This window comes from Cavia porcellus, unplaced genomic scaffold, assembly GCF_034190915.1.
Source record: "Cavia porcellus strain 051 isolate PalLab524CR breed Dunkin Hartley unplaced genomic scaffold, mCavPor4.1 scaffold_4, whole genome shotgun sequence".
Classification (NCBI taxonomy): domain Eukaryota; kingdom Metazoa; phylum Chordata; class Mammalia; order Rodentia; family Caviidae; genus Cavia; species Cavia porcellus.
Genome location: NW_026947487.1, coordinates 98237117 through 98309205, shown reverse-complemented (window position 1 = coordinate 98309205; position 72089 = coordinate 98237117). Strand labels below are relative to the sequence as shown.

The 72089-nt window shown below is 41.8% G+C and overlaps 1 long non-coding RNA gene across 1 annotated transcript; it reads left to right on the top strand.

Annotated features, from left to right (window-relative positions):
- The first annotated feature begins 27868 nt into the window (after positions 1-27868).
- LOC134475623 (uncharacterized) lies at positions 27869-38956 on the top strand. Its single transcript, XR_010046800.1, has 3 exons — positions 27869-27974; positions 28186-28264; positions 38756-38956. It is a non-coding gene; the product is annotated as an uncharacterized LOC134475623 (long non-coding RNA).
- Positions 38957-72089: the final 33133 nt, after the last annotated feature.

Genomic DNA, 72089 nt, shown 5'->3' with positions numbered 1-72089 from the left:
TGGACAGCCAGTTTAATTTTCCTAGGTCAACAATCTTAGTACATTAGCTGTATTGATACAATAAAACACTCAAGCCCTCCTTCCAGAAAATGAGATTTTCATGGGATTCTGGGCCTGGAATATAGTAGGTGCTTGATAACTATTTGTCAAGTAAAGGAATTAATGCATAAGATAAAGAAAGATGCTAGGCATTGACAAAGATGACACTAAATATTAATGGTGATTAGAAGTACCTATATAATTTGCAAAGCCCAATGTGAAATGAGAAGTTAGGACCCTTAATTTAAAAAGTTACTAAGAAATTCAGAATTGTAATAGCATGATGATAATAGCACAAGAGACTTCTAAATGCAAAATCTTTTCTGCCTGTATAGGTTGGTTATCAGTCAGTTATCTATCTGATCTTAATGTCAGTTACCTGGTCTTGACCAGCTACCTAGTCTTGATGGTGATTCTCTCTGAAGATGGATAAGGAAATATTCCATATTTTCAAATTCTGTGATGTAAATACTTCTAGTAATGACAGAAGAGCGTATTTTAAAATAAATCCTCTGGAATAATCAGCAGCTGTATATATGCTGTGCCAGAAACTGGGAGTTCTGCATCCTAACCTTGGTTCTCTTCCCACATGACTCTGGACCAGTCTTGCACAATCTATGTTTCTTGATCTTCTCTGTGCCAATTACTGGCACGGGGAAGAAGAGACCTGAGACCTCTTTGTGATTCTTGGATGCTAAGATGATCCCCAATAAAATACACCCTGAGAGTTACTGGGACATAAAGGTGAGAAGACCTTGTGAGGGCCAGGTCTGCCAAAATTTCCACTTAATTGTCTTTGGAAATATTCCTGCCTGGGCTGTCAGGAGCAAAACCTTCTCCACAAAAACATCGTCTAGCTAGGAGCTGCTGGTCTTGAGGGGGATGGATATTTTGCTTGGCTCTAAATTCTCAGAGCAGAGAGGATAAACAGACAACTGTGTATCATTTTAACCCAACAACTCAGCTCAGGGTGGGGCTGGCCGGGAGAGCAGTGATCTGTGGAACGTAGTCCCCTGTTTTCTTACAGCAATTGCACGAGGACTACAAATATTTGAGCTGATTGTACTCGCTCACATGCAGCAATGAATCATTGTGTGATGAGAGGCCTGAAATATGCTAGGATGAAATTAACGTCAATTGAAACAGAAAATGGATTCTAGCTCCCATCACAATGAGCTTCCAAAGATGGGCTCAGCGCAGGGAGGCAACTGCTGTTATTCTTAATGGCAAAATAACCCATGCCACCAGTTTTCCTTTTTCTATTTTTATTTTCTTAAAAAAGCTTCCTTTCAGTTTCTCCTATGGGGGAACCTTCTAATCAGGGGTTTTGTCTGGTTTAGGCTCCTTCTTGACTTCTTGGATCTGTAGGGAATATGAATGAATGAAGGAATGAATGAAATGAGCATAGACCTTTAAGAAGCTAAAGAAGAAAAATTAGGAATCTCATTTTAAAAAAGCAATTTAAAATTCACCTTTTTCCTAAACACTACATGAAGCAGGGTTTAACAACTGAGGTAACATAGTGGTAAGGAGGATGGTGAAATGATTTAGAAATGGGAACCAGCATTCCCGTGGCTGACTCCTCTTCCAGTCATTCGTTTCCTTCTGGCTGATAAATTTCAAAACCATATGCCATACAGGAAACAAGGCACCCTTGCATGGAGGAAGATTTGGGAGAATTCATGGTGGGTCTGAGCACAGCTCTCTACTACAGAATCAGAAAAAGAATTCCCTAAGCTAAAGAGGGTAGATCCAGAAAGAACACAGCTGAGTTGAGATGCTGGTGGATGTCAGAGAAAATCTTGGAGCTGTGGAGATGCTTCTTGACCATGGAGATCCACTAGGAGCTCTCATACCTGCTTGCTCCAGGGATTGCTGCTGAGTTCTGGACTTATTTCTTGTGTCCTGCATGAGTGATGGGTGGGCACACATCACCACAGTCTGAGGATTCCTGTCCCTTTTCCCTTGCTACCTGACTGGGCAACTTGGGGCTCTGAATCAGACCAACATTAGCCCAAAATCTCTAGGAAAGCAAGTTTTGACAGTAAGAGAGACCCAAGGGTCTCTAATATTTAACTTCTCTGAGCTTCAGTTCGCTGTGAAATGAAATGGGGATAATGCATTGCAGTCAACAGGGTACATTAAATTATAAAATGAACAAAGCTCTTAGCTTTGCATCCCATAGTTGCAGCAGGTAGATGGCAGCTCTCTTCCTGATGCTATAAAGAACAGTCCTGCTAAGTTTCCAGAACCTGGCCTGAGTGCTGGGGTAGTGCCTCAACCTCATTCAAATCTCACTCCAACTCCACCCAGCTCTTCTAAGACTTCAACATCACTTGATCATTTGGGACCAAATCCACTTAAGTGAAGGAACCCAGCAGGGAGAAGCTTCTGGGGACCATGACTTTTTGGGGGGAATATTGTTTGTCAGGGAAACATGAAAACCTGATCTCTAAAAGAAAGGCAGACCCCAGCAAATGTCATATTGACTTTTTTGTTTTGACATATAGATGATCAGCTTGCTTGGATTTGAGCCTAAATCTGTAGTCAAGAACTGTGTTAAATCACTTCCCCTAACTTCTTTGTGACTCAGATTCCTCATTAGTAAACTGATAATAATGATTGAAATACACTTTGTAGATTGTGTGGGTTATATCCATCACTTCCTGTAAAGTACTTAGGAGAATGCCCAGCTCAGGGGAAGAGTTGTCTATTACCATAGTATGCACCATTCCCTCTGCCTTTGTTTTGGTTTTGACCACTGATCCAATTAGTTTCTCTGAAGGCAGAGATCAAGGCTTTTCTCTCATCTCTTGGGGGAAAAATACTTTCTCCAAGGTGTCTTGGACACAGAGAGTCATATGAGTCTAAGCCTGCTCTGGGGAAGGGGCCCACTGTGGCCCTGCTGGCCTATTCTCCTGTCCTTTGGCTTCCTCACCCTTTCCTCTTCATCTGTCATGTCTGCAGCCTCAGAACTCAGGAATTTTTTTTACATCTTTCTGTAACATCTTCTTATACCTTTGAGGACTCCATGAGATGGACCACAGATGCAGGCCCTGAAATAAGCATTGAAATACTAGTGGCTATTTGGAAGGCGATTCAGGAAATTACCAGAAAATATTTAGAGGTGTGGGTGACATGGAGGAGGGGAAAGTCAAAAAGTCAGTGAAATGTCTTTTATCAAGTACATTCCCACCTTGCATTACTAGACCCTAACCCCATTTAGGGAAGTTGAGGCATCAGTTTGAATCAAGTATCGACAAAGTAGTCTACATGCAGGGCAAGAAACTGGGGTTCCTAGGAACAGGTCTTGCTTAGGGCTGCTTTGAGGAATATGAACCCCTTACCGCTTCCACATCAGCTCCATAGTGGCCCAACATGCTCCTGCAGCCAGATGCTTTCTTTCAGAAAGCAGCTTTCATACATAGAGATGGGGACATATAGGACAATAGGACAGGGTCATCCAGAGCAGCTGCTATAGCCTCTCATTGCTAACTGAGAAACTGCTCTATTGCACAGTTCTACATATTAGGTGTTGAGTAGGGGTGGGGGGAAGAAATTGAGAAGGAAGTGGGGAGGAAGAGAGGGAAGGAGAGATGAAGAAGGAATGAAGGGAAGAGAGAAACAGGGGGAGAGAACAGGAATGATTATGAGTCCAAGAGGCCCGTGTCTTCTGTTAGTTTCATCCTTGATTAGATCCCCTAAGGCCAGAAGGAACCCCATATTCCACACAGGGTAGTGGGCAGGAAGACCCTTCTGAGTGGTCCAGCATTGGGTGACTCCTCTTTCTTACAGTCTCCTACGGGCAAGAGAGATAGAACTTGATCTGTTCTGACAGCTTGAGAAAAAAGAAGTGAAATCACATGGTTGCATCCTTGTTCCTCCTTTCCACAGCACCCGCATCAGCAAGCTACACTGAATTTTTCCTGCTTAACAGCCGAGGTGATGAAATGTCACAGAAAGTCAGATGAAGCTCTGGGACAGCGGCCAGCTCGGAGCAGTTACTTCACCTTAAAACAAGCCTCATCTTGCCTGTGTCATCACCATGAGAGTAGTCACACATGGCCGTGCTATTTTCTTTTTCATTTGCAAAAAAATGGAAAAGGAAGTAACAGCTTTAACTCCCTGACATTTTTCTTATTCCAGGGTTACTCTTGGCTGGGAACGACAGAATGTCTCAGCCAAACCATACCAGAAGAAAAGCGAATGGACTTTACTACTCTGGAAACAGAATCATGCAGAAGGGCACTTGGGAGGGGCTCAGTAGGTTAGTGACTTTCAAACTGAAATGTCCAGGTGGGTCAAGTGGAGATCATGTTGAGGTGGAGATTCTGATTTACTTGGTCTTGGAGGAGGCCATGGAAGCTGCCCTTTCTAACAAGCTTCAAAATGGACTGTTGTTTTGGTCCAAGGACTTTGAGTGTATACCAAAAGCAGCACCCTTAGATTTAGGCATCACTGGTCCAAGCTGCTACCTAACTGGCAAGTTGCACTTCAGGTTTTAATACTGAGGCTACTGCACATTGTTACTCGTCAGGGTTGGAGGAAGGTGAAATACAACAGTACATGCCAACGACCACGTACAGAGTACTGTGCACTATAGTTATGGCACAGGGGGATCTGGTTATCTTGCTCCCATCCTGGAGCATCTGCTTAGACTCCATTCCCTGACTCCTGACTCAGCAGAGCTTCTGTCTCTTATGCCCACTTATGTGTATTTATAATGGCTCCAGAGCTTGGGTGGCAAGGGCTGACTGTTTCTAAGTAATTTTTTTCCCCAGGAAACAAGCTTTTCTCTCTCCTTTCCTAGGCACTGAATAACTCCTCCTGGATCTGGGTTTCTACATTTGTACAGTGCTGGTCTTGTAGAACCAGGCTGGCAAGCTGCATGACTGGATGCCTCCCTCCTATGCCCTGTAGGGGCCCTCCTCTGTGTATGAAAGCTGCTTTCTGCTAGAAAGTTCTAGAACAGTTCTTTCTCCAACAATAAGATCAGCTATGAGTCCAAACTTATTTTTTCCTGCCTCAATTTCTTTCATTAAGGTTCCTGTTCTTTGTCACAGATCATTTGCTCTATATCATACTCCACTAAGTCTTGTAGTTGTAGGGCTGCCATGTTTAAGTATAAATAGCGCTTCTTGGAGTTGCACAGTATACAGCGGTACATTAACATCTTGATAGCTGTACAGCAGAGTTTTTATGGACCTGCTGCTTTGGGTACTAATACCTCAAGCATCCAGTTCCACACTCTTGCTATCCCACATGTACTCCTGGATCCCAGATCCTCAATGTAGCCTAAGCTTCTGGCTCCTCTCTAAGGAGTAGACTTCCAGAGTAAAGCTAGGGGAGGCCCAGATAACACCAAGAGAAGGAGGGTAGGTATTGACAGTACCAACTTTCAGTGCTGCAAGATTCTCTTGGGATTTAGACCTCAAATTTAAAGTTAAGAGTCAAAATTTCAATAAATAGTAGAATTTAATGTTCAGAAAGCTGTCTTGCTCAACCTAAGATAACATCTTGAATCAATTTTAGGCACTAGACAATGCATTCTAGTTGTTTGAGGAGCATTTGTTTCTGTGGCATCTATAATAAGAAGGAAAATAGAATTTAGGCCTCTATCAGCTGTGTCACTTAATGACAATTTCCTGAGATGGAATGCACTTTAATAGCTTTGTTTCTGGAGTGGCTCTTTCCCATTAATGTACCCCATGTCACCTCTTTTGTTTTAAAGCATGTCCAGTGTTACTGTTCTTGCTCTCAAAGAGTCCATGAATACATCCATTTTATTTCATTCTAGAGTTACATAAATGAGAACTGATAAGTCAACCATATTTAGCATACGAAATTGTAATATACAATACTTTTTAAATCAAAGAGATATCTTAGACACGTGAATAAGGGGAAGGAGAGTTGCAGTCCATGAATGGAAATTTAACAACAGACAGGCCATGGCTCCTGCTGTCTAGAATTAGAATAGAAAACGTGTGTTAAGTGTGCTATGCTGTGCCAGCACTGGCTTGGAGAAGCCCATGAGACCCCATTATTTGTGGCTTTCTTTCAGATACACCACGTTACTGGCTTGAAACTGGCCATGTTGAGAGTATTTTCACAATGGAAATTGGCCATTGCCACAAACTAGATGTTGCTTCTTTTTAGAGAGTGGTTGTTAAATATTTACCAGCATACCACTGCTTGTCTTACCCACAGAAGATCTTGCTAATGGATTTTAGCACATATTTTTATTCCCTTTAAGCACAAATGAGGCTCAGAATCTTTCGCAATACATTTTTCCAGGCAACAATTACCAATAAGTTGGGGTTAGGTCATGGAATAAAACTAACTCAATAAAATCTGTTTACTTTGGTCAGGATACACTGCCTGGGACTTTCAAGTGGTGTAGAACAGTAGACCCCAAACTTCTGATGTTTTTTCATCCTTTAAAACCTTTAAGAAAAATTTTGGAGCACATTAGAATAATCAACTTCTTGTATTTCTAGGGAAGAACATAAAACAAACTTCAATAATCATGTCAAAATATCTTTTACTTTCTACCATCACAATAATTTCATTCTGAAGGATATTTTAACATCTCCTACTCTGATGGATTAACTAATGATCAACTTGGAACACTCAGCTGAACTGAGTCATCAGATTTTGAGTATGGAAGACCCACATGAAAATTACTGGCAACATGAAAAAAAAGAAAAAAAAAAAGGGGCTGGGGATTTAGCTTAGCGGCATAAGCACCTGCCTTGCAAGCAGGCAGTCATGAGTTCGATCCCTGGTACCGATGAAAAAGGAAAAAGATGAAAAAAAAAAAAAAAAAAAAAGAAAATTACTGGCAACCACATAATAGGAGAACTGGAGGAGAAGATGGCATGCTTTTGGTGGAGAAGCTTGTCATGCTGGTTTTCCTGATATGAACTCAGTTGTTCTCCTCATTGGAAGAGCTTGAATCCTCACTGTTGCTGAGAATGCTGCTCTTTTTAGGGGAGCTTTGGTTCTTACCCTGAGTCATTTCCTGGTTCCACTGAAGATCCCTCAACCTGGTGGCATAGATCCTTCAACCCACACCCTACTGGCACAGACTTTCTAGTTTATACCACCAACATTTGGGCTTTCCCACTGTAGATCCTTCATACAGACTTGCATGAGACATTGTTGTGGGCTCTAGGTCTCTAGCTCGACTCATGGAGGACATTGCCATGGGCTCTAGGTTTTCAGCTAGACTTGTAAAGGACACTGTTGTGGGATTCTGAACTTCAGCTAGATTCTTTATGTCTCTAGCATGTTGACATATCTCTCGCACTCCTCTGCATTTGACTTTTTGGGTGACTATTACAAAATCATCCTATAAATTATGTGTTCTATATTAAATCTATTCCCTTGTAAACCCTGAGTCACAATCACATAGCAAGCATGTAATCACAGAATAAAAGAAACATCGCAATGAACAAATACTGTTGTGTTTTCCCTCATTTGCTGCATTTCAGTGTGAACTTTCTCTTGGACAAGAATAAATTTTGTGGATGACAACACCGTACTTTTGAAATGTAGTGGACCTTGCCTGAGGTGCCCACTGCAGTGTGCCTGCTCCTTGCTTTGTAGGGCTGAAGAAACAATGGAGTAAGAGTCTAAGAACTTCCCCAATTTGACTGTCTTGCTATTTGAAGCCATCTTTCTTCATTGTTGTCAATTTTTTCTAGCTAGACTTGCAAGGTAAGAGACTACAACCTGTGTTAGCAATTTAAAAAATGTAGATTATAACTTAAAACTGATCTTTTTACTGTTGGCTTGGTAAGTTCTGGATCATTGGGATAGATTTGTGTTGCAGCTAGAGTTTGTAAGGGAATAGATTAAATACGGGGCACATAATTTATAGGATCATTTTATAGTATTCACTCAAAAAGTCAGGTGCAGAGGAGTTCAAGAGACCTGTTCACATGCTGGTGTCCTGAAGAATCTATCTGAGACCTTTGGTCCTAAACTGCTTTCCTCCATGAGACCAGTCAGAAACCCACAGACCACAGCAATGTCTTATGCAAATCAGTATCAAGTATCTGTACCAAGAAGACCTAAAGGCCAGTGGTGGAAGCTGGAAAATCTGCTCTGGTGGAGCATGGGTTGAAGGATTTGTGCCATCATACTGAGGGATCTGTACTGCCAGGAAGCGACACTCAAGGTGAAAACCAGAATTCCCTGGAGAACAGCAGCCATTTCAGGTGACAGCAAGGATGCAAGTTCCCTAGACAATGAAAACATCTGCGTTTGTATCAGGACAATCAACAGCATGCAGTCTTTCCCTCCTTTTCTCCTCTTATGTCATTTTCACAACAATTTTCAGGTGGATCTTTTACTCCCAGAACCAGGCTGACTCAGTTCAGCTGGGTGTTTCAAGTTGGTCTTTAGTTAATCCACCACAGTCTGTTTATATTATTGAGGATGTATACAATGAATTACAAATAAGAGAATGATAGGATTACTCATTCATTTGTTTATTTTCTCTGCTAACATTTTTAAAAGACACAGTATGAGCACCTTTCAGCCACAACCTTCCATCCCCTCACTACTCTCCTTTCCTCTAGTCTGCCTTTCACTCTGTAGCAGCTCAGGCTATCAAGCTAAAGAGAAAAATATGCCAGGTCACTCCCTTATTTGAAGTCCTCAGTAAGTGTGTCTTGTCCTCAGGGAATGCCAAACTCCACAAGCCACACAAACCTTTTCATGACACCAGTGTCACTGACTCTCCCAGCCCTAATCCCCCCCTAATTTCCCACCTGCACTCTCTTCTGTGGATAAAATCAGTTATTTTTCTTCCTCAGCTTGTATTCTGTCTCCGCCATCCAAACTGGCTGTGTCTTTGGTTCACTCCTATTCTCTTAAGATTCAAATTAGGCACGGTCCTCAGTACAAAGTCTTCCAAATGCTGTGTTCTGTAATAGCAAGCATCTCACCAGGCCCTAACTGTTTACTTGTCTTGCCACTTGTCTTAGAGTTTCTTGAGGACAAGGCATGGAATAACCAGTTCCTGTTTTATGATAGGTGCTCAAATATTTGTTGAATGAATGAACAAGGGAGTTTGGTAGAGAGGGAGAGGGGGAGAGAGAGAAGGAGAGAGAGAGGGAAGGAGGAAGGAAGGAGGGAGGGAAGGAGAGAGAGGGAAGGAGAAAGGAAGGAGGGAGGGAGGGAAGGAGAGAGAGGGAGAGATGAGTGACAGAGAGAGAGAGAGAGAGAGAGAGAGAGAAATATCCAGGAAAAGGAAATAATATGAATGAAAATAAGCCAGTGAAAGGGAGAAATATGACAATCATGAGTAGGAAAGTAGAGGGAGGACAGCATTTGGGTTCAAATCTGGATGTGAGGTTGGAAAGGTGGCCCAGACACAGCTCCTGAAGGAGCTGCAAGGCCACGCCCTGGAACTTGGAATTCACCCACTGCAGCAGAGAAGTTTTGGAGCAAGGGAAATGAGAATACAGACTTGCCTGCATTCTTGAAAATGATCCAGAAAATAGAATAATGGGACAGAACAACTGGGGTCAGGTAGACCAGTTACTCGGCTCCTGTCACAGTCCACGCAATGGATGATGATGAGGAATCTAAAGTAAGGTATTGGCAGCAGAGGTGCAAGGGGGCGTTTAATCTCCAGTTCTGAGCATGGGATGCGAGCATATTCCTGGAAGCGGCTTTGAAGCATTAAGAGCAGATGTTCCTTTGCAGGATGCAGCAGACAGGGCAATCAGGTGTACTGCACTAGGGAGGCTGAAGATATAAATTGGTACTCTGAAAAAACCATCTATGGAGTCTGACTGTGCAGGTTAACCTGCAGCTAATTTTATTGGGAACAAACAGGCATGTTTAAGAGGCGTGCAACCTGGGGATCTGCAGGCTTGGAACACGTTTTGATGTTTCCCTTCGCCTGCTGCCCATTAGGAAAATGTAACTCATAAAAGTGTTGTTGTTGCTCAGAACACTTTTCATTAGAGCAAATTTGTTTCAAAATTGATGATAAATTCTATCACATTTTGTTTGAAAGCAATTTCTGAATTAAAATATGGAATGCAATACATAACTTTAAGTATAAGTTAAATTACCTGCAATTATGGAGGTGTATGTATGGGAGTTATGTAGGTAAAAGAATTTAGTGCTGGGATTTGGGTTATAGATTATTTAGTTCAGCAGTCCCAAAATAGACTTGAAAGCACAGAGAAGGAAAGAAAATAGCCTGAGGTCACAGAGTATGCTAATTGTAAAATTGGAAATGCTTTAAATATTCTGATGTAGGTTTTTGACAAGATTGAAGGAAAAATATGTTTGTGAATTTCCATTTCATAATATCCGTGAGTTCTTTCTCTATCGACTAAAGGTAGAAAAGCTTTGCATCAAACGGATTCCAAAACAGAACCAAAGAGAAATGTCTGAAGATGTAAAGCTCAGCATTGTGTTCACAACAGAAAATCCAAAAAAGGGCAGCCTAGCTAGCTTTTCAGTTCAAATGAGTAGGCTACCACAGTCCAACTTTTTGATCAAATCGAGCTTCATGAAATGTGTTTTACTTGGCTTTGAAGTGGCTTTCACAGGTGAGCATGGGATGCATACCAAGGCCAAATGCTGCAGTCTTCCTCATACACTATACACAAACCCTTGCCAAGTTCTGCAGATTTTGCCTCCTAGACGTCTCTGGTCTGCGTCCTGTACACTCCATCCCCACTGCAGCTCTTCCGCTCCAAGCCCACCTTCATCACGCTCCTGAAAGCCCCTACTCAATCTTTCTCCTTCCTTTTTTAACAAAAGCTGCAGCCTACACCCACACAGCAGCCAGCTTTAACTCCTCTTTAAACCCACATCTCATCATGTTGACCAAATCTTCAACTTGGACTGACTTTGGGTACTCTGGCTCACCCTGAGCCCCAGATTCCTTTCCTCCCCTACACCCCATCTCACACTGAATTCCAAAAACAGGTTTCCCTTCAGCCTTTTAGATCCCTGAGTCCCTACCTGTTACAGAGGCTGCACACTACCTCCCTCTCCTGCCCCAGCTCTCCCTCCTCCCTTCGCCTCATGGATGCCAACTACTCTTCAGACTTAAAAACTATTTCCTTCCTTAGGTAAATCTTTTCTGATCCTGAAGTGAGGTGAGTTTCCAGTGTTCTCTCTCACAGTGCCCTGTATTCAAGCATGGTGCTTACTAAAGTCATTACCCTCGAGTTTCTTGTGTATTGCTTGGTTAGTGTTATCACTTATCTTATCTAGATGGTGCTTTTTATAAGGGATTGCTCTGGTCCTGTGTTGTTGATTACCATAGCATCTTTAGAACCTATCACAGTGAGAGGCACTCAGTAAACAGTGTTGAATATCTGTCTTCACATGACAAGCAAACCTTGGATAAAAAAGCTCCAGTGACTTGGTTCTGCTTGTGATCAGAGCACATCCCTGTGAATTCATGTCTGCTGATGCCATTGGTTCCCAGAGAATGCGACTGAAATGAGGGTTTGTGGCAGATATACTGTCTCATAAATGTACTTGGAACGATTTAACAATCTCCAGGGTCTATGAATCTTTGTAATTTCTGCTTTATAGGTGAGGTGATATTATAATCCTGTTTATGCCATTTTCTTACATTTATCCTCCAGCTTTCTGTTCCCTTGGCAAGGGCTAGCAGAGCAGCTACCGATCAGGCAGAGTCTATCTGGGGTCTCCGGGTAGGCTCTGTAATCCAGAGTGAGAAAAACTGGAGGATGAGTGAAAATCGCAACTGGCTCAGAATGCTGAGCCAGGAAGACGCGTAATGGAGACCAAGACGAGACAAAACAACAGACAAGCAGAGCTAAGATAGATCCTGGAGAAGGGTTGGGAGCAACAGTAGTAGCCAGAATAATCCACATACATTCATTGTAACAAGATAAGTGAAGACCAAGCATAGAGGAGGATTTTCTTTGGCTGCTTCCATAGAGGGCTGAAGGGTGGATTAATTTGGTTTAAAACTAGGATCAGCCAGTGGACAGCTTTCAGTTCCCTGATCCCATCATTATTTGATTCCCATCCAACCCATGCCATTCCGTTTTGCTTGTCTCCCCCAATTAGCCTTTTTCCATTTAGCTAATAACTATTGTTCTGAAATCTTCTAAGTTCTTATGGATACATTTTGAGAAATGCAGTCGTTAGATGATTTATCATTATGCAAACAGTATGGAGCAAACTTACACAAAGTAAGACAGCTGCAGTGTCACTAGGTGACATAATCTGATGGGGCTGCCATCACATATTCAATCTGTCATTGACTGACATGTCATTATGTGATTCATGACTGTATTATTGTTTCAGAACAATGTAGTGCCTCTTACCTCAAAAAACTTGTGCTTTATTTCTGGAGATAAAATGGTGTATAAGCACAGAAGAAGAATTCTTAAAAGTTTTTCTCATACTTAGAAGTATCAAATAAGTGATTCCTAATATAAATTTGAAGACATGAGGGGTGAAATATGACTAAAAACAAAACTGAGTTTGTTAGGGGAAAAGCCAGTCACTTGCCAGAGTTTCAGAGGAAGTTTATCAGTTATGCCTGCAAAGGCAGTGCATTTAGAACAAAAGAACATGACCAGATCACGCTCTGCTGAGGGTAGATGTGAACCCAGAAGAAGATATTTCATCTTCATTTCACTTTGTTCATAGGCATCCAGATGCAATGCCCTGACGAGGCACCAGGGTGCTATCATTGCCATCATTTTTTCTCATCCTTGTTTGCTTTCAGACCCCTGCTCCCAGGATGCACTATGATCATGAAGAGAAGGATGCAGCTTCTTGGGTTGTGGCATGGATGGGCTCTCCTAATTAGGTGGTGAGAATGAGCAAATGCAACTCCTTTCTGCACCTTAGCTCAGTAGGTATGAGCAGAGGTTAAAAGAGGCAAGTGTTAGCAACAGTGCTCTCTGAAAGTGTTTCCATGTAGAATGGCTGAGGACCAGCCACACAGCACGAATACCTGAGGACATATATTGTTTGTCAAAAAGGATGAGGAAGAGGCAGGAAATGGAAACCGTGGCTATAATTGGACATGATGGCTATCACTTTTAAAAGAAACTTTTTATGCTACCTCTAACTTGAAAACTTTTGCAGCAGACAAATGCTTTGCAGACACTGAAAACCAGTTCTATAGTGGAATATTTCAACATGTTTTCAAGCTTGAGGTCTGAGAGAGTGGGGTTTTCAGTGTTTATTAAAGTGGCCAAAAACAAAGCAAGTAATCTGTCTTTGGCTTGTACCAGTCTCTCTGGCACATGAAGGACATTCTGAAAGTATTTGTTAAATGAATGAGTTATTAAATAAATAAAATGATATATTTTCCACCAATAAAAGGTATATTTTCTACTTAAGTATTTATTTTAGGAATGTTATCATCATTTTTGCCAGACAGATCATTCTTATCAATATACACATATGACCCAAAGCCTTATATCTTAAAAAATAACTCAACCTTGACTCTTTGACACCATATTCACTTTAGTTACAATCTAATCTCCCGTTTTCTCAAAATCTCTTTGTGGTCTTAACTCTCTGACCTCCTAGTCTTTACTCAGCCTCTTCCATATGTGATCTACTAAGACCACACTGCCAAGGTCACCATACAGGTCCATGTAGCCCATTCCAACAAATCTCTATTTCTGATTCTATTAACATTGGCAAAACTACTCACATCTTTATTCTTGCAACCCCTCCTCTTGTTGGCTTTTATAATTTTCATGTCCTCATGACCTTAACATTTTTATACCTAGATCTTCTATTTCTAGGCATGTTTTGAGCTTTTTTATTTATCTGACTAATTTTTAGTTAGAACTTAACACTCTAGGATCAAACCTCTTCATTAGCCACTACAGATCATTAACTACCTGTCTTCCCCATTTAAGAAAATGTCAACATAGATGTTTAAACTAAAACCAGCCAGGTTCCTCTATTCCTTTTCTGCAGATCTTCCATTATTTCAAGGATTTCTATTGTGTGTACAATAAAATATAAACTGCTCACTATGCCCTTAGGTTAACCAATAGTCTTGAAGGTGAGGAGGAATGGATGGAGAAACACCTAACCAGAAATAGGAAGACGGATGATGTGGCCAGTGTGGCACATACCAAGTTCAAGGAGCCATAGAAACATCTAAGTCAAAAGAGAACTAACATTACTGTACAATAACTTACACATAAGGGGTTGACACATGAATATATTCAGGAGATAACCATTCTTACCCCATGGTACTTTACAGGAGTGAACTTCCAGGGTTCCATTTCTTATAGGAGCAGAGACTAAACTGAGTTTGGCAAACACATGTTATGCCATCATTCTTTTCCTCCCTTGCCCAGTTACGTAGGAAGAGTTTCTCACTAAATCAAGATGAAGCTACCCAAAATTTCTTAATTCAGTGCTCCAGGATGCTATTAAAGTCAAGGGAGGTTGCCATAAAAGAAAGAACAGATGTGTATGTCAGTGATCAGACAAAACTGGGGAAAATCTCAACTAGACCTTGAGTGACAGAATCAGTCACAGTGAATGGAAAAGGGTTAAAGTCTTAGCTGATCAGGTAGATTTAAAGTCTGAGATTCAGGTCACTGTGTACCCAGTCTTCTCTTTATCTCTGGGAAACTAAAAAGGCAGAAGATTTCCTAGGTCCCTGTTGGATTTTTAATATATTCCTGTTACCTTACCAGCAGATCTGAAATTTGCTGCTTTCAAGTCTGGAAGGATTAGAGATTTTAATCCCAGCAGGCAGACTAAGGACTGTGGGAAAGGAGGAAGACAGGAGGATGATTTAAATACTCCCAGCCTTGTTGTGTCTATAGAATGTTGTAGATGGTTACCTGATAAACAGCAAAATTATTTCTTTCATTTCTGGATGGTGGAGAGTCCAAGATCAAGGCATCTGGTGCTGAGAAGTCGAAGATCAGTGTCTGAGAAAGGCCTGCTTCCTCATGGGCAGCATCTTTGCACACGGAGTTCAAATGGCAAAAGAGGCGAGCAGTGTCTCTCAGGCTTTTCTTTTATACAGGCATTAATTCCACACTCAAGGCCTCCATTACTGTGACCTAATCACATCACAAAATACTTCCTAACATTGTCTCCTTGGGATGAGTATTTCAGCATGTGAATTTTATGGGGCATAACCATTCAGACTATGGCTCTCCCAAATCCATTCTCTTTTTAATGCATATATTCACTTGCTTGATGCAGAAAAGAAGTTATCTTGAGGTCTTTGTAATTCGCTCTCCATATTTTGAACTCTTTGAAATCCTCAGTATGTTTTACCTGGCTCCTTCCTTTGTAAATCACCACCGCAGTAGCACAAACTCCTCTTGTTTTTGCAGGGAAGATTGCAAAGGACTTGTCATAACTCAGTGCCTTCCTTCTGCTGTGACCAACACTTCCTACTGGGAGCTTTGAATGTCTTCGCAGTTGAAAGAATGAAATGAAATGGTGCAAATGAACGTGCCATTGCAAATGCCCCACTTTGTAAATTTATGATTTGAGATCACATTTCAATGAATTCTGCCAAGTTGCAGAGTGATTTGTGATAACACATTCTGGCAATGATTTAGCAAAATCCAAATGCTATTTGAATGGAGCTTCAGGAATGTTAGAGCTGGAGGGTCGCCATGGGGGTTTCATTTAAAACAAGTGTTTACTCTCTAATTCCCCTTTGGTAAAGTGAACCTGACCCCACCACCTGGGTTCTGTCTCTTTCAGGGATGCTCTCTGGGCCCTCCTTAAACTCCTTTTCTCTGCTTCTTAGGTTTCTCTGAACTGGCCACAGAAATGATGATGAAGGTTAGCATTTATTAAGAGAGCAGAATTTGCTTATATGTGTCATCTCATTATTGCATTGAATGTAACAACCTTATGTAGGTAGCTGCTATTGTTTTTAAGAGAAGAGGAGGCTGAAGTTTTGAAAGGTTAATTGGCTTCCTTAAGGCTAGTTATGGTAATGGCACTAGAGATAACCCCGCATCTGTTAGGATGCCAGAGGTTACAGGAAGAGTTGGTGAGTTGGTAAGGCTTATAAAAAGTGTGCCCAATGGGTGGACAGGCATTTTTACTTTAGAAAAGAGGTAGTTTGAGGGCTGCTCCAGAGGCGCTGGGTGCCTGTGACTCCAGGTGCCCGAAGGGCAGATTTCAATTCAATATAAGAAAAACATTTTCTGATGAACTAAATGAGCTGAATAAGACAGTGCCACTTGTGCCAGGGGATACCTAGGAGGCTGGATTATACTGCACAAAGTTCTCTACCTAATCTTCAGATTGGTTGATTCTATTATATTCCATAGTTTTATTTTGATGAATAGAAATATCTAGATGCAGCTGAACCATCATGTGGAAATTGATTTTTTCCCACATATTATACTTGGTTTCCATTATGATGCGATTACAAGACTACTCTTGCTGCTGATGCTGCTATGAGGCAACATTAATTGAGTTTGTGATGGTAGCTGAGGGAATTGCATGATGAATTTAAAATCTATAAGGTTTTCCCTAAGAATCCTGATAACCCTGTAGTGTTCTCCAATATGAGTTCCATTTTCTTCCTTTTATTAGGCTAATGGCTAAGAGCTTGAACATCTGGATATAACAGACCTGGTTTAAATCCTGGCTCTTGCCACTTAACTGTGTGAATGCAGGCAAGTTATCTCATTGCCTTTAACTTGTTTCCTTGCATAACAGATGAAGTCTGCAATATCTAACCCACAGATTTCTGTACAGATAGAACGACAACACAGATAAAGCATCTGGCACAGTGCCTGGCACATAGAAGTTTACTTGTAAAATGGTATCAGTGGTTATTATCATGGTTTACTCCATGTCACCCACTGTACAATACATTCCCATTACAGTATATGCCACCAAGTCACCTTATAGAGTTGGCAGCTTCAGTCATTTGTGGATTTTTTCTTAGAATCTAATAATGGTTCTCAGAAATCCCCATAATTTTGCAGAAATTACAAATGTCCCCCACAATTTTTTTGTGGGGGAGAGGGAGGTTTGCAAGTAGCCAATCAGAGAGTGCTATTCAGTTCTCCTTGCTGCTGATTGGTTGCTACCCGGTAACCCATCTCCAGCAGATGCACACCAGCATTCCACTTCATAATAGATTGCTACACCGAACTATCTCAGGGTTCTCAGTTTGTTTTTCTTAAAGTCCTAAGATACCCAAGATGCCTCCAAAATGTCCTGCACTTTCTCAGGCTTTATTGGTACAGTATTTTATTAAATTAAATTACATAACTGTGGGAGGTATAGTATATTAATGTTTAAATTATAAAAATAGGCATTTACAGGCATTTTTTCTGACCATGAGCAAAACTTACTATTTTTCGCAGTTGCAGGTGCTCTAAGAACATAATCCCCACTAATTTCAGGGGTCCCCTAATTATTCCTAATAGTCACAGAGCCTTAAATATTTCTAATTAAAGAAATAATCCATAGGACCAGAGAGGTTATGTCACTGTGTTGCAGCTCAAATAATGGCCTTTTACCTTTATTTGCCCAGATTCAGCTCCTTTGCTTTACTCTTCAGGGTGTTCCTCACCTGGCATTGCTGCTCTCTTGAGGCTGGTGACCTCTCACTTGTGGTAGCACTGAGGAGATGACCAACAAACTGTGCAACTGAATGGACAAGGGCCAGAAGCCTGTCATCTCCATCTTTTTCCATAGCACGTGGAGCGTGTCCTTTCTCCTTCTCTGGGGCCCAACTGCCTTGTGTGACACAAAAAGCCTGAGAACAAGTGGACTCTCCAGTCCCTTATCATGATCAACTGGTCCTAGAAGAGCACTAAGCGTATTGCAGGTATCTTGTGTATGACTCCTCACACTCAGGCTGGCCTGGAGTGATGTAAGTGAGGTACCCACAGGGCACAGAATTGAACCGGGCATGCACCCTGCAGGCTGTTCAAGTGTGGTTTGGCACTTCTGCATGCATCTTCCTTATGTCTTTGCCTTGAGTTCCTTTCTTCTCACACTAGTGCTAGCCCTACTGTGTGTGTGTGTGTGTGTGTGTGTGTGTGTGTGTGTAACAATAACTCAGTGGCCCCAAACAGATTTTTCCCTCTTATTAAGCATCAGACATGTATGAGGATATTTTTAATGAGAATTGGCCAGTACATTGAATAGCTCTGCTCAGAAAGACATCCTTGAAAAAGACTATTATTCATCTAGTTACATATTTTAGGCCTCTGGGAAAAACAGTAGGAGGATAAGATTGTAAGAAGTAAAAGGGATATAAAGAGAAAATATGAAGTTACTGCAATAGCCATTAGGCTAAGCAATGAAACAATTTCTAATGATATGGTCATTATTTGTACAAGTGTCCTCCTCCAAAAAAGCAGACCAACAGAATTTTCACACTTACTTCTTTGGTTTAATTGTCTATTTGTTTCAAAGTGAAAGCTAATTAAAAGATTATTTTCATATGCTTTAATCACACTACGGCTAACTGTTGGAAAATTTACAATTAATTGATGCAACAGTTGACACAAGAATGCATTTTTTAAAAATAACATCACTATTTGAATACACAAAGTGAAGCAATTAGTCCTTCATTAGTTCTGAGTTATTTCAAATGCTTTGAAATGCTGGTGTGTTTAATGTTTAATCATCAAGGAAATATATCTGGCAATGGTGCGAGCTTCAGCGTTATAAATTAAATATGGTCCCTTGGGAGTGAGGAAAGTCAGGAAGAAAAATGGCAGCATCTCCATGCTTGGCTGTGGGCACATCCCTCCTTCCACTACGCACCTGCACAGAGTGGCTGTGCCTACTGGGTCTCTGTTGTCACATCACATGAGTGGCTTAGAAGCGCTGTGTTTGTTTGCAGTTATCGCTGTGGTGAGAAAGAGTCTGTTGGGAGGGATAGCCGCCAGGCTAGAGTCTCATCCGGAACTGTAAGTGTTGGAGAGGATGTGGGCATCCACCGAGGAAGATCAGAGAGGGACTCATCTACCAACTAAACCAGTCCTTCCTTACCATGGGGGATATGTTCCAAGACCCTCAGTGAATGCCTAAACCCCAAGTAGTACCAAACCCTACATACATGTACACTGGTTTTTTTCTGTACACTCATGCTTGTAATAATCTTGAGGACTCTTCTTTTTTCACTAAAAAAACACCTTACTGCTTCTTTTTATTGGATCTGAGTAGCTAGTATCACTACTCTTGTGCTTTGGGGCCATTATTAAAATAAATATTAAAATAAGTGTTACCTCAACACTACCACTTTGATACTGTGACAGTTGATCTTACAATCAATATAGCTACTAAATGACCAGTGAGTGGGTAGTGTGTGTAGCGGAGACCTGTTAGATAAGGGGAGAGCTCACATTCTGAGTAGGACAGAGACACAGGCTTGAGATTTTGTGTTACTCCATCAGGCTGCCTCCTTCCTTCCTCCTTCCCCATCCCTTCTTTCCTTCTTTCTGGCTTCCTCCTTCCCTCCAGGGTTTTCTCCTCCTTCCTGTTATTCTCCCTCCCCCTCAGGGATCAAACAAGGCTCTACCACTGAGCTTCACTCCTGCAACCTCATCATGCTACTCAGATTGGCATGCAATTCAAAACTCATGAGCTGTTAATGTCAGGAATTTTTTTATTTAATATTTTTGTATTGGGATTGTGAGTCACTGATACTATGGAAAATGAAAACATTGGTGGTGGTGGTGGGGACACTGCTGTGTCCAGATTCTAGTGATCAGCACTTGACAGAAGGAAGTCAGTGGTGCCTCAGGCAGAAGAATGGAGGTTGGGTGAGGATCATGATTCTGATGACAACAGACAAGGGCAAGGGGACAGTGCCTTGCAATAAGGCTTCAGAAGTACAGAGATATTGAGGGCACACTGGCATCAATGACTGTGGCTTTAGTCTACACTAGGAATCAAAAGATTTGCCCAAAGAGAGGTAGCAGGGTACTCTTTCTCAGGAGCATCCTTATGGTCATCTGGCAGTCACATCAGAAACATAGGTCATGTTCCCCTGGGATCAGTAGAAAGCACATCAAAAGGCTGCAAATTTTCATCCACTAGAGATATGCCCATGTACAACAGACAAGCTTTCATATCCAGCCTTCATAATGAGTTCTGTACATATCTTTTCTTACTGAATTCTTGTAGTAGCCCAATGGTGTATATACACATATGGCCTCATCCTAAAGATAAGGAAACTGAGGCATGCAAGGGTTTAAGAGACATATCAAACTGGAGCTAGCACTTAAGCTTATTTCATTGGCTTATAGAGGAAATGAAATAATTTAGGACATTCCTTATGTACAGAGGAAAGTGTGACTTATACAGATTGGAAAACCCCCTCCCTCTTGCCAAGTGTGACTTGGCAAGTGGCTGAGCCAGTGTATGAGCTCAAGTCTTTCTGACTGAAAATTCACTCAAGTTTCAGTGCGTGGGTGTGTTTTTGTGAGTGTGTCATGTGTAAATACACAAAGGAGAAGCTCTGCCGGGGCACTGCGCTATCATGGAAGGCTCTGTCCATATCATCAACCAAGACAGCAGAGTCACAGAAGCAAATGTAGCTTCTTGAGGCCCAAGATTGTTTCTTTTTCTTAGTAAAACCAACAAGAATTTTTCAACTCACAAATTTTAAAATGGTAAAGCCTGAGTCTGGGCCCATGGCAGCCACATGCCTTGCAAGATCTCCAGTTTCCTGCAAATATAGTCCACTGTTGTAGAGGAGGATCTCAGGAGGGCTGAGGCGACAGGGATTGGGCAGCATCAGATAACTGGAAATGTCTGTGGGTGGTTGTCACATTTCTAAAGCTTGTGCTGACTGTGAGTAATGAAGTGATGCCTCTTGAGTCTGTCTCCCTGCTTTCACACATGAACCAGGCTGTAACTCCTCTGGCATAAATTCTCTCTCTCTGCTCCAGACCCAGCGGCAGTCAAAGGTAGTCAAAGGTGTGACCCAACCCAGAAGGAGACTGGAGTCTGGTGGAAGCAGCTGAAGGACACCAACAGAGGTGTGACTCAGATAGAAGATACAGGAAGTGGGGCAGCTGACTGCCCTGCGGGTGAGAGCAGGTGTGACAGAGAGGTGGAAATTTGTTCCAGGCCCTGCCCTTTCCGCAGGAAAATGGGAAAGTGTGGGTGTTGCGGGGTGTGGTGGGGGAGACATTAGAAGCCTAGAAAACAAGTGAGCCAAGATTTGAGTTTGGGGACAGGCAAATGTTTCAGTATAGTAGGTATAGGAAACGGGAGGATAAAGCCAAGCTGTTAGGTTGTGATGGGAAAGTCTTGGAATTCCATCCATCCTTGGGGGCCTAGATGTCCTGGAGGCTGGGAGAGAAGAGATGTTTGTAGAAGGGAATGCAGAAACCAGGTTATCTCGGAGATTACTGTGTGTTTGTAGGTGGCAAAAGCCTGATCACATGAATGAAGTTATTTATTCTTTCTTAAACAATTATTTTATTTATTTATATACTTAAAGTCTCCCTTTTGTCTCAGAAAGAAGGAAGGATACACAGATTTTGCATTAACTCATATAAATGAATACAATCAAAATGATACTGTAAGTTACTGAGGGAGCTGTGTTAGAAGTTAGATTCTTTAAGAGCACAAGTTCTACAATGCAAAAAGGAGCTGTAGAAATAGCCCCAAGCTCTTCCTAGGCCAGGGCCAAGAGGAAAACATGGACAGTTTCCCAGTCCATAGTGGACACATGGCACAGTCAGACTAGAATCAACTTTTTCTGATACAGAAGAAATGGCATTGTGGCTTCACCAAAAGATGTCCTTCAAAGGACATTTCAGGAATTTCAAGTTTTTTTCTGTGGGTCCCATGGTCTGGGCTGACAAGATTCCCCTGAAATTTCTTTTACCATTAGAAATTCTAAGAGCAGCAGAGCAAAGCAACATGGCTCAGGTTTACAGATTTCTCATAAGCTGGTTAGATCACAAAAATATTTAGGCTCAAAGGATGACTTTTGTTCTTTACAGGTATCAGCATCTCATTTTTAAAAAGATGATTCGAAAAATATCCAACCTCAGTTTTCACCATGTAGCAGATCAGATCCGGTATTCTCTAGATTGAGGCTGAGACTGGAAATTAGTTTCCAGGGAGCCTTAGGGACACCCTCAGGAATTCCAGGGCTCTGGGGAAGGCAATCTGAAAAATGCTGATTCAGATGAGTGATGGACAGCATGTCCTTCAGGCACTGCTCTATAAATATTATTCCTTATGGTGAGGGCGTAATAGGCATTGGAAGGTAGTGTGCTCTGGTGGAGATTTTCTGGGCAGATGTTCTGTGCTGCTGATTACATATGATTTAGAAAACACTAATATGCAGGAAAGGGTCAAGGCTCATACAGTCTCCATTCCTCAAACTCAGAGAATCCTGCCTCTGAGAATTAAAGACCCTGGGCATGGGCTCCAGGGCCTTAGCACTCCCTCACTGGACCTGGTAGGAAGCACACTCGCTTTGACAGAAGTCTCTCAGGATCAGATTGCTCTAGAACTTTTTAATTGTTTCTTGACATGCCTTTTAAGCTGTCAGGCTGAAATGTGATTCCTATGGCTGTTTACCTAATGTCACAGAAGGGAGGCACTTGGAGGGTTGTTATGACTAGGCATCAATCTGCAAACATTCTCTTTCCCCTCAGCTATGTTTCTCCACCTTCTAAATGTCTCTATAGCTGCTCAGCAAATGGTAAGGTTTTTCAGAGCAATTAAGAAGGACCAGTTTTGGGGAGAGGAAGCAGCTGTCTGGTTTTCCATGGTGCTCCATCGTCCTTCTGGCAATGTAGTTACTCTTGCGTGAGGAAGCCAGGAACCTTCTCCACAGCAGGCTCTGAGATAGGAGTTGGAGATGCCCTTGCAAAGGAAGGGAGTGTATAGTCTTAGGGGTCTCATGGTCTGGCGGGTGAGGACAGCACGCTCATATGTGCAATATACTGCTGTGAGGAAGAGTCCAGTGTTAATAAACTTTATAATGGAGGAACGATGGGGAGATCCATTCTCTCTTAAATCCATTCTCCATTTCTGAAGCTGATTTGCACAAATGCCACTGATGGGATCCTTTTTCTAACTGCTTCAAATTGGTCCAGTTAATGGGAACCATAAAAAGTGTCTAGAGGAAGGTCAGAGAGTACAAATCATCCATCTCACCATTGTCAATAAACAAACTGGTGCAAACTGGCCCAAATTCCATGGGCCCACAGTTACAAAGCAATGCTATTAATCAATGCATTTCTCAACTTGACTATGGGCTGGTGTTATACAGTTACTTTGTCAAAATAGTTTGAGCCAATCCCAAGTTTCTGGAATTAACTCACAGAATGAAGTTAGAGTGTTTATCCTCTAATCAGTTCACTACCCAGTCACTTTTGGCTGGTTGAGTCCTTTGAATGCAATTCCTCCAAGGAATTTTAGTAGAGCGGCTGTATTTACTCTACCCCTGGCTTCTGGCAACTTCTCTCTTCACTCAGACTTTGGTCCTACAGATGATAAATTTCTGCTGCTACCAAGGCCCAGGCTATCATCCTATTCCATCAGTACTCTCTATTGTCAGCTTCCTACAAAGCCCTCTCAGAGAGTAACTTTCTTTGAGTCTGTTTTCCGTCTGTGATCTGTTTCTTGTTTGGACCCAGACTGATTAAAAGAGGAGTAATTGGTCAATTCCAAAACAGGAAAAAAGCTTTACAAAGGTTGCATCCTAAAGTAAGGAGGGTTATGGGTAGAGGAGAGTGAGGCTAGTGTTAGGCACTATGTCTGCTTGGTGTCAGAAATTGTGCTTGGAGCTACATCTATAGAGTCCCACTTCAGATTTCCAACAGCAGCCTAGACAGGACAGCTCCACACAAGAGCAGTCAAGATGGGGCAGTTACCTGCAAACACCTTCTCATGTGACTATGTGGCAGAGATGGGAACTCAGCCCACCTCCAAGACTCTGTACTATTGATGACTCATAGTTCCTCCTGTCAAAGATCTAAATCGAAGTCCCAGCAGTAAGGTGGGCTGAAGGGGCTAAGAAGACCTGACAAAGAGAGCAAGATGATTCAGGACACCTGAAAACAGAAGAGCTGACTCTGGCAAGTTGTGCGGCTTGGGAGACTTTAAGTGTTGAGAGGCAGGAGAGCTGTGGGGCTCAGGGTTTCAAGCCCCAGAATGTTCCCTTTTTGTTTTTGAGTAAGAAGCCATGTGACTACTCATAGCCTGGGTTCCTCAACAATCAACTATGCATAACAATAAGATCTACTTTGGAGGATGTGGTAAGAAATAAGAGAAGGTACCCACAGATTTGGCACAATCTCTGGCTTATGTTAGACATTTCACACACATTGGCTGCCATCATTAAAAAGAACAGGCAAGAGGTAGCAGGTGTGGTTGCTAAGATGGCTAAGAGAAGAGAGAGAAGAGCAGTAAGATTTTACTAGATGGGAAGCCATGGTCCAAAGTGTACCTGAGGCCAGAGTGGAGGGGATGCTTATTCAAGATCCATTGACCTTGATGATGGGGCCCAGACCTGAACTTGAATCTCCTGTGCTTTGTTGTTGACTCTTTTCTAGACTCTCCCATGGAAATCTTTCTTTTGATTTCCTCACCTCCGAGCAAGTGATGACTCCTTATTAATGTCATTTTACGGAACATTTAAGAAAATGGTGTCTATAAATCAAGCCAAATTCATTCTTGGGAGAAAGAGAACAATGGCTGATTTTGCATTCATTTGGTAACAGAGTCTGAGTCACAAAACCTGTGGGAGATAGAAACAGGATTAATTAGGATAGTGCCTTTTCTGGCCTCCAAGTTTATGAGCTGTTTCTGTATCACACTCCTTCAGCCATTTCCTAGTTGAAATTAAGAGCTGTGACTTCAAATGGAACCTTGCTTCAGCCACTCGTACTTCTTTGCTTCAAGAAACTCTGTCTTTCTGGCTCGTTCATACAAGGCTGGTTATTAAAAACACCAAGGGACAAGAAAGCAGAGTCTCAGATATTTTATTTAGAAAAGCAAACTCATACACAGACAAACGAGGAGACAATTAGGTTTTGTTTGGGCTGAAGCCAGAGGGCTGTTTGTGTCATGTGAGTGGAAGTCCATAGAATTTAATAGGATTATTGTAGGGTGAGGGAGTCCATTTAGAAGGGGAAAAACAAGCAAGAAAAGAAAAGGAACAAAATATATTTATATACATTTTTTGTGGCTACAAAAATTTTTAAAATTAAAATAATTTAAAAAAATACAACGTAAGAGTAAAACCCAGTATGTGAAATCATGTCACTACTCAATAATGGCTGTATTGTTAACAGACTACCATTATCTCCAGCCCATGTCAGGCACTCTGTATATGTGTATTCATTTTGATCTTCACAGGGCTGCAGAGCGCATATTGTGATTTTTGCGTTGGTCCTTAAAGGTACCAATTAAGAGAGATTAATAAACTAAACAAAATTGGAAAAGTTTAAAATGATAGAGGTTGAATTTGAGCTCTCTGTGAGTCTTTTCTTCTCATTTCTTCCTCTTATGAAGCTCCCTGGGAGCTCAGTTAGGACCCATACATAGCTGATAGATAAGCGCAGATATTGCCAGTCTAGGCAACTGAGCAGCGCAAAAGACCTCAGTTGCAGTCCCATTAGTTCAGGCCCTAAAATTAAACACATCTACAGGACAGTGGGACATTGCTCACTGATGGAATTGGTTTGCTGTTGCCTCAAAAGAATTAGTGCCTTCTGATGCATGGCTTCCCTCAGGCAGCATCTACAGGGTTGTATTTCTATTCCTTTTCTCTGCTCCAGATACTCAATGAAAGCTGACCTCACTATGGACATGCTGATCTATTGATGGGCTTGATTGATTGATTAATTGATATACTTCTGGCTCTTTGTTGTGGAGTTCCCAACTCTAGTTGGGAATTGATTTTAATCTTCACAGGTTAAAAACAAAAGCTATCAAATCTTTACAGGACATGGTGATGAGACACAATCTTATTAAAGAGAAACTGACAATTTATCATCTCCCAACAGCTCAAAGCCCATTTTTTTTGGCTTATTCTTGCCAGGATCTCAGTGTCTTGTTCAATATCTAATTTATTTGAAGTTTTATTGAGGGAGGAACATCTTCTACAATTCTTGTCTCCAATTTTCTAAGAGGAGATAAGAAAAAAAAGGAAGAAAGAGAGAGAGAGAGAGACAGAATCAGAGAAAGAATCAGAAAGAAAAAGAGACTCACAGATTAGGTCTTGGTGGGCAAAAGCATTTGGTCTGTGTCAGAGGCTACACACCTGTTTTCTCTGAACCTTGTGCTGATTTTTTCCTGAATCTAATTTCTTGTGGTTCTATATATTTGTTTTCTTTTTTAAAGTCAGTACCAGGGATCTAACTCACGACTGTCTGCTTGCAAGGAAAACGCTTGTGCCATTGAGCTAAATCCCTAGCCTCTATATATTTGTTTTCTGACAAAGTATTCCTTTGTTTGTGCTATCAACTGGATTTTAAGGTTCTTACTTTTCCTGTGCTAAATACTGAAATATTGTTTAGCAAAATGTATTTATCACTTAATGTATTTCACAAGCAAACTAAATCAGCAGCATATATAAATTGGATCCTCCGGCCATCAGGATTGATCAGGAGTTTTTTGTGTACAGCATCTATTGCAGGAGAGCTAAGTGTCCAATCCACTCCCTATTTCCTGGTCACAGTGATTGGTTATTGGAAAAGTAGAGAACAAGGTCTAAGTATGGCTTACTAGAATCTTCCATGGGCTTGGCATGTGAACTCTGAGATAGATTATATACCTACCAAATTTGGTAATATGAGAGTATTGGAACAAACTGGCTTGTTCCCATATTTTCAGGCTCAGGGAGAGAGAGCATGTAAGAACTAAGAAAGAGAAGGCTGAGCTCATGGATAGCTAGACAGCAATGTCTGCAGTGAGGTGCCTTAGTTCTTTACTATGTGACTCAGTTAACTTCTTTTCTCTTCAATTGTGTTTTTTTTCACTTATCACTGTTATGGTCCATACCTTTTGTCAACTTGAGAAGTTGAGAAGTTTAAATAAGAGACTGAGTAGGAAGCCAAGGGTTCTTACTTTGTAAATATCCACTTTCTGTGCAAGAGGAAGGCATTTTGTGAGTGCTACTCCCACCCTGGAGGGAGCAAAGTAGCCTGTATATAATATAAGGGAGCAAAAGAGGCTTGCTCCCCACTTTTTGCTCTGGCTATTTTTACTGGCTGCTGCCTTGAAGTATTGCCCAGGTATCATACCACACTGTCTTGGAGCCAGCTGATTATGGACTGAAACTTCCACAAGCAGTGAGCTAAATAAGCCTTTCCTTTCTTCATTTTTGGTTTTTGATATTTTGTCCTAGCAATTAGAGAAAAATAACCAAGACTGGAATTTGGTTCAGAGGAATGAGTTCAATGCTGTGACTATACCTGACCATATGGTTCAAGATCCTTTGGGACTGGCTTGTGGGAAGGGTTTGGAAATGTTGGGAGATGTCAGCTGAAAGAGTAGCCCCAAAACAGTTTAGGCTATTCTGTATGAGCAATCTCCCAGTAGGATAGTTTTAAACACTATGAGTTTGGTCAGGAAGGAAGCTCCAATAAAGCTGTGGGCTGCAAAGATAGAGCTGAAGAAATGTTGATTTTTGAAAAGCAACAGGAGAATAAAAAAGATCGTCTGAAGGTATCACAAAAACTAGCAAGTCTCGAACCTTTGCAGTCTCATATTTACAAAAGTGAAAGACTTTACTTTGAGGCAAAAGCTGCAGAGCACCATGTTCCAGAATGTTGGTGATCACACCATATTCCAGAATGGTGGAAGCATAGAGAATTTGTTTCTCACAATCAGGTTCAGAGTGCCTAGTGATCCAGGCATTCAGCCCCTACCACCAAGAGAGAGGAAAGCCTGGCTACTGCTCCAACTGGCAGCAGAGCTTGGCACCATCCATGTGGTGCTGGTTTTGGGTGTGTTATGGTTTTTATCTAGATGACCCCCAAAGCCTCATGCAGTCATGGAAGCAGCTGAATGTAGCATTTGTGATTGGTTCACTGTCTAGCTCTGGGATTGATGGTGTGAGTGCTGCACTCACTCAGGGGAGCCAGCATACTATAGAAGAAGTGTGGGAAGAAGGTGCGCTTTTTCCTGTCATTGCCCTTTCACTCTTGTTACTTGCAGCCGTCATGAATGGCTGCCCCTCAGCCATGCCACCCTGCCTTGGAGCCAGCTGAGAATGGACTGAAACCTCCAGAAAACTGTAAGAAATAAACCTTTCCTTCCTTCATGGTGAGCACCAGGTATTTTGTCTCAACAATCAAAGAAAAATAACCAAGACACAGTACATACAGAATACAAGAGTTCTGAGGCTAAAAAGGTTTCCACTCTAGTTTGAGTGCCTGGGAAGCCAGGCAGTGTGTCTCTGAGAGGGAAGTATGTGAAAGTATGAGTGTGAAGCCAAAGATTCAGGGGAGGACCCAGAAGTTTGGAAAAGAAAGGGACATGGATCATCCAAGGAAAGGTGCAAGGAGAGAGCAAAGTGGACCTAAGAGAGAAGCTGTGGAAACTACAACCACCAGAAGTGCCAAGGGAGTGGAGTCACACAAATCATTTGGCACTCACACAGATTGCTTCAGGTGCTGAATGTGCAACTGCAGGACTTTGCCATGCTGGATTTTGGACTTGCTTTGGTCCCATTTGTAACTTTTGGCATGGAGATGTTTATCTCGTGCCATTGCATGTTGGAAATGTTTAAATTTGTTTTCACTTGTTCAGGGGCTTGGAGGTAAGATTTGCCTTACATCTTGGAGGAGATTTGAACTTGGAAGTTTCAGCAATGCTGAAACTCTTAGGACTTTGTTAACTCTTGCAGATAGACTAAATGCCTTTTGCATAATGGGATGTGTATGAGTCTTTGCGGGTACAGGGCAAATGTTATGATTCTAATGTAATATAATATTGAAAGACTTAATGGTGGTTCCTTGAGGATTGTTAAACCTGTGTTATAATGTTCAAGTTGTGAAATGATAAGAATAAGCTTGCGTTTGTGTTTGGAGACCTGTATAAATATATGTGTCTTCTTGCCAAGTTGACAAGGGTGAATTGCTGTGGTTGATACACTGTGTTAGTTTGAGAAATTTAGAAGTTTAACTAAGAAACTCAGCAGGGAGCCAGGGTTCTTATTTGATAAATATCCTCCTCTTGAGCAAGAGGAGGGCAAGGAGATTTTGTGAGTGTTACATCCCTGAAACAATGGTGGCCTCTGTACAATATAAGGGAGAAAAAGAGGCTTGCTATTCCCCTGCTTTTGCTCTGGCTGTTGACTTGAATCATTGCCCTCGTGCTGGCCACCCTGCCTTGGAGCCAGATGATTATGGGCTGAAATCGCTATAAGCAGTGAGCTAAATAAACCTTTTCTTTCTTCATTTTGGCTTTCGGATATTTTTTCCCATCAATGAGAGAAAATAACCTAGACAATCATCAAGAGCTTACACTAAAACAGGTAGCTTCATTTTCTCCATTTATACTGAGACTCAGAGAGGTTAGACTTGAGGATCACACAAGGAGTAATCAACACAGCAGGTCAGAGCCAGTATCCATCCCTTCCTTCAGCCACTGAATGCAGGGTGAGTTGGAAATTTTCTGTTTTCCCATTATTCCCTTGAGTTGCTTCATAATCATGCTTCCTTGTTTTCTAATTATAAAATTAATGCTTGCACATTGTAGATGTTATAGTGAAGCATAAAGAAGGCAATAAATTTACTCACAATCTTGCCACCTAGAGGAAACCAGTATAAAATAGTGTGTTCTTTTCTCTCCAGGCATAAGAAATCAAAAATTTCAATGAATTCCTCTAGTGTCTTAATGAATAGATAAAATTGGCTCAAATGACTATTTGATAATTTCTGTACATTCCTATGTGATAAAATTAAGGGCAAATTCTGTCCTATCACAGAAGTGTGATCTTGGTCAAATTATTTAATACCTTGAGTCCTTTTTTGATCTGTCTTTTGGAGTTAATAATTGTTTAGCTAGCAATGTTATATGATAACCAAATGAAAAAATTTACAAATACTTCACAAAGTATCAAGTGTGGTATGAATAAGTATAATAAAAGTAATTGTAATACAAATTGTAATATAAATAATTTGTAAATACAAACTTTTTCCTTTTATTTCTAGTCTCACAAATGCTTCATTAAAATTTTTATAAGTGGAATTCTGGGATATAGAATAGAAAGATTAATTCAGAGCTACTAGTTTATGAGGTATCTTCAGATAAACTCTAGGTTCCTAGGACACAGAGGAGGTATTCAAAGACTTTGATCTGTAGTTAGATACTTTTTAAGTGCTTTAACCTAAGAAAATGGCCAAGGAAACTCTACAGGCCTAGAAATGGAGCAGGATAGGCTAAGTGGTGATAAAAATTCCAATATAGTTTTGTGCCTACTAAATTTACGGGAACTCCACCCAGGACCTAACTTACTAAAGATCAAACTGAAAAAGGTGAGGTTCTCGTTTCTTTGGCCATTACTGTGTGTAATCAAGTCCTTCTCATGTGACCCAACCTCGTTTTTCTATACATCTAGAAGGGTTAGGACAAAGTCAAGAACTAAGACTACCACCTCTACACACAAAGACCCTTACTGAGCTCTGTGTGTTGAGCCACTGTGTGTTGAGGACTCACTCTACACCAGGCTTTTTGCTGGGGACAAAGTGATATGCAAAACCGATTATAACTCTATTCTGTGTCTGTTCTCTGCGGCAGTTATAATTGGTTTTAAGAAGGCAGAGAGAGCCCAGGGCAAGGAAGTCCTTGTGGGACCTGCCATGGACTTTGTTCCTGATTCTAAGAGCCATGGGAGACAGTAGAGCGTGGGATCTGCTCTCTTGAGAGTTGATGGTAGATTATTCTAGTGAAAGTGTGTGGATGGAGAAAATATGTGCATCCAGGAGTTAAGTGGTGCAAATGGGAAGGGGCTCAAGAGATGGCAAGAGAAAAGAGAAAAAAAAAGTATTTTATGTATATGTACTATTTCCCCCTTAAGAATAAGGTGATTATGTACTGCAAGCATATACCAATAAAAATAAAAATAAAAATTGAAAAAAGAAACATAAAGAAGGCTCAATAGTGTATTTGTTACAGTAGTATGTCTTAGTTTCCTATTACTGCTGTGAGGAATTATTACAAATTTATGGTTTAAAATGGTACAAATGTTTCCTCTTTCATTTCTTGTAGCTGGAAGTCAGGTTTGAGCCTTATAGGATTAAAATTCTGCATGTTGGCAGGGCTGGTTCTGTATGAAATTACTGGGGAGAGGATCCATTTCTGATCTCTTCCAGTTCCTGGTGGCTGTGAACCTTCCTCAGCAATTGGCATTCTATTCTCTGCTTCTTCAGTCACGTGCCTTTCCTATTTATTGTCCTCAAATCTTCCACTGCCTCCTCTTATAAGGAAACTTGTGGTTACATTCAGGCACCACCCTAATGGTCTTGATAATCTTATGATTCTTTTTTTTTTTTTTTTTTGTCTTTTTTATTGGTACCAGGGATCGAACTCACGACCACATACTTACAAGGCAGGCGTATACGCTGCTGAGCTAAATCCCCAGCCCCAATCTTATGATTCTTAATTTAATCATATCTTTAATATCTCTTACACTAAAAACTTAACATTCACAGGTTCCCAATATTAACACCTGGACATCTTTGAGTACCACTATCCAAGCACTTATATAAGGAAAGTGGGAAAGGGAACAGAGATTTTATCTGGGACTCTGGCTTGCATATTGGATGGATGGTGTTAAGATGAAATTGTGGGTTACATGATGAACTTAGTTTTGATAATGCTGACCTTTAAGTGTCTTTGAGACATCCAAAAGTCTTTGGCAGTACCACGAGGCAATTTGGGAATATAGATCTGGAGTCCAAAGGAAAGCTCAGGACAAGAGATAAAGCCTTGGTAATTTCCACGGTAGAGTACAAATAATTCTGTATCTTGCATGAAATTGCCCTGGGGAAGAGTACAAAATAAGGAACAGGAATGTCCAAGACCAAGCCTTGAAGAATTTTCAGGGCAATGAAGAATGAGGGACAAATTTTAAGGGAAATCCAGAGAGACAATGGGAAAGTTAGGCAAGCTCTGGCTTAAGAGCCAGTGATGAGATGATTTCAGGAAGGGAGTGATCAACTTTGTCTAAACTGTCTGCAGTCTCATGTACGCTGAAAATTCCTGTGAAACTTACTGCATGAGTCTATGACACAGTGTTGGGAGCAGAAGTCAGGTTAGGTTGGAGCAGGCAAGGGATGGATGGACAGAGGGCAAGTACAGACATTGCTCTCTATTTGTGCATACTATTTTCTCTTTATATGTTATAAAACCACACTTACCTTTCACGCCACACTTTAAACATTAATTCCTCAGGGAAGTTTATCCTGACCTCATGAACTCTCTCTTTCACAAATTCTCCTAGCTTATTTCATTTTCCTGTGTATCCCTGAGAAAATGCTGTGGATATGCTTTTGTGTGTGACCATTTTGTGCCTGTCATTCTCTCCCTACTGCCCTTGTTCTTTGAACATAGGACCTGACTCAGTGTTTGTCATCAGAAGGCTGGCACATGGTAGGTACACAACTGACTTAACTGAATGAACCAATGATTGAATGACTGCTGTAGTTGTAAGGAGGGATGGTGGCAGCATTTTCAATTTCTAGACAGCATACTGTAATTGAAGTACATAATGTTGAACTCAAAGACCAGAGTTTTGCATACAGAGCCTTCTGTTTCTCAGTTATGCAGCTTTGGCAGAATCATTAGGTGATCCTTGGTGTTTTGGTTTTCACAACTGTATACTGGGATGAGTACATTTATCTAGGTGATGCCATCCACCTGACTAAATCTGATATTTTGCTTTCACAGAAATTCTGCCTTGCCAAGAGCTGACAGAGACACAAAGTAAATGATACATGTGAATTTTGCAGAAGCACCACTTTGGGAAAACAAAAATGGAGAGAGAGAGAGAGAGAGAGAGAGAGAGAGAGAGAGAGAGAGCACTGATACCTAATACACTCCATCCCTTGGATGTATTGGGCTTCATTTTGTCCTCAGTACATTGTGGCTGGGGCCCTGTAGCCATGTGCAGAATGATCTCCCAATTAGAGAAGCTGTCTTGGTAGAAGCGAGCACCTGCTGATGTCAATGAGGGCACAGCACGTCTAAGCAGAGAGTGGGGGCTAGAAGGACCTGATTCCCCTTCGTGGGAGCCTCACCTCTGTCTTTCCTAATGCCATCCCAGCTGGGCACCTGGCAACGAAGCCTCAGCATTGCCCCGCCGAGCCACACCTCTGAGATCACGTGTGAAGAAGGGCTGCCTGCTGGAAATCTGGAGTCATTATAGTTTATTAATTTGGGTATTTCTAATTAAACAGTCATATTAATTAGCATTTCTGCTTATATGCCTTCCTTTTTCATGTTTGAGTTGAAGCTCAAAGTAATTATTTATATGACTTCTCAATTTGTTTTAGTTTCTGTTTTCCCCAAGTGATACTTTTGCAAAATTCATACGTAGCACTTGTTTTGCATGTCTGATTGTCAGTTCTTGACAGAGCAGAATCGCTGTGTGAGCAAAATGCAGCAGACAGTCTGTGTTCTGGGTGACAGGTGACTCAGAGAACCTATTCCTTCTAGAGAATTTGGTAGGCAATTTGCAATCTCCATATGCACTATGAGAGGCTCTTGTGTTATTGTTCTTGCTTGTGTGTATTTTGTTGTCTATATGGGAGGATTTAAAATACGTTGGAAATTATTCATCTTGGTTTGGGTATCATAGCATTCCACTGTCATTTTCCTTCATAGTACTGTGTTAGAACGATGGATTCTTGCCACCATGGCGTGGAGGGAAATGGAGAATTCCAGGACTGGGTTTGGGGCCTCTTTTTCTTGGCAGCTGTTCACTTTCATGGTTGATGAGAACAATGTCTTCTGTGGCTATTTGTGGGACATGTTTAACAAACAAGCCTCTGTCATTCCAGATGAGGCAGTCTGTGGTCTTTGTCTCTGAACACATATTACTCATTTCCTCCATAAAGAACAAAGTCAAACTCATCAATGGGTCAACACGTGTCACCAAAGACACAAGAAGAGGCAGGAGATGAAGCATTAGTGACATTCATACAAAGGATGCACAGGCAAGAATCCATAAGTTGAGGGCCCAGAGAGGAAAAAGGAAAATAAAAGGAATACACAGAAGGAGAGAGGAAAACGGGGGTTTATGGCATTCTTAGTGATGGTTCCTTTTCCCAACTCCAGTGACGGGGTGGGTTGGGTATCTACCCTTTCCCTCCAGCCCCAACTTTATAGATACCACATACAGGCTCATAGAGGATTAAATGACCTTCTAGGATAGAAGATATGCACTAGAAGGTACCAGCAGCAGGACTTAAATATCAGCCACATTCCTGAGCCTGTGTGTCCTTTGTTGTCTCATGCAGCTCTTCTCAACACCAACTGGCATGTGATTGGAAAACAGAAAGAATTCACCATCAATTCATGATTGCTGGCCATTCAATATATGCTAAGCTTTCTGCTGTGGAGCTGCATAGTGTGGGGAAATCATGGACTGGCAGTTAGAATTGGTAGTCAAAAACCTTTAGGATAACAGCAATTATAGCTAACATCTGTCAAGCACCAACTCTATGCCAGTTTTGTTCAAAACATTCTCTTTTCATGATCCCATTTGATCTTCAGAGCTTTTGCTTGATATAAGTCCCTGTGATCCTGTTTTATAGGTGAAGAAACCGAGGGACAGAATGGTGGATGGAGATGAGTGAGTTAGTACCATCATTCTGGGCTGACCTGGTGGATTCATTGATGATGGAGGTACCATGACTGGATGGGTGTTTGTCCAGCTGAACTCTAGGCAGATAGGGGTTAGAGTATTCATGACAAGCTCTGAAGCCTAATCTCAGCAGAACCCCAGGCATGCTGGTAGGATAAGGGAAGTTCAGATAGAAAGCACAGAGCCTGGGGCTGGGGATTTTGCTCAGTGGCATAAGTGCCTGCCTTGCAAGCGTGCAGTCATAAGTTTGATCCCCGGTACCAAAAAACAAAACAAAACAAAAACAAAAAGAAAGCACAGAGCCACAGATTCAGCAAATTGTTGGTGGAACAGAAAGGAAAGAGCGTGGGCTTTGGGATCAGGTCCAATCTAGTGTTCCAATCTTGGTCCTGCTACTTCTTCACTGGGTGACTGAGAAAGACACTTAATCTTCCTGAGCCCAATTTCCTCTTCTGTAAAACAGGCCTTGCCTTGTGGAGTTGTAATGAAGAGTGAACAAGTTTGTACCTGACATGAGACTATGAACCTGGGGCAGTATTTGTACAGGAGGGACACCATAAACATATGAGAATGGGTGAGAAGGAAAGCAAGGGTCAAAGTGAGGAAATCATGAAATACTTGAAGGCGAGATGACATGTGCCTTCAAAGATGCGTAGATTTCCCTGGCTTTCATGTGAACAAAAGCCAGACATAAGTTCTAGATGAGCCTGCTATTGTTCCTCTTGGGGACAGGCAGAACCTCCTGGGATGCTTGTGAAGTTCCAGTGGGCTTTAAGGAGCTGAGAAGAATGCCTCATAGAGGCTATACCATGCTTGGTTATTGTGGTAGTTAATTGACTAATTGTCAACTTGATGGGGGAATGCCCAGCTGATTTGAGTCAGCATTGCTGCCAGAACTGTATAAAAGGAGAAGAGGAGGGAACGATTTCAGCTGATCTTCCATAAAGGAACTTCCTTATGGCTGCTTTTCTTCAGGAGAGTTCTGGTGATTTTTCTTTAAAGGAGCTTTGGCTTCTTTCTTTCGTTGGGGGAGATCAATCCTCATCTTCATCCCGGGGTGCTCTCCTGGCCTTCAGTGTGGATCCCTCAGATTTCTGGCCAGGCTTTTTCCACAGATATTTTAGCTTCTGGCGGTGGCCCTTCAGCGTTTTTGGCTCAGATCCTTCAACCTTCTGATATGAGCTTGCATGGGACATTGCTGTGAGCTCCAAGACCTTGACCAGATCCTCTGGGTCTGCAGAGTGCACACAGATGCCTTATACTCTGATACAGTTGACTCTAGTAAATATTGACTAAGACAGTTCTCCAGCTAGAAATGATTCCTGAGAACCTACAGGGGGCAAAGCTCTGTGCCTGGTGTGTGTGTGTGTGTGTGTGTGTGTGTGTGTGTGTGTGTGTGTGTGTGATCCCCTTCCTCCCAGTAAGAGAATCTCAGTTTTAGAGAGGTTGAATGTCTTGCTCAGGTCATGCTAAGTCATGCTGTGATGTAGAGTCCTGCTGAGATTGAGTGACCAGCGGAACTGGCCCGCCAAGCCCTTGCATTCCACAATACCTTTTCTTTTGTGGCTCAAGTGTTAAGATGAGCCCTCAGAAATGTCTGTATTGCTAGACCCTTTCCTGTGCTCCAAAGAAAGGGGGCTTGACTGTCATGAGGAGCTGAGACTCCCAATGAAGATGTCTGTGCGCCTAACAGGGGATGCATTTTTTGACAGGACACCTCCAACACAAACATTTTAAATTCTCATCATGAAAATAATTTGGAAGAAGGAGATGGAGATTATCATTTATTTAGGGGCTTTATCAATAGAGGGCCTCTCCGGCTTTAATAAATGAAATGTGTTGCATAGAGCAGGATCATTGAGGCATGTGATACCGTGTCTGCCCATGAAGGGCTTTGAATAATTTACATCCTGGAAAGATATTTTATGACAGTGCTTATAATCTTCTTATTGGTTCAAAATCAACATTTACAGCCGACATCTTTGAGCTGATGCTGCTGATAAGCTTATTTCTTTATTATGTGACACGAATCTAACTTCCTCTGGAAAGGCAAGTTTCAGTGAAATTGATTCCTCTTTGAATATAAATAATTTATTCTCCAAAAACAGCCCATAAATAATAGAGAGCAGCTATTAATATTTCATTTTAATTAATATATTAGCAGAAGGAACTCTTAATTTGAAAGGGCATGGGAAGGAGGCTTTGGGGTTTTGCAAAGGTGCTTCATCTGGTTGGTGGCTCCATCTCTGATTAAACCTGCCCCAGAGATGCACCTTCTGTTATCAGTCTTCCCCCAGCAGAGATCTGGAGGACAGTCATAGGGTTTTCCATGGCTACAAGAGGAGGTTCTTCTGAAGGTTTGTTATGCTTTGACAATGAAGAGGAAATATGACCTCAGGTCCTCTGCAACATATGGAATAGGCATTTTGCTCAATTCTGCAGTGTCTGGAGCCTGTGGACAAAAGGTATATGGAGGGAAATAAATTATATCCACTAGCAACTGAAAGGGCTGACTGTGTACATGAGCATCTAATGCTCACGACACCACTGTGGCCTATCTGTTCCTAAAAAAGTCAGTGAAGAGATCCAAACATTAGTGTTCAGTATCAATGCTCAAATATTATTAGCTTTTTGTGATGTCAGGAGAATTAATCTAATACTCTGAGTCTTTCTTTTCTCATTTATAAGCTGACTTAATAGGTGTTCATCTCTTAACTTTGTATTAAAAAATGTGGTAATTTATGTCAATAACAGTACCATTCTAGACAGAGGTAACTAAACTGAGAGGCCCTGGTGCCCAAGGGAATGAAAACACGGGTAGTTTGAACTGGAATTTGTATTAGTTAGTTTTTTATTGCTATAACAAAATGCCAAAGATCATATGCTTATAAAAGGAAAGGTTTTTTTTTTTTTTTTTTGTCTCAGGTTTGGAGATTTCAGTCCAGATGAAGACATGAGGGGATTAGGCCCATTTGCTTGGGCCTGCAGTGAGGTCAGATGCCAAAACAGGAGCACGTGGTGGAGCAAAACCATTCACCTCATGGCCAGGAAGCAAATTCTAGAGGAAGAGGTCGGAGTCCCACAGTCCTTTTAAAGGGCTCACCTCCAATAATCTAAGGACTCACAGTGCCCACACCTCAAAGTTTCTACCACCTGCTCATAGTGCCTCAAGAGGACTGAACTTGTAACACACAGGCCTTTGGTGACATCTGAGATGTAAAGTTTAGCAGGAGTTAAAATGACTTCTAGAATATAGGATTTTCTTTCCTCTAGACCAACAAGCCAAAAAAGGGCTCACTCAGCTGGCCCAGTGGAAAATGATCCCAGATACCATGGTGGATTTTCAGTGGGCTTGGTATATCCCTTCATATTAGGGACATGACTCCTCACTTGGAAAAGCATGGCTGTCCCTTGCTTAAATTTTGGAGGGAAGCTGATTTTACTGAAACATCATTTGGGTTGTGATGCAAATGATGTCTGGATCCTCTGGTTTTCTGTTGGTTTCATTTAACAGTGAGTTAATGGCAGGGGGCCAGACAGAAAGCCAGAATCCAAGTGTGTTTTGACTTTCTGTCACTGTGACAAAATATATCTCAGAAATACAATTTAAAGTAGGAGAGATTTATTTTGGCTTGTAGTTTCAGTCCAGGGTCGCTTGGTTCCATCACTTTAGGCCTGAGACAAGGCTGAACATTGTGGTGGAGAGTGCATGATGGAGACCTAGAGAGAGAGAGAGAGAGAGAGAGAGAGAGAGAGAGAGAGAGAGAGAGAGAGAGTTATTCCCTCGCTCCCTTCCTGTGGGGGCCTCATGGTGTCTGTAATTCTGATAATTGTGACAGTCACACAGTTCTCCCCCTTTGACTCTGATTCTTATTAGGTTCTCATAATTATCCAGTCTCCTCCCCTCCTTTGCAGGGTGGCATTGGAGAAGGCAGCTCCTGTCACAAGCTCAAGGAGAAGGAAGACCAGGCCCAGTACAGCTGTCCTGTGCTTTTGGGGAGACCTGGGCCGCAGACTCCATCGCTGCAGCCACCTTGTGAGATCAGTGATTCTTCAGACTTGAAGCACCCCATGCAGTTGGCCAGGGGCCTTTCCACATGGCCTCCCCCTTCTAAGCTGAACTGTAATTCACTACAAGGTTTAGGATTTTAGAGGATTTTTGAGGTGAACAGTATACAGACTTATATAGGAAATTTGGGAAGAAGAGTGTAAATTACAAATTGACAGAATGGCACTTAATTCCACCTTTCCAGGCAGATGTGCTTGTGGGTTCTTCTGTTTATTTATCCAGTAGAAATTGACTTCCATCTTACCCAGATAGGAGGGAAAGATGCAAGACTACATCTGGACTATATCTGAGGGTGTTTTTCCTTTGTGTAATTAAGGGAAATGGGTCACCAAGAACAGATTTTTCATTTTCCAATGAAAAGCCACACCCATGATACCATGGCTTTGCTTTCAAAATCCTCAGCAACCTACTGGACAGTGCTCAAGATGAGCACTGAGTGGAGCTACGAAGAAACTTCCTACCTCTCAGGGTTGGCACTGTTCTCTTGGGTGGCGAAGCAGCTTAGATTCCTGCAGGCATCCTACCTAGCACTTCAGCCAAGTGTAGAAACTACCACAGGGCAAGCCAATGGCCATGATGGTCAGACAGAGAACATGAAACACCAGTGCAAAATGGGCACCACTTGGGTTGTTTTACTCATATTTTATGAAGCAATTATTTGGGGCCATATCCTGCTATGCAGCAAGAGGCTTAAAGATAAACATGCTTTTCAGGTGCTCCAGTGAGGCAGAGAACAGCTCAGTGGAGTTCAGTGTGTAACTACCCCATCACAAGACAAGGGGAGAGGAGGTTGCTATTCCAGAAAGAGGATGCTGCAGATGGAGGGCTGACCAAGGACTCCAGATATGACTCCAGCCTTCAGATTTAAGTCACCAGCTTCAGGACACTATGGGACTGGGTTAGGTTTGCAACTTGTTTAGCCTTGTCTGGTCTTCCAAAATGCTGATGACTGCTTGGCATTGTGATGCTATTTGACACCTACAAAAGCCCTGGAAATTTTTTTCAACCAAAGTAAAAATTATGTTGCTTAACCTGTTAATTTAGAAGCTCAGCACACTTGGTCTGGGGATACAAGGGTTGACAAACCATACTAACACGTATTTGGTCATTCGCATGTCTCTTTCTATTAAAACTAAACCGCAAGTATGTCTGTACTTAACCAGCTCAAGGCTTACCTGTACTCTTTGATTCATTCACTTGGGGCAATTCAGCAACAGCCCTCAAGTTCTTCAGTTTCTTAATCTCAAAGTTAGGTGTGGGAGCACATGCTGGCAATGCTAGCACTTTAGGAAACTGAGGCAGAAGGATCACAAGTTTAAGCCCAGCCTGAGAAACTTAGTGATTTAGATAGCCCCTGTTTCAAAATAAAAAAATAAACAAAAGAGCAGGGGATATGGTTCAGGGTGAAAGCACTGGTTTCAATTTCCAGGATCAGTGAAGAGGCACAGGGAGAGCTGAGCCTTTCTGGCTGCTGAGCAGGATCCTGTGCATGCCCTGATGGCCAGCCATGAGAAGCAGGAGGCGCTGAGATGAGAGGCCAGGTGGCAGCTGAAGAGTCAACAGAGCCGCCCATGAAGGCTGCTCCTGGGAGGTTTGCTAGAGCAGCTGGGCCATGGCAGAGGCACTTCCAATCACTGTGAGCACTACAGACCCAAAGAGGGGCCTGCGCTCTCAGTGCCCCACATGCGGGGATGGAGGAAAGTTAAGTGAATAGATTATTGGCAGCAGTTTAGAAAGGGTTAAGGGGATATCTGTGAGGGACAATGAAGCACTTCGGGGACAGCAACATGGTGTCCTTGCCACCCTAAGGCCTGACTTGTAAAGGGAGGAAAGTTTGCCAGAACTTACAGCAGGTGTCCTTGTCAGAGAGGGCTGCTGATTGGAGCTGCTGCTTTGAGAACCCGGTGGGCCATGAGCACTCTCCAGTGGGCAGGGTGAGCCCTGCAGGATGGTCCCTGTCTTGTTTGCCGCCTGCCCTCTGACCTCTTAGGAGTGTCCTTATGGGGAAGACCCAAGGTATAGTTCTAGTTGGAGGCCTCTTCTGATGTATTTGTATAGGCCAGGTTGTGGGCTCAGAGCAGGCTTAAGGGGCAGCTATGAAGGCCCCCACACGTGGGATAGGCACAGTGACAGAGATGGAGGCACAGCATGATTGAGGAAAAGAGGAGATCAGCCTGCATGCACCCCACTTCCAACTTGCAGACTCATGCACTCCTCAGGATCTCTGGCTAGGTGGCTATTGCTACTTAGATTTTGCAAGAGAGGAAACTGAGGCTGGAAAGACTGAGTACTGGACTTTCTAGTCAGTCATCTTAGCTAGGTAAAGAGCCTGTGGCTGTTTCCAGCAGGAATAGGCTATGAGACCTTCCCTGGGACCTGTAGGGTGGTTCCGCCATAGGCTTCAATCTCTTTTCTCCAGTGTTAGAAGAAGCTGGTCCTTGATGGCTTCCTATGGGGGACAGTCCCTGATCCTTCCTCAGTACTCCTGTACCTTTCTCTAGTTGTGAGGATATGCAACCCACAGCTCAGGTACAGGGTGTGAGGTGATCTTCCAATGCATTTGCTGAAGCCCTGAATCCCTGTCTCCTACCCACCCTAGTCACCAATTACAGGCTGGGAGTTAAGGTCTCCTTTCAGTGGCTCTGTACTCCTGTTTGATCTTTCCAAAGTACCCTCCCCTTCTCTCTCCTTTTCACTATTTCATGTCCTGAGCTATCCGGGGGTTTCTGTGTGATGCTCAGTAGGTAGGACTTTGCTACATCATTGGGGCTGGCCTTGCAAAGTGCCAAATAAAGGCTGTAGGTGCCTGAGATGAGAGGAGGAAGCATGTGGAGAAACACAGTGAGTGAAGCAGGCAGGGCTTGAAGACAAAGGAAGAACTCAGAGAGCTCTAAGAAGGCAGTGGGGGCTTTTGGGGACATCCTAGTTGGCTCGGGACTGGGGTGCATGAGAAGCCAGGAGAGCTGCCTGTCTGGCTGTCCTCGGCGAGTGTGTGCTCGACCTGGAATGGGAGGCCTGGAGCAATCGGGCACCCGACGGTGAGTAATAAAGCTCTCAATCCTGTGGCGCAGACATTTTTATTAGCTGTTGCATGTACAGATGTAGCAATTTTTAGAACAGAGGAACAGTGACATATACCCTCGGGCTGCTGTAGCTCCTGCAGTCTTGATTCTATATCTCAGGCTCTGAGCAGAAGGACGGAATCCTGCCCTGTCTTCCATGCTGGGTGCTGAGCCACAGGGGCAAACATCTTGTCTCCAGTAATGTCTTGCTCACCAGACTCACCTGGGGGATGTGGTAGAACACCCCCGTGCCGTGTTTCTTCTCTAGTGAAACTGGTAGAAAGCCCAAATTATTTTATTTCTAGCAAGTGGTCAGGTGATACTGAGGATCTTCCTTCAGGGACTGCACTTGGAGAGCCACTGTATCAGAATCTCCCGCCCATCCTGACTGCCTGTAAGAAATCACCTGAAAAGTCTTTAAAGCACACTGAAGCCTGAACCTCACTGCAGATCAGCTGCAACATGGAGCCAGGCAACACGCCCATCACAGCTCCCCATAGGGTTTTCTGTGTCAGTCTACAGACACCTCAGCTCAGGGTCTCCACTCATCAAAGAACCTTGTGCTTATCATCTTGACAAGGTCAAGAATGACTGTTTTTGACCACAGTAGGGGGCAAAAATTGGACAAAATACCCATACAGATCAATCAGACACCACTCTTCCAACTCTTTTTTTGTTCATTGAATCAGCCAACAAATATTTATTAAACGGGAAAAATGTACCAGGAATTAGGCTGGGCACTGAAAATAGAAGAAAAAAATGGTAAGCGATATCCACTGGGGCAAGCTGGGAACCATTTTTGTTGCAGGAGATAAAGTATAGATGATCATATAATGTGAGTTCATCCATCCTCAGTGAACTCTTTTGCCGCTTGCATAATGCTCCAGGGTTCTGAGTCTCATTAAATGGAATAAATGGCACTAGAGTGCGGACAGGTAATTGACATCCTATGAAAGCTGACCAGGTAAATAATGATCCTTGAAGAAACTTCTCCTTGCTTCCCATAGGTATATGAAACTTGTACAGGAGCGATGGCTGTGTAACTCTTGTCCTAAGGGCTTGGTTTTCTAGAAAGGAGGATGGACATTTGGGATTTGTCATATATGGGAAGCCAACCGGGTCATATTAATATTTTTATTTACTTTTCATAGAACTTGTAGTATAGTGATTTTATCAACTCAAGGTTAAATAACTAGGTAAAACACAAATAAAATTTGAGAGTTTTCACAGGTATATCTGACAAATATAAATTTAGAAACTGCAAAGCACAAATACTACAGTCTTCATGATTTTTTAGGATAATAATTCTAGGAAAGAAGATCATTGTAGAATTCAAGTTTAGTAGAACAACGGCAATTCACTCAGTGTGTGCAGCCGCTTAAGTCATAGGTGACTCAGGTGGTGGGGTGCCTGCTCTGCAGGACATCTGGGAGGACCCTAATAGCTGGCAAATGAGGCACTAATCCCCGTGGAAAATACAGTAGTTTTGATTCATGTCAGTGTCAGTTCTCCCCACTCCAACACACTAGTTGATGTTGGGGACTGTCCCCAAGAAGTCAGTCATATCGCCAACAGATTTGCTTTCTTGAGTCAGCTTTCTTGTCTCCAAGACACAGTGATACCAGCTTAAGGGAGGATATGTTTAGTTGGTTCTTGGTCTCAGGGGTTTTAGACCATAGTCAGTCAGCTCCAATGCTGAAGCATCGAGGTGGGAGGGCATGGAGGGGCCAAGATGTTGGTTCATGTTATCTAGGAACAAAGGCAAGAGAACAGTACCAGAGAAAAATATGTGAGAGACAAGACATAGACCTGAAGGCCACGACTCCAGGACACACCCAGGCACACCCAAAAGTGTGCTCCACCAATCCCCCAGACCGACCCTGAATTCAGTCACAGAGAGAAACTGGAGTCAGATGAGGCAGTGTGGATCTGGGATGGGGGGACAGAGCAGATTCTATCAAGGTGTACGCACGTATGTGTGTGACCGTGGGTTCTCTCACGCAGGCGAAGGATTCATCTGTGTGTTACTTGGCATATGGTTCCTGTAGATCAGTTACTGGAAACAAACATGTTGGTTTTCAGAGTTTCCTTAGGTGCAGATTTCTCTACCCACTCAGCACTATGAATATAAACTAATTACAAGCAAATTCTAAAAACGTATGATTATGTGGTGGCTGATTTACAGTCTTCTCCTTTACGCCATCTTCTGTCTGTGTTTGGAGAATAAAAGATCTAGGATTTTGTCCTTTTGCCTGCCTTGGATGGAGCTGGGATTTATTTCTGTTAAATGAATGAGGTGGTCCAGAAGTTTCCCTTAGGGCCTTCCCCTAAGCAGAGTGCATTCTTTGCTGGAAGGAGAAGCTGATGTTCCTTTATCTCCTAATGTTTCTTAGCAGAAAAAATTAAGTATGACAAATGACATTATTCAGTGTGTGTGTGTGTGTGTGTGTGTGTGTGTGTGTGTGTGTGTGTATTTCTGTATGCTTATAAATCCAAGAGACCAAGCATTTGGAAGCCTGATCTCCCATTTCGGTTTTGCCATTGTTTGGCTGTGTAATCTTGGGCAATTCTCCCTTCCTCCTTGAGACTCCATTAGCATGAAGAAAAGAGAAATAACTCCATACTTTACTAAGTAGTCAACTTGTTTTGCATATGGGAATCATGGGATTAGAGGACATAAGACCTAGGACTTGTATACCTGGTATTAACTATCTTTGGAGACACAAAGTCCTAGGTTCAAATCTGTCCTCTGTCATTTAATTATCCGGGTGGTTGTTGCAGTTTTTCTGTAAGTTTAGTTTCATATCTATAAACTGGAAAAAAGATCGTAATGGTGTTCATTTACTTTTCATAGAGGATGTGGCACATTGACTTTATCAAAAAAGTCAAAGTAACTAGGTAAAACACACCGTCAAACTCTGAGAGTTCTCACAGGTATACCTGAGATATATACATTTGGAAACTGCAAGGCACAGATACTATAGTAATCATGGTTTTTTAGTATGATAATAATAGTATTGTGGAGACAAAATGAGTACAGCTGACTTTAACAATCTAGTCTGCAAACCCTTTGAAGGCTGGATGCATATCTGCTCTCCAATTTTCTACCTTTGTTCCTCAGATCTCCAGGCAATGGATGGCACGCAATGACCTCTTACTAATAAGCAATAATAGCCTCTAATTCATAAGCAATACCTGCCCATGGGAAAGTGAGTCTCCTCCCACTGGATCCACAGAACAACTGGGCACGATCAGTGAACAGGGCCAGGACCAGGGTCTTATCACCTGGAAATATGTCCTTCATTTTCAGAGCCAGACTGTGCCCTTTCAACTCTAAAATGAAGGCAAAGAGTTTCTTACGGTTCTATATTCTTTTAAGTTAATTACTTTAGGTGGATTTCTTTTCCTTTTGTGTTTTCTTCAAACAATAATCCAAAAGAAATGTCTCCCTTAGTTATAAAACTTCGGTTCTTAGGTGGGAAGAATGGGTAAACACCAGGCTGGGGAGAGCTCAGTGGTTTCCCACCTTTTAGGCTGAAGACCTAAATGAAACAGAATCCAAGTGAGAATGGTTTTTGCGGGCTAGGCTGGAAGCTCAACCTCCAAATACAAGAAGACTCTAGACAAAACACCCACTATCTGTGCTTTTCTCATTAAAGGGCCACTTCCTCCTTTGTAAGTTAGTGGGTAATCCATCTCTTTTGTTCCCTCCATTGTCCTATGAGGACAGTGGCACTGGGGCCACATTTCTTCCTCTGAAATGCTCATTTGTGGTTTCCATGTTTGAGAAACATTTATTCCTGGCCCTGGGCTAGCAACTCCCACCACTTTGTAACTCCATCACCTTTGTAGCATCCTTGCTAAATACCTATTGTGCTCACTCTAGTGATAGTGAACTTAAAATGAGGTCGAGCTGAAGTCCTTTGATAATGCGCAGCAGGACTGGGGAGGCTTCTAAGGCTGTCTGCTCTCCAGGCCCCTGTTGGTTGCCTGAATCATTCACCTGCAGTAGGTCACCTATAGTGCTCTCCTGAGGGCCAAGAGCAGTCTGATCATTGCTTCCTTTCTGCTGGCCTCTGCTTCCCAGTGAAGCTATGGCTGCCCTCAATCCTGTCTTCTAAGACCATCCCCACCTGTGCATGGTGAGGAGGTGATTTGAGATAAATGGACTCCTCCATCTCCTTGAAACTAGCTTTGAAAAAATCTTTTTCCCTTTTCACCAAAATAAGTGGCTCCTTTTTATTTGGTCAGCAGTGAAGGAGCAAATGAACTTGAGTATATGAGTTTAAGTGGCAGTAACGCTATCATCTGTCTCTTATCTTGCTTTGTAAATTATTTATATTTTGAGTTTCTCATATAAGAGAAAACATGTGACACTTATACATTTTTCTTTTTTTTTTGATACTGGGGATTGAACTCACAACCTAGTGCTTGCCAGACAGGTGCTTATACTGCTGAGCCCCATTTAATCCAAGTTTATTTCACTTAGTGTTATGCTCTCAAGATGCATCCAGTTTTCACAAATGACTCAAATTTATCTTTGTTATCACTTCATCTCTTGACAGACCTCTGGTCCACTTGCAAGATTTATCTGTAATGAGTTGTGCTGCTACAACAACCTCCAATTTCTGAGACCACTATTCAAAGCCCCAGAGACTTCTACACTTCTGTTACCATCCCTGGGCTTTGCCCAGCATCTGCTCTAGCACAGCAGGGCTCCTCCAACCTCCAACTCCTGCCCTAGTGGTTTCCTACCACCTTCTTGGGCAGTGCCTCATTATTCCCTCATAGAATCCAGTTACACTTTACGTTTCTAACTCAGTCTGTCCATGCATCTCTTCCTTCCACTCCAGATGTCCTCAGGGACAGCATCCATTAGAATTAACATAATTCGAGTTGGCTGAGCTTTTCCTTAAAAACCTCTGAATCGGTTATCAGGGTAGAGACTGAGAGTTCCTCCTCCCTGACATATTTCCTAGCATGCTGCAGTGTTGTTTTTCACTGAACACTTGTTTTCCATGAATCTCCTAGGGCTTTGCTACTAAAATGGTAGGGAGCACACACCCTGCCTTTGACAATCCCATGGCCTAGGTAGCAGTTCTCATGCTCAACTGCACATCAGAATCACTTGGGGAGCTTTAAAAAATTATATGCCTGGCCCCACCCTGGAGCAATTGATCAAAATCGCTGAAGCGGGGTCTGGCATTGTTATTCCTTTTAGAGCTCCAGAGGATGCTAATAGGAAACCAAGCAGGGCTGAGAACCACTGGTCCAAGAAGGGACCTTCTTGTAAGCAGAAAATAATTCTGCTGGAATCATCAGGACAGTCCTTGGGGATACAGTTGGGCTGAGTCAGAGAGAAAGGCTTGAGCAGGCTATTAGCAGCTCTGGGTTTTAGTTCTGTCCCAGGCAAGTGTCTCAGCCTCTTTGATCTCAGTTTTGAGCTTAGGGCTCTGATGGATTTGGTAGATCTCTGAGGATCTGGTAGATCCCTTCAGCACTGATAAATCTAAAGACATGAGGAACAGTCCCTGTTGCATTACACATATTACTAAGCCTCATGGATGGCATGTTGCTACAAACAACAAAGGCAAGCTAAAAATATAATGAGGCTGGTTGTTTGGAGATGCTAGTATCAGATGGGAACTCAGGCTAGAAAGCCTTGAATCCCATCTCATTCACTTTGTGTGGCAGAAATAGGGTAGTTTAGCTACTGGAACATTCTTTGCCTACAATAGTGGTTCTCAAACTGTGGTACTTTAACCAGTCAGCAACAGCATCCCCTGTGAACTTGTCAGAAATACAAATTATTGAGCCTCACCCAAACCCACTCAATCACAAATGCTGAGGGCGTTTGCAAGGCACCTGTTATATGGGACAGAGCAAAATGCTTTCATGTGTGTCGCTCATCATGTCTCATCCCAACTGGGACTGAGAAATTGACATAAATTGCAAAGTGTCTGACTCTGTAGATCATTTAGTTTTCCAGCTTTTGAAAGGAACGAGATGGAAGGGTTGGCAGCATGCACCTGTTGTATTCATTGGTAATGTTTGTTTGAGCCATGCACATTTTCTTTCTATTTGCTTTTGAATTTGGAATTGAATCTCCTTTTCTTAACAAAGAGAAGGGAGGAGGCACTGCTACTATCAATGTTGACTAAGATTGTTGTTTTTCTCTAAATATGTTGATGTCTAAGTTCACCCTTGTGTTGGCCTTATTGCCGCAGTTCCAGTGATTTAATTAGATTATGTAACAAAAAAGTCATTATTTAGATGTGTGTTAATCGGAGCGAAGAAAGCCCTGAAAGGTTCAGCAAAAATGTAAATCAGCGGCTGGACCATGATCTTGGTTGAGAAGAGGGTGGGTTGAAAGGCTTTGGAGGAGGGTGGCATTGTGTCAAAGCAGTTAAAAGGAAAGGTCCTCTTTACTTTCAGCACAAGAGGCCTGTCTATGAGGATTCCAGGTCTGCTTTTATGAATATGAGACTCTAAGAAGTGTTGCAATTGTGAGCCCTGGGGGACAATGTCACCTTGATCTACCAATTTACGGCTGCCAGCAGTCAAAGGAGCTAAGCATCTTCACACGCTTCTCTATCTACTTTCATTTGATCACCCAAAGAGGTGCCTGGGACAATAGTCATGGGATGTGACATTGATGTGATATATATTTGCTTCAACTAAAAGGAACGGTTGCCTTTGAAGAGCTCAAAACTAGAAGAGGATCTCATTCCCCTCTAGCATCCTGGTACCTTGAGGAAGTAAAAATAGAGTTTTCTATCAGTCTCATTCTGTCTGACTACAGTCTTCCCAAATGACAGCCATCTTTGAAACCCCAAATCCATAACTGCATTTTGAACCATCGTGCCTGCTTGATATCAGGCAGGCTCCAGAAAACTTCAGCTTCATATCCAGCTTCAGGACCTGTTTATTTGCAAAGGTGTCTTTGGATTTTATCTCAAGAATGACTACCTGAAACCTAAACATTGGGTAAAGGCATTTTTCTGCCTGCTCTATTTAATTGATGCCTAGCTAGTTCCCCCTACCCCCTTTCAATTTAGCTCTGGAAACATCTGTCTTTTTTATCCACCAATAGAGTCTCGAAAGGGTAACAAACCTGTTAGATAAAATATCAAAGTTATGAATTCTGATTTAATAAATGTACATTTGAGAGATGATTCATGGCATGTATGATAGCTTTCAATTGCTTTCTCAAACAGTTCATGCTTCATTTCATTAAGAGCTTCAGTCAATGCCAGCTGATTAATTATCACAGCACCAGTCATCTTTTGTTTGGAAGGCACGTGCACAGGACCTATCTGAGACTTGGCCATATAGAAATCTATTCAAAATGCAAATAAAAATGTTTCAAAACAGATGGTTGTATAAATATTTTTAGCATTTGACCAGAATGATATTGGGAAGCATAAAAATGTCTGCTGGGTACCTCAAGGGCCACAGACCCTGCCTTCAATAAGCTCATGATCTAGGGACTGCAAACCTTCCCGTGCAAATGACTTCACTCTGAGGAACTGAATTCTGATGGCTTAACAGGCTTATGACAAGGAGTCCCAGGTGGATCATAAAGTGGCTGTGCAACACTGAACAAGGTGAATTTGCTTTCTAGGACTCTGTTTCTTCTGTTTCAGACCTTGTTAGCCTCTGTTTTGTCTTTCAAGTCCCAGCAAACGTAAGTATTTTCTAATCCTAATCTTTCAAGTGTTATCCTTGTCTATCACCTCAATTTCAACAAAAAGTCCATAGTATAAAAACACCGAGGCTCAGTGAAAACCATCACACAATTCAGTAGAAACATTCATTGCAAAAGGCTGTTGATCTTCATACACTTTGATTTTCATAGTATTGCCATAATTACAAATGTCAAAAGAAACGTCTCAAGTATAGATGCAATTCAGCCTCTCATAGGTAGAAATGAGTAGTCACTTCATGGGTAGTATTTGAAAGTTTTGGGAAATGTTTTATTTAATAAACAAGAGGAAATAATTTTTACACAAATTAATAAGTAAATTACTTTACCAGTGTCTGTTGAGAATGGAACATGTATTATTCAGTCCTGGAAAAATGGATCAATTTCATAGTTGGCTTTTCTGGTCACAACTGGCTGGCTCTAATGGTCATGTCCTAAAAGTCTTCAAAACAGGATACCAGGCTCAGGGGAGCTGCCACTGGGGTTTTTCCTCCTCCATCTCATTACTTTTATTTGGTTAAAAGTAGGTTGTAATGACTGAAAGGGCAGCCTGAAGTGGAGGGGTATCTAGTGAAAAGCATTGTGAGGTTAGATTAGACAGAATGTATGGAAGGCTTGAAAAGAAAAGCTCAGAAGTTACCTGCCTGGTGGCAGAGAAGCCTGGTCCATCACCTGTTTTTGAGACGGACAAGCTGCTAAGACACATAAGTCCATTTAAAAATACATTTAGCTCTGCCTACAAGGAGGGTGCTATAGGTATCTTAGTTACTTTTCTCTCATTGCTGGGACAAAAAAATACCTTATACCAAACGTTAAAGAGGGAAAGGTTTATTTAACTCACAGTTTGTAGAGGTTTCAGTCCATTCTCGGCTGGCTCCGAGGAAGGGTGTCTCATAGCAGAGGAGCAACATTTCGTGGTGCTAGAAGACAGTAAAAGTAACAAGAGCAAAAAGAGGGACACAAGCTTCCTTGTGCCTCTTTTGTCTTATTCAGTCTACTTGAATTACCAAGGCACCAATGTAATCCATGGGTTTATCCAACAGTTATCTACCCTAAGCCAAGCACCTTTAATCAGCATTGAACCATGAAGCAATCACAAACTGTAGCTTCAGCTACCTCTGGAAAAGCTCTATCTAAAAGTGCAAGAGGCTTTGGTGGTGGTGGTGGTGGGCATCTGGACACAAATCATAACATAAGGCAAGGGAACAGACTTTCCTTCCCAGAGATAAGGTGGACAAGGATCCTGGGCTGGAGGAGATCATGTGATCATTAGTCATCCATGAGCGTGAATCTGGTTCCTTCACGTTGGCAGCTGACTTTAGCTACAGAATGATTGACTTTCAGGAGGATGAGTATGCCACCTGGCAGTGGTTTTGCTTCTTGGGAATTGAGTACATTAAAAATGACTAAGGGCTAGCCCCAATGACTGGTAGTTAGGAATTATGGGTCATATTACTTTCTTACCTGTGTGTCATAATACTGTGCAGCTAGAGACACTTTCCAAGTTACAGAGTCTGTCTACAGCCCAGCTCTCATCTGCATCTCAGAGATTCTCTGAGGGAGAGCGTGAGCTACATTATGCATATAAGGGAAGTCCAACCAATAGGACAGCTGCTCAGTTCCCACTTACCTGACTACTAAGGTCAGTGGTCTGTCTACACCCCAGCCAGGGAGACTTACTGGACAGGCAGCAAGGACAACATCTCCCTGACTGACCGATTGGGACCTAGTTCCCAATGGAGGAATAATGAATTATCTTAGAATCCAACTTTATTATTTATTTCTGTCCAAGTATTTTATGACATGAACAATTCTGTTTTCTAATTTAGAAGAAATACAATTAGAGGAAATATTTGACTGTATGGAGACATTTTAAAAAGACAAATATTTCCCTTTAATTGAATCACCCAGGGATAGTAGAAGCAAATATTTGTGTGTTTCTTTCATAGTCTTCTTCCTGTCTTTTCATGGTAGGTTGTGGGTATATGATGTAGGTATCTTGCTGTATACATATAGTGCTACAATTTGTAAGATAGAGTCAATTTAACACATGTTCTTATATTTTTATTTAAATTTTAAACTTTACAAAGTTTGTGAGGTCCATAAATAAACCCATGTGGTCTCCTTCATCCAGATTCTCAGAATTTTAACCCTTTACCTCATTTAGTTATATGTCTTTCCTCTCCCACTGTATGTGTGTATGCATGTGTGCATATATAGTATCATTATTCATTCTGAGTTAATCAAGAACAAGGAGCACATGCAATACTCCATGGTCCTGGGAAACTGCCATAGACATTTTTACAAAATGAAAATATGCTAGAACACACTTTGATATGTCTTAGTCTCTTCCTGTCTTCAATGATTTTACATTTCTACATGGGACAGAACTTTTCTTCTATAGAGTCTGGCCAGACTTTAACCTGTCTTATATTTCTCATGATTGAAATGAAGCTGTCTATCTCAGGCAGTGATGATACTATTCTCTCAGTAGAACTTACCAGGAGAGACAGAATGTCAACCTGCCATATGACACCAGCTGTGATCACTTGCTCAAGTTGCTATCTTCTGGATTTCTTTCCCACAAAGCCACAGATTACTGTTTGTAACTTAATGTACTCAAAACATCATTTTGTAAACCTTAAATATATGCCAAAAAACTTAGGGAGGTTTTTTTTTTTTAACAAAGTCTCTGAAACTATATCAATAGCATACACTTTAGGAAATCTCTGCCCTTACCCTGGCATCTGTTGCTACTCCATGATGAATTAACCAGTTCTGTGATGGTTGCCAAGTGGTAGTTTTCTACTCTCATAAATTGCCTATGTTTATTAGGTGGTGCTCTACTCTAAGGAAGAGCTTTTCCTTTTCTCCCACTCATTAGTTAGTTGTTTGTCAGCATAGACATATGAATCCATATTTCATTACATGTATTCCTTTTATTATGTGTTTGATGTTCGAATTGCCCTAAAGTTGGGCAGAAAGAGACCCTTCAGCCTGGCTCCTTACAGCTACATCATTCTTTGAATGCTTTTTCACTTTCTAGTGCAGCACTTGTTTCCAGGCTTCTCTTGTATCTTTCTTGTTTCAGACCTGAAATTAGCGATTTCTCTAGGGAAATCTGATTCTATTTAGTAGAGAATGTACACAGAAATCACGATCCTGGTAATGGGTATATTCATGATTACTGGGGTGTCATTACAAATTGCTCCACTCAGCAGACTGACTTAGGAAATCTAGGTATAATTTTAATTATCATCTATCATCTAATCTATCTATCTATCTATCTATGCACACACCCACCCACCCACACACCTATATCTATGTTCTGTACTCTAGACAGTGACATTAATGTTGGGTACTTCATGATTGTAGAGCTTTTCTTTGTTGGATATTTAGTAAAATCTCTTGCTTTACTCTATATGCAAAAGTAGCTCCCTCCTCTCCAGTTGTTACAAACTCAAGTATCTCTAGACATTATCATTTGTCCCATAAGGAGAAAAAAAATCACTCTTGGGCAATAATCTCTGTTAAGTAACTATTCCCATATTTATTTATGCATATATTTCAGAACCATGAATTCACACCAAGACTTTTACTTGCAACCTTGTACTTTAGTATGGTCAATTCCTATCTCCTTTTCCAAGTATGTCAGTTTCTTCTTGAACCATCAGAGACCTGGCTCCCACTGTTCTCAATATAGTCATTTATTTACTTAATGGTTCTGAAGTAACCAGTGTCTTTACCTTGATATTCACTTCTCCAGGTCCTCAAACCTTCCACTGCCATCTGCCCAGCTCCTACTCTCTTCTCCCTGTTTTCATAAACGCGCTGGGGATTGCCTCCCTCCTTACAATTGCTTCTATCCATGTTGGCTTTCCCTGCTAATTTTTAAATTCTGTGAAAGGAAGAAGCAAGTGTGTCTTGAACATATCTGAGTCCCCAGTGTTTGGAACAATGCACTCCATACTATCTAATGTACTAGATGTATGCATGGTGGGTTTTCAATTTTAGGGCAGTGTGGAAACATTACCACCAGGTACATGGGATCTTTGCCTCATGCCCATTTTCCGGACAGGAGTGGTTTAGGCTGAGCTCCACTCCCCTCACATTGTAAACAGTCGAATAGCTCTTGGCCTGAATTCAGCTCTAAGCTGTCTCATCCCAAGAGAAAATGTGTCTTTTCTGACCATACCAGGTTTTTCTCATTTTTCAGGGTTTAAGAGCTGAATTTCCAGTGCCAGCGAGTGTTTATTTGTGTCTCTGTCTGACAACAGGGAAGCTTTCTTCTGCTGTCCCTTCCTGCTTGACCTCACCCTTAATCACACCATCACACTGCTCCCACTCCCATCCCTCCCTAGCAGTCAGTGATATTTGCTCTTCTTTGCAAAGCCTACCTTGGGTAGCCTGCTGATGTGGAAAAAGACTCTCTGGCACCCTGAAGTGTTTTCAAATACAACTCCTTTATTGAAGTTCAAAGACATTTGACTAGTACCAATGGTGATTCTTAACCAAAAAGAGGGAGCAGGGATGATGGAATGCTGGGATGCTGCTCCATTCCACCCTTTGTCAGAGCCTCATGCAACAGTTTCCCTTGTAGGTAAGGCAAATATTTCTGAGCAGTGCTCAGAGACTCTCAGCTTGCACCTACATCTCACAGTGAGAGCGTACTGTGGGCTGCAGGATTTCTAAAGACCAAAGGCTGTGAAATCAACTACTACCTGAAATTCTGAAGTCTTATTTCAAGACCTCAGTTCTTTTTCTGTTCACTGTGTGGCCTTTGGAAATTTCAGAGCCTCCCAAACCTCATCTGCAAAATAAGGTGTAGAGAAGAGAAATGCAAAGGGCACTTTCACCTCTGAGGTGCAATGATTGTCTAAGGAGCCCTTGTTGGGGAAAACTACAAGGGGAGAGAGGATGTAGCACTCCTTAGGAGATCAGCATCCTAGTTGGCTCTGCAACAAGCCTGATCTTGCAGCCACATCTGCTTAGCTGTCCCTTTTAGCTCATTCTTTGGAGGTGCCCAGCACAGAGAAAGTCTGTAGTAAATGTTCTGTCCATGTTTGTGCTTGTTGGATGAACTGATCTCTTGAAACTCCTAGGGCTCCTGTATCTTTACCTGTGAAATGAGACTAATGACTTGCACACTTAAGATGACTTGGAAGGGCTGTGATTGTGTAGGGTATTAGTTCTTACAAGTGGCACATGGTAGGTACTCTCTGTTGAGTTTCCATTTTCATTGCTTGGTGCAGTCTATATTTTTTTTTTTGACTGTGTGTGTGTGTGTGGGGGTTCACCTGCTTCTTCATCAGCTAAGTTCACTGGATTTATCTCTGGAAGGTAAGTAGGGCTGAGACCTCTATACAGGTGTGTGACATGTGCTGTCACATTTTAATCTTACAGCAACCCTGAAAGGCAGAGTAATTATTACCATCTCTCTAGGTTACATAGGAAGGAACTGGCATCTGGACAGGCAGGCAATTCTGTGAGGTCACTCAGTCAGGAAGTCACAGCACAAGGTTTTGATCTCCAGTGTGCCTGACTCTGAAGGGTGCTATGTCCTTCTCACCACATCCCAGGACTGAGGCTGTTTGATTTCCTGTGAAATTCCACCCACATCTCTTTGACAGAGTCACCCTTGTATGATCAGGCTCATGACTCTTGGGTCCCCCTAATTACAAATGGGGGTCCTTGCTCTCCGCTGTGGTATGCGCTGGCAGACAGGATGGGTCAGGCCTATGGATATCGGGAAAGAAATAACCACAGCATCATCACACCCTCTAACTGTGTTTGATCCAGTAGCTAATGGGATCATTAGCAAAGGAGAGTAATTGTAGGTGTGTCTCACCCTGTGGTTGTTATCAGATCAATGACCATTTATCATTCTCTGACTTCCCTGCCTAGGGTGCAGGCCATGGCATCAGATTGATGCTGGCATCAATTCTTGGGAAAGCAAACACATTTAATAACTATCCTGGTGCTAGGGAATGCCTTCCAGTCTCTTCCTCTGGTGCGAGCCCACACCTGCCCAAGTTGTTGTTTCTCTGGTCAGAAATGGACATTGGCAACTCAGTATTCTCTGCTTGTAAAAGCAAGGCCCTAGGGGCACACTGGAGATGGCACGTTTGGTCCCAAAAGCACCCAGCAAGCCTGCTGCTCGAAACAGCACTAGCTAGACAGAATCAATTTCCCATTGACTTTCAGCTCCATCTCAGACACAGTGTAATTCTCATCTGAGGGTTTATAAAGGCCATTGACTGTCTTATAAAAGATTTAAACACTCACCCTATGGCATATGGAGGCTCTATCTATCATGATGCCTTTTTGACAATATGTGGGGGAAGGGATGAGCTGGCAGAAGGCTGGTTGGTGTTCTCAGGGCGGGTATGGCTTGGACAAAGAGTTCCTACAGGACCTGCCTCAGAGAAGCAAATGGATCCGTTGAGAGACCCTGCTATTAATCACCCATAGGGCTCTTCACAAGGAGTCAGGTTCCTTTTGCTTTAGTTTTAGAACATATCATGTGGGACACACAATAAACCTTACTCCAGCACTGGCTCTGCCAGAACCAAGGGAATGCATTGGTGACATGACTGGAATCAGAGGCATCTCTTATCAGATCTAAAGGATTTTATCATTAAAAACAGAGCAAATCATGATGAGGCTTTGCACTTGGATAGTTCCACTCTGTACGCTAGTCTACCTCTATTTTCTTCTTAGATCAGCAAACTAAATCTGTAAGGCAGTGAAGCCAGAATCACTGCACTCATTTTATATATAGGAAAATGAAGATTCGAAGAGATTGTGTCTATTTGGTCAAGTTAATCTCAATTTCCAAGCAAAATGGTATTTTCAACTTTTCTCTGTCTTGCCCTTACATTTCTTAATCTCTTTGCATACATCCACTCTATAACCAGTCAACTGGTGCTTCTAAGGGAAAATGGGGAAAGTGAGATGATAGGATTTCTCTCCTGGAACAGCTCTGTCCACAGGCTAATAGAGACTGGGAGTTGATGCATTGCACACAGCACATTTAGTACTATAATAGTTTTATTGTCAAGAAATATGGGAGCATAAGGAATATGATGGTCAGAGCTCTGTGCTAGGCCAGGGTTGGTGGTCAGATAAGCATGGCATGGGACATAGGCACAGGTTCCAAAGTATGAGAAAATCCTATGTCCCGGGGGAGTTGTACTCATGGCAAATGTTAGAGAAAAAAATGCACAAGGTTTAGTGGAGGGAGCCATGACCTAGCCCCTCTCCCTTGCTGACAGTACCTCCCATTCTGTCCCTTTCTAGTGATTTCATTTTGGACATCCTAGCCTTTATGTTGTTTTCCTAGAACACTCAGCATCTCTCACTGCAGAACCTTTTGGCTTGGCTTTCTTTACTGCCTCCTCTCGCTGTAAATATCCTGAAACTCGTAGCACCACTTCCATCAAGGCTTTTCTCAAACATCATTTTTTCAGTTAGGCCCAATCTTCTCACCCAGATCGCCATGTAACCTTCCCACCCCTTGTCCCCAGACTCTAGATCACCTTTCCTTGCCTCATATCTTCCTGTTTAATTTTTTTCAAATTAATTTTATTGACATGCTTTTGCTATACACAATGAATGTAGTCATCATAGTAAATTTACACCTGCATCTAATACATCTTGATGCCTTTTCCCCCATTCTCTTCCCCCCTTTCTTCAACCCCTTTCCCCCCTGTCCATTTACAAAAGCTTTGTTTTCATTTTTCCTTCAATTCCTTTTTCCCCTTTCCCTTCCTCTCCTCCCTCTTTCCTCTTCCTTTGTTCTCTTTTTGATTTCCTTTTCCCATAGTATTTACTACCTTCTCACAACCATGGAATTTGCATCCTTATTATGGCTACTATTAACTGCTTTCTCTCTCAGAGTATAAGCTCCATGGAGGCAGGAATTAGACATTCATAAATATTTCTTGGGTAAATCAATTAATAAGTGCTGGCCTTGAATGATTAATAAGCAATTAGTAGGCCAAAGGGTTGGAATTCATTGCTGTGGATGATAAAGTTGGAAAAAGTTGCTCAGAGGAGTTACACAGCTGTATTGTGTTTTAGAGAGGTCTCTCCTGTTCATGTGGTAAAGTGGAGGGAATCAGGGAGACATAATTCAGGAAAAGGATGAGGAGAAGACTTTGGGAAGGGTGAGGAATGTGAGGGTCAGTGAGAGGGAGACATCTATCTAGATGTGACAGACTTAACTCTATGGGTAGCTTGAAAAACAAGACTGATGCTACTTGTTCAACTTGAAACTGAGCAGTGGGGAGAAGAATCTAGTCTTTAATTGATTCCTAGACCATAGAAGGGGAAAAGATGTTGTGAAAAACTTGTGTGTGTGTGTGTCGTGTGCATGCACACACTAGTAAGAGAGGGGAGATCCGTGTTGGATCAGAGGCTGTGATAGTGATGTTAAGGGCACTGTGCTTTTGGTTTGGATGTGAGGTCATTTAACAAGGAGCTAAACTGACCACCAGAGATCTGGGTCTGGAGTGGTACAAAATTTTTAATTGGCTCAGTAGAATGCCAGTGGAGAGAAGACAAAAGTTAAACCGAGTGATTATCTGATTATCTCCTGATTGGTATTCTAGGGGTGAGAACAAAGTACTGTTAAAAATGATTTCTGAGGCCAGAGATTTAGCTCAGCAATGTAAGTGCCTGCCTGACAAGCACAAGGTCATGAGTTCGATCCCTGGTACCAAAAAAAAAAAAAAAAAAAAAAAAAAAAAAAAAAAAAAAAGATTTCTGACTCAGAGAACAGGTTTCTTGACAGGAGTCAGAGTCAAGGACTCAGCATCTCTTGTTCTATCTTGGGCTTTGAGCACTGGGTGCATCCTATTTTTACTTTTTTCCTGGAGGCTCATGTGTTGGCAATTGCTTTCCCATTGTTATCACACTTCTGTATGATTTCCTGTGTGCCCTTAACTAGGACTTTGTATCTATCCCAGCCTTTGTGCTAACACGGTGATCTCAGTTCCTAAAGGTTTTGTCATATTATGTCATGTGGGCCCTGGGTTTCTTTGGCTCCACACCAGTTGCTTGCAAAGGGCAAAGTTTTTGTCCCAACTTTACCATAAACACTGGTCACTGGGAAATCCTCTTCCTTTTTAAAATTTCAGGGTTTTTATCTGGCAGGAATGATGGAACCTAAGAGTTGAGGGTTGGAACAGGTACATACTGTATGGATAGAAAGAGGATCATTTGACTTTGGACTTGCAAATACCACCTGAGATAACATTTAGGTAATATGAAATTCATCTGTCAAAAGCTTTGTTGGGGGAACTGGGGGGTTAGCTCAGCGGCATAAGCACCTGCCTTGCAAGCAGGCCGTCGTGAGTTTGATCCCTGGTACCGATAAAAATGAAAAAGACAAAAAAAAAAAAAAAAAAAAAAAAAGCTTTGTTGGGTATATTTGGAGGGATGGAAACCATCTCAAGAAATTACTATGTGAAAGCCATTCCTGAAAAGGATGTTTCCATTGTGCCATAGAAATATTCTAATTTGGGCCATACTTGATGACTTTCTTCTGAAATTTCTTTTCTCCTAAAATCATTTTGTAAAATAGGATGCACACAGTCAAGGAGTTCTCCCATCCAGTTAGATTATAAGTTAGCATACTTCAATTAGTACTGTGTTTGTCAGTGTCTTAGTTACTTTTTACTTGTCACTGAGTTAAAACACCTGATGCTCAAAGTTGGGAAAGGAAAGGTTTATTTCTTATAGTTCTTGGAGGTTTCAGTCCATACTCAGTTGGCTTCAAGGCAGGGTGGCTTGGCTGGCTGCAGTTCATGGCAGCTGCAAACAGCAAGGCCGAAACTGGCAAAAGAGCAAGACACACTTTCTTCCTACCATTACATCACATCTTGGCTCCACTTCTATGTGGGTGTAACACTGACACCATCAATCCAAGCACTATACAATGAACCAATTACAGATGCATAAGGTAATCACAAGAGGCCTGGAGGCTACTGACATAAACCATGACAGTCAGGTTTCCATCACTATAACAAATGTCTAATATAATTAATTTATAAAGACTAGAGGATTATTTTTCTTTAGAGTTTTGGAGGTTCTCATTCATGATCAATTAGCCCTGCTGCGTTGGGTCCACAGCAAATTAGTACATCATGGTGGGAGCATATGGCAGGGTGAAACCTGCTCACTTCCTTAACAAAAACAAACAAAAGGAATGAAGGAGGAGTTGACCTAAGGACCTCTCTGTAGATCTCTTTTAAAGGTGCCACTATTTTCTAAAAGTGCCACTCTGACAACCACGCCTTTAACATGTTTTCTTGAGAAATATTCAATCCAAACTATGGTAGCTATCATGGTGACCCTGCTCATTGCAGCCAGATCATAAAGGGCCTTCTTGGATACCATGCAGTGGAGAGCAGTTTTTTATCCTGTGATTGCAGCATGAATCACTTCAGAATGCTTCAGTGAAATTCCAATTTTCCTTCTTAGGTATAGCGTGGGGTCAGATTTGGGGTTATGCATTACCTGTCCCTAGATGAATGTGGAAAGCCAGAATTCATCACTGATAGATAGAGAGATGGGGAGGATTTAAAAGTTATTAAGCCAGTAGAATCAGAATTGATGGAAAATCTTGAGTTATTGAATGGCAGAAATGAGAGAGAGATGAGAGTTAAGTACAAGTCCATGTCTGCTATTGACCTTCTTAGAGTAATTTTATGGGAAGAGAAAATGCAAGTTCGGTGGAAGGTGAAGGAGCAGAGAGAAGTGTGGACCATCTCTGAAGAAGCTTTTTGGTGTGAAGAGCCTAGTTGAGAGGGCACACAGACAGACAGACAAAGACAGAGTGTGTTAAGGAAGATTTTTCTTTTCTTTTTGAGGTGCAGAAAATATAAGTGTATTTGTATGCTGAGGGGATGGGATTCTCAGTGACAGCAAGCCTGACAATGCAAAAGCAGAAGTGATAATTGAGGAGCGAGAGTCCTGGAAGGATGTGTGGGTCCAGAGGACAGTGAAAGCAGACACCTCTTTCTCTAAGGAGTCGATGTGGTGAGATAAGCTATGGAGGTTTCTAAATGTGTGGGCAATGAATCAAATGTTGAGGGAGTTTACACTCAGCCTCTCTATCACCACTTTACAGTACAAAGCCTTCTACTGTGAGGCTGAGTTTTGGAGATGGGCTAGGGTCATGAGGACAGTGCAGCACACTACTCCAAAAGTGGAGGGAGTCTTCCAGAGGCCCAAGTGGGCCATGTCATAGCTGTGGGAGGACCCAGGACAGGACATAGTGAGGTCATTTTCTGCAGCATGAGAAGGGTCTTGGTGGGAACAGGAACAGGGGCAGATGGTTAGCTTCTGCTGGAAAATGTGGCAGAGACACTAGTGTGAGAACCCAAGGGCTGATTAGAGTGATGAATTACAGTAGTGGAATGAAAGGAGGATTCATCTGTGTGTAGAGAACAACTCAAAGGGTTGGACATCATGATAAAGTCAGACTAAAGCTGCCATATGATTCAAGGAACCAAGAAGAAATGTAGTCAGATGTCAAATTTATGATTTTAGGACCAGAATATTTCCAGGTGACTGTGTGATCCAGAGCACAGCAGTTGATAGTGGACTGGAGGTGATGAAAATGGGCACCACTGTGATGTTATGTACAACCCTAAATGCCTCAGTTGATTCTCTCTCTAAATCTCATAAACTATCCTTGTTTTAAATGTGAGGAACTGAGGCATAGAGACAAAAAGCAACCTGCTCAAGGCATCAAAGTGAGTCTATAACAGGGAGATGAAGCAAAAGAGGTGGACTCTTCCAGTTTTGATTTTTTCACACACTTTCACAGCAACTTCCTGGTCCAACTGTGTACACATTCATGTTCCTTACGATGGCAATGGCTGGGCTGGAGAGGAAGGTGATAAAACAGGGACCGAGTCTTCCATAAAATGTTGACTTGTACCAAAATGATCGCTATTGTGTCTCTTTTGAGGCCAGCTTCACTACTTATGGCAATTTATTATTCCACTTTAGCTCTGGGCTCCCAAGAGTGGATAAGTCACCTCCTGGGCATGGGACTCAGCCTCAAGTGGGCTTTCAGCTGCCCCCAAGCAGTGGTGGTGTGTCTGGGACTTGGAAACTGGCATTGGCACAGGACTCAACTCACAGCCATCTGTAGTTCCCAGCATGACAGCAGCTTTGACATGCCCCTACTACTTATCCAGAATAGCAAACTTGTCCCAAACCTGTCCCACTGTGAAAACAATGCCACATTAGGCTGCTTGTCCGCCAATAGGAAGGTGGTTGCTGTGTTCATCAACGTACTCCCTCATCAGGCTGAGATGTGAAATCTTCCTGGGACTACATTTTTGAAGTGTCAGGGCCCCAGATATATCTCAAATTGTGAGTTTGCTTTTCTTGTACTAATTTTCTTGATACACTCTTGGTAGAGGCAAGTGATACCAGGATACTCCAGTCATTTGCCGAGTCTACCCTACTATCCCAATTTCTTTTTTCTTTTCTTGCTCTATTCACATCTCATTGCCCCTGCTTATCCCACCAGAAAGAGATAGTATAGGGGTAGTAGAAATACCTTTATTCACCTGTTCATTTGCCAACTATATCTTCAAGAAATATGAAAACATATGTCTTTTGAAGGAAAGAACTTTTGGGTGTAACCTAAATGTGTGGGGTGTACATAGGCAGAATCCACATCATAACAATTGGTGGATGTCACAAAGGAGCAACGTTTTAATGGTAGGAGATCTTGATGACCTTGGGAGATATTGTTACACTCTTCAATCCTCAGTTTCTCTGTGCTGTGATTCAATTGTCTCAGTGTGGCATAAGATTAGTGAGAAAACAGAAAGAAAAAATCAGGAAGGGCCCAGCCAACACCTTGAGTATGGCTGTATGCAAATCCGTTAATCCCTCTTCCTTCAAATCCTCAATAGTGCACATCACCTCCCTAGACCAACAGGCAAGCTGGCACTTGGCAGCGGCCAGTACAAGTGTACTTTTAGTCCTGCATGGTTGGTGCCAAAGGTTTTTAGCTGTTTCTGATGTGAACACTTTGATTGGCATAGAAAGAAAGCTGTGAAAATTAGCTCAGAGTTTACAGTGACCTTATTTCACAGCAGCAAAGCCCCCGCTTGCCTCCCTCTATGGTTTTGCTGGTCAGCAGTGGGCACTGTCAGAGGATGTGGGAGGATCTGCTTGGCGTAGGCATTGCCCACTAACCTTTGAGACTGGGATTGAACCAATTGTGATGCAGCCCATGATATTTCACAATTTAGGAAACCAACATTACATTTTTCCTCTCATTTTTGTCTCTGGGTGGTCCAGGACTGTTTTCAGTAACTGTATCCATTCTAGTGTTTCTGAACCTGAAATAAAGTCTGTTGGGTCTAATGAGGTCAATATTTGCCTGGGCTTCGTCAGGATTTGGCTTTGCTAGGTGTTTCCGCTAGGACATTTTATCATCTAGATTTATTGCATGTTTCTTCCCACACATGTTGTGCTCTTTGTTCAGACATGAAAAGCATCATGATTCCCTGAAAAGAGCAAAGAGTTGACTCCTTGGGTTGACTCTTGACTTTCAGCCTTTCTGAGTGGTTATTGTGTCAGATCTAGAGTCTTTGTGAGAAGGCCAACAACATAATGTATGGGAAATGTGCCATGCAAAAGGCACAGAACTCGATAGATACAGGTTATAGTTTTATTTATATTATTCTTCAACTTACAGATCATGGCTGACATGTTAATGATAGGCTTCCAGAATGTGACAGATATTTTTGTTAAAATACTATTAATCTGTTAGGACATTAATAGAGAATTGGAATAAAAATCCCTCAGTGTTTATGCTCTCATTATTTGATTTTTAGAGCAATATTTAGATGATTGGTTTGAAGTTTTGAGTATCTGTTTTCAGGATTTTTTTAGTTTAAAAAAAATCAATGCATTATCCTCCATGACTTTAATGGAGATTAAGAGGATGAAGTTCACAGTATTATCAATGTTAATTAAAAACCACCAGATCTCTCAGACTCAGCGAGTTGGGAATTGGAAGAAAGTTGATGACCTGGCTTGAAGATATGCCTGGTAGTTACCCAAGGTCCCGCTTCTATTTTGTCTATGCTTCACCCATAAGTGCACACCCATTCTGTAAACTATCTTCACTATGCCCTCCATTCCTCAAGAACTTGCCATGGCTTCCTGTTGTTCAGTGGGTTTTCTGAAATCTGGACGATGCCCTCTTTCTTTGACATTATTCTCCCAATTGCATCTTTTGATGATCTGGTCACGTGTCTGTTATTGTGCTGTCTCAAGTATTTACTAGAGAGTTGCTTGTTAGTTTGGGCAAGATTAGGCCCATGAGATGCATCTCTAGAAGACATCTACCATCATGATTTTCCAAGCCATCCCTCCTATAGGAATCAGCTGCCTTATGAACTGTGTTTGGGCCAACCTTCCTTCCTTCAGGAGGACCACACCTCTACAAGTGGTACATTGCACTAAACTATAGCCATCTGGAGAATTCTCACAGATGGTTGGTTTTTTGAAGATGATGAAGTCTTGCTAACTAAATGTGACCTATAGATCTCTATTAGGAACAACTGCCCCTCTTATGAACCTGCTTGGTTACTACATACAAACTTCATTTTTCCTGCAGACTGTGAGCAAGTTGGGGTGTATTTGACGCTGTAAAAAGACATAGTTTGTATTATGGCCTCCATACAGAATATACTCTCAATAAAATTAGCCAAATGCGTCAAAACTATGGGCTTTCATGGGTCTTCTTACCTGATCATTGAATCAGGAAGATTCTTGAATGCTGGTCAGGTTGTCTATTCCTTTCTGAAACAGATGAAACACAACCACAGGATAATAGCAGTGAGTGGTTTGTTTAGAACAGTGTGTAAGTTCCATGTTGTTGTAAGAAATTATCACAAATGAGGTGACTTAAATAATAGAAACATTATTTTTCAGTTTTATGGGCTGGAATTATGACTTGGTTTTCACTGGACTAAAATCAAGATATGAACAGAACTGTGTTCCTTTCTGGAGACTGTAGAGAAGAAACCATTACCTTGTCTTCTCTAGTTTACTGAGGCTGCTTACATTTTTTGGCTCATGGCCCTCCGTCCATCTTCAAAGACAGGAATATTGAGTCTCTTTGACTATTGGGCCATAGTTATAGCTCCCTCTGAGTTTCTCTTGTATCTTTTTCTTCCACTTTTTTTTTTGGTGGTACTAGGATTTGAATCCAGAGCTTTCACACTGAACTACATTCATCTTATGTTTTTGTTTCTTTTATTTTCAGGCAGAGTGTCCCTAAGTCACTAAATTTCTCACGTTGTCTTGAATTTATGATCTTCCTGTTTCAGTCTCCAGAGTGTAGGGATTACAGGCATGTACTACTATAACTGGCTTCCAACTACCACTTGTAAGGTCCACTATGATGGCACTTGGCCTTTCTGAATATCCAGGATAATAATCCTATTCAGCTTCTTAGCAATCTTAGTTAATCCCATCTGTAATCTTAGATCCTCTTTGCTATGTACCCTCCCATATTCCCACTTAGGGGGAGCCATTAGTGTGCTGACAACACATACAGACTAGGATATATGGTTTCTAAATCAAATTTTCCTTCACCTGGAGTGAAGGAATTATATATGCAAGAGATATCCACACTGAAGACCCATCTACTGAGAAAACATTGGCCATGGCTATGATAAAAACCTTAAAAGTCATTCAAATATCTTAGTTATTTCTTTTCACAGAGACATAATACATTACACCTGTAACATAGGGGAGGAGGGTTTTACTTAGGCTGGTTGGTTCAGTGTAAAGTTGGCTGGCTCTGTGGCAGAAACAGGATGGCAGAAGAGCATGGCAGAAGAAAAGGTGCTTGGATGCTTAACCTATGGTATCCAGGAAGCAGAAAGAAGAAAAGAGCTACAGAGAAGAACACATCCTTTCATGTCACACCTACAGTGACTCTGACCCAGGTCCTAACAAGTCTGCACATCCTCATCAGTGTGCTAATTCATGCACACCATCCAATCATCTTCCAAACACCTAAGGCTTTTAGGGGGCATTTCAGACCTAAACCATGACAGCCAAATCACTGACCATCAGCTAACCCTCCCTCAAGGAGAATTTACTAATTCCTGATATACACTAGAGAGTTGGAGATACTGGCTGTCTTCAGCCAAGTAAGAACACAGATAAATGCATTATGAAGGGGGCAGTGATGATGGCTTCATGCTTCAGAACACCTTCAGGGATTCACAGAGGAATCAGCAAATAACAACTGCACTTTGTCCTCACACCATGCATGTGTCTCGTGGGATTAATGTACACAAAACATGCTTGCTACATGAGGTTTTTCTCTTACTTTATGTGGTGGATGATCCCTAAGAATGTGCTTGTTTAGTTTCCTCATACTGGACAACACTGACCTCTTGATCCATGCTGCTTACTTGATTAATACAGGATCCAAGTCTCTTTTTTGCCCTGGCTGTTCCCCTAAAAACTTTCATGATTTCCTCCTCTGGCTGGTTTAGATAGATTTTAACTGCATTTTCATATCTGTAAAAAAAAAAAAGATCATAAATTTCAGATTCCTAGAAACCGTGTTTTCTTAGGAATTTGGAAAGTAATAACTTTTTGTGATTCAAGTTTTTGATTATTGGAGGGTATATACCCCTGAATAATATTACTGAATGAAGATTCCTTTATTTACTTTAACAAGAACTACCATGCTTAGTAACCATCAAGATAATAAGCTCTAGTAAACTGTGGCAGTGTTTACTCTGGGTTGACAAGTGGGTTGGCTCAGAGTGAGGTACCACTGTACCTCTTACTTGCCATCCTGTATTTAAACTTCAAGATCTATAAACATGAGCAACTCTTGAGCCATAGAGCATGGCTTGAAAAGCCGATTATGCATCCCCTTAGCCATTCAACCTTGTGGAATTGGACTGTGGGGCTGCCTGTGTCAAGTGCAAGAGTCACCAGGCACAAGTGGGGGGGGGGCAATGAGCCTGGCCACTGAAACAGGCACAGCTCTAACGGGTTTACAGTAGAGAGATGGAGAAAATAAGGGAGATGTGTGATCTCAAATTCTCCACAGGATAAAGGGAGTGAGAGAAAGTCTTTGAGACAGTGTCCCTGTCAACTAGTAAAATGTAATTTGAGTCCAAACTAAGCAATTAGATTAGATGTTTGTCCTTTTAGGAAGAAGAGACTGTGAGAAGGTGGAGAAAGGACCAGATTTTTCTCCATGACGAACATGGATAGAAATGTGAAGAAAATTCCCATTTCTATGAGATGAAGTGGGAACCCAGGGGAAAAAAACACACATGACTGTATATCCAGTTCTCTTGGGCTTTGTGTCCCCAGCCAGAGGCATATAACTGACCCACAAAGATACTATCACTTGTTGACAGAATGGGTGAACGGATAACTGAATGGACAAGGAGTGACAGAGGCTGATAGATTTGCCTTTCCTTCTGGTTATGAGATTTTTCTTCTTCTTCTGAGCTACTAATTAATTTGGCTTCCTGAGGTATTATAAATGGAACTTAGCTTTGTGGATCTGTCACTGAAAGTGCCTCAGTGTAAAAAAGTGCCTTTTTTACTCTGTCCTTTAGCCACATCCATCATGGAGGTGTGTTGTCATCTGAGGTGGGCTCCTTCTGGGGAGAAGGATGGCGTTAAAGGATACAGGCCGAAACTGGAGCTGGGATCCACATGCTGGCATCATGGCTCCTTGTCAGCTTGAGGAAGTGAGCTCTGTTTGGAGCAAAACCTTGTTATCCGACCTGAGCTGACACAGTAGAGAAGTTGAAAGCAGAAGGCAGATGGAAATCATTGGCAGATGATAGTTACCCAGCTCTGTATGCTTCTTCTATTATGCTGAAATAGAAGTAGGAGAAATGCTGTGTAAGGACTAAGGTTCTAATGCTTGGGACCCCTGGACACAGATAAAGTTTCAGGACTCTAATCTCAGCAGAGAACTGCATAAGAAATGGGCGGAAAGAACCCTGCAATAGGAATTGCTTCTCCCAGACAAAGATTAAGAGGGGCTCTTGGAATTGATTAAGGCCCTCAGCCGAATCCATAGTATGCAGCCAGCAAACATGTTGGCTGCTCTAGATTGGGTGACGTGGGTGTGAGGAGGATGCTATTTCCCTTCATCAGGGAGACAGATCAACTTTACTGTGCAGTGAGAGATGCTATGTGACTTACGGAGTTTTAGAGGGGAAGTGCTGGCAGACAACCCTAGTATCTGTTAATCTCCTTAAAGATGACAGAAAGTTCTCTAAATTCACACCTGGTTTGGGGAGTGGTGCAGCCAATGACTTGTATGCATGGCTCAACATGGGACAAAACTGAAGGATTATTCTAACTCCAGAACTCCCCATAGGGTTAGCAGAGGCCACTTTTGGGTCTGTGTCATATTTGAACTTCTGCTTCTGCTACGTATTTCTGTTCCCTTCCCTATTGCAGCTTTTTAATTTGAAGGATATATTTAATAAACATCTTGCTTGTTAAACATCTTCATGGGGAAGCAATTTGTGATTCTCTCTTTGTAGTGTATATTTTAATCTGGTTAAGAAAAACCAAGAGTGAATTTAGATTGAGCAGGAAGGGATAGCACAGAACCGTAAGGTCCAGGTTTGCATAAGACTTAATTTAGATAAAAAAAAAAACCAACAAAATTGATATGTTAGGAAATCTTGCTGAGCAGACACTAAAAGTCAGACTGGATACCACTGGGTTTGATGCTTCCATCCAGTGATGTTCAAAAAGGATGCTATAATGTGAAATGGGATAATGTTTATCCAAAAGGAGTTGGCTCACATTATCTGGACAAAGCTACGTGTTGGACAATGGGCCCACTCAGGAAACATTCTATTTCAGACAAGCAGATGACCCATATGTGAAAAACTATATCTGCGGTACTTTTTGGATAAGATTTGGCAAGTTGAACAACTGATTTTGAAATTCACAAATATAGTATAATTGAAATTATTTCATCCATTAGTGTGGCCCATAAGATAGCGGAGAGGCAAACTGGAGAGAGTTTCATGGGTTCTAGGTGCCAATCTGCGTGTTGCCACGTTGTCAGGTAAATTCCTTCCCTCCAAGTCCATAAACTATATAACAGGGAATAAACCCTGTCTTTCACAGATTTGTTACAAGAACTGAAAAAAAAATTTTTTTGCTCTATCTCCATCCCATACAGCTCTTGAGAAGTTAAACTCCTCATTATTAATTTTGTATGGATCAAATATGTTTTGAGTATCATATATACAACAGGTTCTGAGTTAAAAACTAAAAAATTACAGGTCACTATAAAACATGGCCCTATGCTTGAATCACTGTCACCTTCACGTGGGAAGCAGACACAAATGTCATACAAATAGTGTGGACTTGTGGTCCTATTAAATGATTTTAATATAAAGGAGTGAAAACACTTGGACATGGCTTAGACTCATAGTTACCCTACCTACAAAGAACCATGTAAAGAATTTGTGTGTTATATACACAAGGAATGGGGGGAAAAGTCACAATAACACAATTAACTGGGACTCCGGTTGAGCTTTCCTTCTCCTACCGCACTAAAAAGGATACACAAAAAAGGATACCCTTGGGGTCTACTCTTTTTCAGCATCTCCCATTCCCATTTAGTGCTATTGAGGTTGAAGACAAAAAGTGTCAAAATATGAGACTGATCTGTCAGACAGGTGCCAGGTTACCAAGAACCACACTAACAGCCATAGAGCTCCTCTTCTGGCCAGAGAAAATAAGTGGTTTGAACTTGTCTGTTAACCAGTCTCCTAAGAAATTATAAAAAGGTAGTCTCAAGATTTTGTACCTAGATAATGAATTAGAGGTAATGAGAACATAGTTGTAAGAATCTAAAGAGAGTCAGAGTTTTTGGCACCCCAATCTTGAAGTGCAGATTTGGGGGTCTGTTAGGGTTTGGATGTTATATGCCTGTCAAACCTATTGGAATCTGGTAGCCTAAAATTGCCTGTGAGGAAGTTCCCTTGAAGTCATTAAGGAACGAAAACTTTCTCTGAGAGGCCAGCATCATTTCTGAATCCTCATATTTCCAAAGGTATGAAGGCACACTAGGAAAACAGTCAGGTGTCCCAACAAAGAATAAAGTGTCACTTCCTTTCACAGTTACTGGCCTCATCTTGAAGACATTATAATTTCTAGAAAGTTCTTCCACTGTCTTGGTTACTTTTTTCTTATTATTGAGGCAAAATATCTGACACCCAAAATGAAGCAAGGAAAGGTTTATTTATCTTGCAGATTTTGGAGGTTTCACTCCATACTCAGCTGACCCCAAGACAGGGTGGCATGGCTGAGGGACAGCCATTCATGATGGCTGTGAGTGACAAGACTAAAAGGGCAAAAAGGCAAAAGCACATTTCTTTCACACCCTTATATTGTTTGCCAGCTATCCTCCCCTGGGCAGGTGCAACACTCACACCGCCAACCCCAGTGCTAGACAACAAAGCAGTCACAAATGCTAGATTTGACTGCTGCTATCACTGCATGAGGCATTGAGGGGACACTTAGGCAGTAACACCTGCACAATGCTATCTGTCCATTGGTTACTATTTATCCCTCAATGTTAATGGAGATACCCGGGATTTGTGATGTTTGAGGATTGTTCTAGCTGAAATTCCTAATCAATAGGCTCTACAGTCAATAGGCACAGGATAAAATAAATAATCACATGAAGGTGGCCAAACCTAATTTAATAAGAGCGATCCATCACTTTAAACAAAGTATAATTGGCCTCAGAAATGGGAATCAGATCTTTTTACAAGGGACACATTGTCTAGGGAAGGAGAAAGGGGGTATATAGGTATATATGAGACCACAGACTTGATAGTCCTGTTGATGCTCTTAGGGACAAAAAATGGTCCCCTCAAAGATGTCACTAATCAACATTTATAAGTTACATTTATAGGGAAAAATTGTTAACGTAAAAACATTTGGTGTCCAACAACACAAGTGCTGATTAACCTGTGAGAAAAGTAATAGTAAACCTATTAAGTAATACAGTGTGCTTTTGTCTTTGCATTGGCCTAAGCATCATAATTAGCATCCACACCCACACAAAATGCAAATATAGTTGTAAAATAAATTTTGAAAATTGAGTTCTTCAAGCTTCTTGGTTTCCATGCCAACAGTGCATATCTGACACTTCTTGGAGTTTGACTTCATGAAAACACATCTTGTTGTAGTCTTTCCAAAGTGTCCAAACATGTGACTGACTCTTTGCACTTTATGTGCAAAAGAGAATCCTCTATTATGAAAGCAACTTTTGTGGCAAGTTTTGTTGCTGGCAGCTGAGAGCATCTATGCTTTTCCTTTAGGCAATTTCTGCCTTTTGTGGGATCTCATTTTCAGCAGATTTTTTCTTTCCTACTGTTTCAAAATCTCAGTCTAAAACCCAACTCAAATTATCCTTTGTTTTACCATTTTCCAAGATGTATCTCTCCTTTACAATGCCAAACTTCTTCTATCCATTAAGACTTTATTTATGGAGACTGAAATTTAATTTTTATATTGTGTTTCATGTGTCATTAAATAGTATTCCAACACTTTGCAAATAGATAAATATTTTTAGCTTGAGTGGTATAAAGTAACAATGCCATATAGAGGTATGGTTTACCCAAATTTGGTACTAGTGTTTTAGTGGAGGAGGATGTAGTCAGTCTGTGTAAAGGCACAGCTAGATTTGACTCCAGTGTGTTTGTGGTCCCATTGACTTCCAAACTTCTTGAAATTATTTGTACCCTTCACTTTTTAATGTCTTGTCCTTTCCCTTTTCTTGCTTTACAATCCCCTTCCCTCTATTGAAGTTCTCTTGAAAAACTTTAGAAATATCCAAATTGCCAAACCCAGTTGGCCCATTTCAGGATCCCAATCTCGGGCCTTTTACTTGCTGTCTTCTTCTCAAAGTTTCTCCTTCTGTGACCTTTATGACCTCTCCAGAGTGTCTACTATATTAAATCCTCTCTCTTTTTCACTCCCCTTTCACTCAAATGTAAGTATCCTTTGAATGTCTTTGTCCTTTTCTTCCCTTTCTTTCCTTATTTCCTTTGTTAATCTTATGTCTGTGTTTCAGAAGAGGCCTTCATATGAGTGGTCCTCCAGACTCCATAGAGTGCCTCACCTGTAGAACTAGAGTTCATAAGCTACCAAACCTTTCTAACCTGAATGTCAGGATACATCTAAAACACATCATGTCTTCAGAACAGAACAGAACAGAACAGAACAGAACAGAACAGAACAGAACAGAGCAGAGCAGAGCAGAGCAGGACAGACCATAACAGAACAACAAAAACTCTTAGAATTCTCCCATGAGCCAAAATTTTGGACAAAGCA